The sequence below is a fragment of the Myxine glutinosa genome, chromosome 4 (assembly GCF_964187855.1).
Source record: "Myxine glutinosa chromosome 4, kmMyxGlut1.1, whole genome shotgun sequence".
NCBI lineage: Eukaryota > Metazoa > Chordata > Myxini > Myxiniformes > Myxinidae > Myxine > Myxine glutinosa.
Window position 1 is genome coordinate 207,171,334 of NC_136264.1, and position 72,089 is coordinate 207,243,422.

At 44.5% G+C, this 72,089-nt stretch overlaps 1 protein-coding gene across 1 annotated transcript; it reads left to right on the plus strand.

Annotated features, from left to right (window-relative positions):
• Positions 1-7,397: 7,397 nt before the first annotated feature.
• On the plus strand, positions 7,398-38,542 carry LOC137425668 (reticulon-4 receptor-like 2). The gene is made up of 5 exons (XM_068114314.2): positions 7,398-7,586; positions 8,378-8,521; positions 10,378-10,432; positions 30,752-30,963; positions 34,438-38,542. Exons 2-5 carry the CDS (start codon positions 8,519-8,521, stop codon positions 35,461-35,463), a joined length of 1,296 nt encoding a protein of 431 aa, XP_067970415.1. The 5' UTR covers positions 7,398-7,586; positions 8,378-8,518; the 3' UTR covers positions 35,464-38,542.
• Positions 38,543-72,089: the final 33,547 nt, after the last annotated feature.

The following is a 72,089-nucleotide window of genomic DNA, read 5'->3' on the forward strand; positions in this document are numbered from 1 at the left end:
ACATTTTTGTCTGGTATACCACTTCCCCTATGATGTCATCATTATCATGCGTTTGTTCCCCATCGGGAGTACTTGACAATGTGCCAAGTTTCAGATTTTTCCATTCAGCGGTTTCCGAGAAATACATTTTTAATTATTTGCTTTTAATCCAAGATGGCTGCCATACCACGTGACCTATGGCGTCACATTTATCATATAACATTCTGCATGGGTGTCATTCCTACCCTGAAAGTTTCGTCTCTATCAGACATATGGTTGCTGAGAAAAACAAGGTTTAGCCCGTACCGACAGACGGATGGACGGACAACCCGAAAACATAATGCCTCCGGTGACTTTGTCGGCGGAGGCATAAAAATTGGACATCTCTGAAAACGCTCAACAATCATTTTTTAACTTGTCATATGTCATCAACTCCCCAGGGGTATTTCGGGTGATAACGATTACGTCATCGGTGAAGTGGCAATCCAACCATACTTGGTTTAATTTAAAAAAAATTCCGAAAAATCTTAAACTTTATATATCCTATTTACAACACGGTGTGAGTGAAGGGTCAAATTTATGATGTTATCGGTCACGTGGTCTGGCGGCTATATTGGATTGATAAATAACAACATAAAAAATCTTCTCCAGAACCGCTTAACAGATCAATGCGAAACTTCATACATATGATTGACTAGCCATGGGGAATACTGTATAGGTTGAATCTTTTAAATATTCATCATCATTTTTGTTATTTTCTTTTTTAATGGAAACTGCCCCAAACAAGGCATAAGCTTTATGACACTTTTGGCATAAATTATTATTTATTATTATTATTTATATTATATAAATATAAATATTTATATTATATTATACTAGTGAGCTGCCCGTGCTATGCATGGGTGGAAGGCCGGAAGCAAACAGGCAATGCAGATACGGCGAATGCTAAAGCATGAAACCAATACATTCCACATTCCTGTAGCACCCTCAGTCGCACATCAGACATGGACAGCAAGTTCGTGAAGGACTTCCATGAAAAACGTACCCGTTCACAAACAAACGGGTACGTTCATGTATAGAAACATCGATCGTGGGTCCGTGGCGAATCTGCATATGGTGATCCGCAAAGTTCATGTTTAGAAGGTAGAAACCATCACGGCATGTCGTCATTCACTTGAACTCGATGTCTCTTTTTTCATTCCAAACAACATAACTCCAATCACAAATTAATCACAAAATAAACTTTTAACAATGTTAATGTTTCCTTCATTGTAAAAACTACCAAGTCAACAGTTAAAAGGATTTTGAGCCGATAGGTGTTACGGCCTTGGCAAGATCGATGGAGACGGCGATCTGTTAGCGTATACACCGCCCAAATAGCTATGTGGAATTCTCTCATGTAGAGATTAAACTCACATCGTTTGAACTTTGGCCGAGGTCATTATTTACTTTTAATGATGTTTATATACGAATCAAAAAGAAGATAATTGGTTTTGGGTCGTCCTTTCCGCATATCTCATGGGATTGTGAGTTGGAGAGACGAACGTGATGGCGGGGAGGGGGTTGGCATTCTCTCAAGCAGGGATTCAACCCATGTCCTTATAAAAGGTCTTCTCCAATGGTCACTGAGTCCGATCGGAGCAGCTGTGCAGCGCAACTGTGCAGCGGGAAAATAACGTTATGCGGGAGTCCAAATCTGAAAATGCTGGAGGCCAAAGCTGAAATTGGAAAAACAATATACCCTATTTTACTCCAGGAGATCCCAGGATTACCCACCCAAAATATCGTTGTGATCGATTCAGCCGTTTTTGCGGTACCTTCGAACGAACGAACGGATGGACGGACGGACAGACAGACAGACGGACATTTGGTGAATTATAATAAGATTTAAATTATATTATTATTTCAGCATAAATATTACTTTAGGCATATTTATGCTACAATAAATCGCCCCAAAGCCACTTTAGGTAAGGGGACTAAGGGAAAGTTAGCAAAAGGTAAGGATAAAGCAAAACAAAATAAAAAGAAATAAATAAAAATAACAAGAAAACAACCAAGACCCAGGAAGTAGCAGAGGTCACATAAAATGTGATTAAACCTCAAAGATCAGCAAACATTACCGCCTTACAGAAAAAGGTGCAAAAACAGATCCTTGCAACGACAGACCAATCAGCCTGCTCCCAATTATCAGCAAAGTCATGGAATCCATTGTTGCTTCGGATATCAAATCCAACCTCTTCTCCAATGGATTGATCTCGGATCATCAATTTGGATTCAGACCAGGTCATTCTACTCTGGACATGCCGCTTCTGCTGTCTCAACAATGGATGGAGGTCCTCAATGCCACACAGGAAATCAGAGCTGTCTCCCTTGACATATCACGTGCCTTCGATATGGTCTGGCACCCAGCTCTGCTATCAAAACTCCTCACCACATACAAGGCTTTCATCCACAGCTCAATGGAATACTGCTCTCCCCTCTGGGCTGGTGCTCCTGCCTCACACCTGGCTCGGCTTCACGCTGTTGAATCCAAAGCTTTCAGAATCATTGGAATCTCCCGCGATGAAGCGATCTCTGAGGGCCTTTCACTCACTCACCGCAGGCAGGTAGGTGGTCTTTCTGTCTTCTACCGACTCCTCTCCGGCCTTGCTCCCCGAGCTCTGTCTGTGCTCTGTCCTCCAAATATTCCTACAGGTCACACAGGATTTGCCAGCAACCCTCTTATGGTTAAACTGGCAAAATCAAGACTCTCTGCTCACCTTCACTCCTTCATGCCTCTTTCTCCCGCCTCTGGAACAAACTCCCTCACTCCCTTCAATTCTACTTCTCCCTCCAGGTCTTTAACACAGCTGTTCACCAGCATCTCTTATTTTCCGCAATCCAAAACCTTTATCTTTTCTACCCCCGTTAATACACCACAGATCCACTTTTTGAAATACCAACTTTTTTCCTGGAAGTCCTTGCAGTATCCTTGTGTTTTATACTTCTCACACCCCCACCCCCTTCCCACGCCTCCTCCCCCCCCCCCAAGCCCTCTCCCTCCCACAGATCTCCCGATGTCCCTGTTCTCTGCTGTTGTACTTGTGTGCTTCCCTCTCTCTCCCCATCTTGTCTCCCGTGCCCTTTATTGTATGTTTTGTGCGTCGGTTTTTTATTATTATTATATATACTAGGGCATGCCCGTACTATATATATATCTAAAATTATATCCCCCCCCTCTATTTACATGAAATGGTTTGGTCCAAAGCGAACGGCTTGCGAGTACGGTGACAATCCCCCCCCTCTATTTACATGAAATGGTTTGGTCCAAAGCGAACGGCTTGCGGAGTTTGGTAAAGAAATCGCCATAGCGTGCACAAACGCGCAGGAAAGCGAAAGAATCGCAAAGTAGTTTTAATTAGTTTTAAAACATAGTTTAACGCCAACATAGTTTGCCAACGTGAAATAAATGAATACGCTCTCAAATGTGCCGTCCGAGGCAGAGTCTGTTCGGCACGTTCGGCACACGTGATAGCTCGCTGCTCTCTGATTGGTTGAATCGTTTTTTGGACATAGCTCGCTAACTACTTGTCCGATTAATATGAAACCTTGAAAAGGCACATCCTCGGGTCCCCAGCAATATACCTGGCAAGTTTAAAGTATATCGGACCCGTGGTTGTCGAGAAACAGCGGTCACAGACATACATACATACATACATACATACACACAGAGATTACTGGAATTATAGATAGATTTATATTTTTTGTGATTAATGTTAGCTCTTACACGAGCCTCGATCTTGTGTACAAAAAAAAAAAAAAAAAGTCTGAGCATTGTCCATGTGTTTTACACCTGTCCAGATACACCATATGACTGAAGCTAGTGGAGCAGAACCCTGTGGAAAACCAGAATTGATGGAGCAAGTAGGAGAAGATTGACCCTCAAGTACCACCTCCATCTTGTGATTTGTAAGGAAAGCCGAGATGATTGAATACTTCACTCCAGATACACCATGTGACTGGAGCTAGTGGAGCAGACCCCTATGGAACACCAGAATTGATGGAGCAAGTAGGAAAAGATTGACCCTCAAGTACCACCTCCATCTTGTGATTTATAAGGAAAGCCGAGATGATTGAATACTTCACTCCAGATACACCATGTGACTGGAGCTAGTGGAGCAGACCCCTGTGGGACACCAGAATTGATGGAGCAAGTAAGAGAAGATTGACCCTCAAGTACCACCTCCATCTTGTGATTTGTAAGGAAAGCCGAGATGATTGAATGCATCACTCCAGATACACCATGTGACTGCAGCTTGTGGAGCAGACCCCTGTGCCAAACTTTATCAAAGGCTTTTGAGATATCCAAAGCAACTAATCGAGCTTCACCTTGAGCTCCAATGCCCTGTTGAAATGATCCGAAATGAAGGATAGCAGATCACCTGTAGAGCGAGAATAGTGAAGGCCATACTGGCAGTCAGTGAGAAGTTCATTGTCCTCCAGATGGCAGAAAGGTTGTTCGTTGATGAAGGTATTCAAATACCTTACTTATTACAGGAAGCAGGTTGATGGGGCGATAGTTACTTGGTTCAGAATGCTCACCTGCACCCTTGAAATCAGGAACAACAGAAGCCACTTTCCATGATGAAGGAAACACCGAAGCAGACAGGTACAGGTTGCATAGCTTCGCAAGAATCGATTACAGTTCGAGACAACAAATCTTCAATACTATCACAGGGATTCCATCAGGACCAGCCGCTTTTGAGGAATCTTGGCTACCAATAATTCTGGCAACTTTCGTCAGAGTGATAAATGGAACAGAAATATCAGAATCTGTACGAGATGGAAAAATCAGGAAAAGGACGTATTCCTCATCATTGAGGATGGAATTAGAAACAGTGATTTATTACTTAAGTATATTGGTCGGTTCGGTTTGTGGTTCTGTCTGTTTGTCTGTTTGTCACCGGCCTACAGGTCACAATAATTCCAAACCGATCGCCACGAAACTTCACCAAGTTGTATAAGTCGTCCCAATTGAGAAGCCTATTGCTTTTGAGGTCAAAGGTCATCTGGAGGTCAAATGTCTAAAATCGCCATTTTAAATCCGATTGACTTGAAAATTGAATAGCATTTGTATATCAAGTCACTAAATTGGGAAATGAAGTATTTTTGAGGTCAAAATGTCAAAGGTCAACTTAAGGTCAAATTTTTAAAATCATCAATTTTCATCTAAAAAGCCATCAATTCTCAACCGATTGACTTGAAAATTGAACAGCATTTGCATATCGAGTCACTAAATTGGGAAACATACTATTTTGAGGTCAAAATGTCAAAGGTCAACTCAAGGTCAAATTTTTAAAATCATCAATTTTCATCTAAAAAGCCGTCAATTCTCAACCGATTGACTTGAAAATTGAACAGCGTTTGCATATCGAGTCACTAAATTGGGAAACATACTATTTTGAGGTCAAAAGGTCAAAGGTCAACTCAAGGTCAAATTTTAAAAATCATCAATTTTCATCTAAAAAGCCGTCGATTCTCAACCGATTGACTTGAAAAGTGAACAGCATTTGCATATTGAGTCAGTAAATTGGGAAACTTACTATTTGTGAGGTCAAAAGGTCAAAGGTCAACTTAAGGTCAAATTTTTAAAATCATCAATTTTCATCTAAAAAGCCATCAATTCTCAACCGATTGACTTGAAAATTGAACAGCATTTGCATATCGAGTCACTAAATTTGGAAACATACTATTTTTTAGGTCAAAAGGTCAACTCAGCTCAAACTTCCAAAATCATCACTTTTTATCTGAAAAAAACCTGTCAATTTTCATCCGATTGACTTGAAAATTGAACAGCATTTGCACATTGAGTCACTAAATAGGGAAACCAACTATTTTTGACGTCAAAAGGTCAAAGGTCAACTCAAGGTCAACCTTCCAAAATCATCATTTTCATCTGAAAAATCCTCAATTTTCTGCCTATTGACCCGAGCTTTGATCAAGATTGTCAATTTTAATCTTGAAGAAATGGACAATTTGCTGTATCAATGGAATTTTTTTCTTGGGGGGGGGGGGGGGCGTATTTTGCAAGTATCGTGCTCCGCATGACGTCTTCTTGTTTATTTATTTATTTATCAATGTTTATTAATTTTTATTCATTAATTGAGATCAGATGTAACATTGGGTTGACATCTAAGGTTGGCGAAGGCATATCCATGGACGCATTCCTGTAAAATGGTATTTTCTATTTCTCCCATCATATATAGTTAGAACTACCTGGCAAAGAAACCACCTTTGGACCGGGTCATCGTGCCCTCAAACTCCGGGCCACTTCTAATCGGATTAAATCAATGTGCCCGGATTACACACACATTATACCGCAGTGTATCATTTTCAGGAGCTATCTTTCCATCCAGCATCGTAGGGGTTAACAGTACCGAGACATAAACAGTGAGGAGTCTGTCAGGCATTGAGCTAACCGAGGCAATTAGTGCCTGAGAAAATAGGGGAGGTGAGTAGGTAAAGGGGGTAAGGAAGGGTATTGGGGGTAAGGTGGGGTTGATGTGCAAATTGGGATTGTGAATTCTAATAATTGGGACAAAGATGCACATGTACAACCATTTATACAGCAACCTCGATGTTTTTGTGTCAATAAATGACTATTTGAACTAATTCGATGAGACTAAAACAGGTAAGAAAAAGGGGAAATTATATACCGGGTATTGAGAATGTGATTCGGTCATCTGGTCTGTCGATGTGAGACGGTGAGAGGGACAAATAGAGCAGACATAGACAAACACGCTTCTCAAGGCATAAGGGGCTGATGCATCGGTTTCCTCTTCCATTCTTGCCCCACTCCCCTGTAACTGCTGCAGTGCTGCGTCTTTCTTGTGACACCTCCTCCCTCCCTCCCCTCCCCAACCCTCCCCGCCCTTCCCTCCCTTTCCTCCATCCCCTCCCTCCCCGCACAGCAAATATCATGATTTTTAACCAAGCTCTCTCACTCTCTCATTGTAAATCGTTTCTCCGCTCTCCGTCCACCCCTAAAAACTTTACCCTCATTGTCAATAATACGAACGAGGTTTTAAAATGCTACTTGGGGGGAGGGGAGGCAGGAGCAGGGGGGCTCACGGCTCATCCCTTGCCCTCAACAACCCTGATGTCCCGATGGGATGGGGGTCACGTGCTGGGTCGGTTGACTTTCGAAGCAAACCAAGGTCAGTTCATCTCGATAGCAGGACGAACAGATGTGAGGGAGGAGCCAGAGGGGAGGGGCGGGGCCAGCGTGGAGGGGCGGGGCCAGAGGAGAGGGGCGGGGCCAGAGGGGTGGGGCGAGCACAGTGTGGAGGATCCGGGCCAGAGGGGAGGGGCGGGCCAGTGTGGAGGGGCGGGGCCAGAGGGGAGGGGCGAGCACAGTGTCTATTTTGAGCAGCGACGGAGACAGCAATTCAAGGACGACTCTGAGTGTTTGATTGGTTTGTGGGGAAATAACCGAGGGTCCTCAAATGAGTTGGGGTGAGGGGTGTTGTTCGAAAAGGAGGATGAATAAGATCTCCAGCAGGCAATGCCATGGACTATCACCCGAAAAGGGACAATTGTGAGATGATAGGGGGGTAGCAGTTTTGCAGGTAGGAGAGGAACGGGGTGGGGAGAGGGGTACAGGTTGTGCTGCATCGCTGCTGCTTCTCCTGCTCACACTAACCGGTTGTTTCCCTGTCCCTCTCTGCTTCTCCTGCTCACACTCACCGGTTGTTTCCCTGTCCCTCTCTGCTTCTCCTGCTCACACTCACCGGTTGTTTCCCTGTCCCTCTCTGCTTCTCCTGCTCACACTCACCGGTTGTTTCCCTGTCCCTCTCTGCTTCTCCTGCTCACACTCACCGGTTGTTTCCCTGTCCCTCTCTGCTTCTCCTGCTCACACTCACCGGTTGTTTCCCTGTCCCTCTCTGCTTCTCCTGCTCACACTCACCGGTTGTTTCCCTGTCCCTCTCTGCTTCTCCTGCTCACACTCACCGGTTGTTTCCCTGTCCCTCTCTGCTTGTCCTGCTCACACTCACCGGTTGTTTCCCTGTTCCTCTCTGCTTCTCCTGCTCACACTCACCGGTTGTTTCCCTGTCCCTCTCTGCTTCTCCTGCTCACACTCACCGGTTGTTTCCCTGTTCCTCTCTGCTTGTCCTGCTCACACTCACCGGTTGTTTCCCTGTCCCTCTCTGCTTGTCCTGCTCACACTCACCGGTTGTTTCCCTGTCCCTCTCTGCTTCTCCTGCTCACACTCACCGGTTGTTTCCCTGTCCCTCTGCTTGTCCTGCTCACACTCACCGGTTGTTTGCCTGTCCCTCTCCTGCTCACACTCACCGGTTGTTTGCCTGTCCCTCTCCTGCTCACACTCACCGGTTGTTTCTCTGTCCCTCTTCGTCACCAGCTCGTGTCCCTCTCCCTATCACCACCGGCTGCTACGTTTCGGTCCCTTTTCCATCACTCGCAGGCTGCTCCACCCTCCTTCAGCAACTTGAACTCTTCGCTCTCTCAAACACATGAGTTGTCAAGTCTAACATGGATACGAATGGTGAGGGAGGCAGACAATGTACTTATATTATCCCAATTTATACCTTATGAGGATTTGCTGTTTGTTCTTTCTTTGTCTGTGCGTGTCCTACGTCCTACCTCTCCCCTCTCTATCTGTGTGTGTCCTACCTGTCTCCTCTCTATCTGTGTGTACCACTTCTCCCCTCTCTATCTGTGTGTGTACTACCTCTCCCCTCTCTATCTGTGTGTGTCCTACCTCTCCCCTCTCTATCTGTGTGTGTCCTACCTCTCCCCTCTCTATCTGTGTGTGTTCTACCTCTCCCCTCTCTATCTGTGTGTGTCCTACCTCTCCCCTCTCTATCTGTGTGTGTCCTACCTGTCCCCTCTCTATCTGTGTGTACCACTTCTCCCCTCTCTATCTGTGTGTGTCCTACCTCTCCCCTCTCTATCTGTGTGTGTCCTACCTCTCCCCTCTCTATCTGTGTGTGTCCTACCTCTCCCCTCTCTATCTGTGTGTGTCCTACCTCTCCCCTCTCTATCTGTGTGTGTCCTACCTGTCCCCTCTCTATCTGTGTGTACCACTTCTCCCCTCTCTATCTGTGTGTGTCCTACCTCTCCCCTCTATATCTGTGTGTGTCCTACCTCTCCCCTCTATATCTGTGTGTGTCCTACCTCTCCCCTCTCTATCTGTGTGTACTACCTCTCCCCTCTCTATCTGTGTGTGTCCTACCTCTCCCCTCTCTATCTGTGTGTACTACCTCTCCCCTCTATATCTGTGTGTACCACCTCTCCCCTCTCTATCTGTGTGTGTCCTACCTCTCCCCTCTATATCTGTGTGTCCTACCTCTCCCCTCTATATCTGTGTGTCCTACCTCTCCCCTCTATATCTGTGTGTACTACCTCTCCCCTCTATATCTGTGTGTACTACCTCTCCCCTCTATATCTGTGTGTACTACCTCTCCCCTCTATATCTGTGTGTACTACCTCTCCCCTCTCTATCTGTGTGTGTCCTACCTCTCCCCTCTATATCTGTGTGTACTACCTCTCCCCTCTCTATCTGTGTGTGTCCTACCTCTCCCCTCTATATCTGTGTGTACTACCTCTCCCCTCTCTATCTGTGTGTGCCCTACCTCTCCCCTCTCTATCTGTGTGTGTCCTACCTCTCCCCTCTCTATGTGTGTGTCCTACCTCTCCCCTCTCTATCTGTGTGTACTACCTCTCCCCTCTCTATCTGTGTGTGTACTACCTCTCCCCTCTCTATCTGTGTGTGTCCTACCTCTCCCCTCTCTATCTGTGTGTACTACCTCTCTCCTCTCTATCTGTGTGTGTACTACCTCTCCTCTCTCTATCTGTGTGTACTACCTCTCCCCTCTCTATCTGTGTGTACTACCTCTCCTCTCTCTATCTGTGTGTACTACCTCTCCCCTCTCTATCTGTGTGTGTACTACCTCTCCCCTCTCTATCTGTGTGTGTCCTACCTCTCCCCTCTCTATGTGTGTGTCCTACCTCTCCCCTCTCTATCTGTGTGTACTACCTCTCCCCTCTCTATCTGTGTGTACTACCTCTCCCCTCTCTATCTGTGTGTGTACTACCTCTCCTCTCTCTATCTGTGTGTACTACCTCTCCCCTCTCTATCTGTGTGTACTACCTCTCCTCTCTCTATCTGTGTGTACTACCTCTCCCCTCTCTATCTGTGTGTACTACCTCTCCCCTCTCTATCTGTGTGTACGTATTTTATGTATGCACACTATATCATTCTCCGTTGACCTTCGGTCTCTGAAAATAGGTCCATTTGATCATCCATGTTGTTTATATTGATATGTACGGTAGTTGTGATTTTTTTTTTTTTCCTCCACCACTATTTTACCAACATCTGCACTTTTTCCCCCCAAACAGTTTGACCTGGGATTAACGGTGACCCGACCTGAAAACATGGCTACCTTATTAACAGGTAACACAGCAAGCATTGTTGTGGCTCGCTTTCCACGACACAGCGACACAGATTTAGGTTGCTGTCCTTCCCTCCTGTTTTTCTCCTGTACATTAACACTCTCCCTAACTAAGCCTTCCAACTTCTCACCAAACCTCCCTAATCACCTCCGGTTTTGCTCTCCTCCCCCTCCCCCCTCTCTCCTCACATCATTTTCAGCTCTATTTCCTTTTGCACATCTTCTCGCAAATGAGGATTTGCTGATCCTCACTTTCCATTTGCTTGTGCTCATCTCTCATAAATCACGTCACACATCCTCACTCCCGTTCCCTCCACACTCAACCCATTTCCCGACTCATCACATATCTGTTTCATGCCCTCTCCGTTTATGATCCTCTGTTGTAACATTTTCAGGCATTTTAATTTGCTTTTTCATTTTAGAAACGTTTTCCATCACTGATAATTCCCCCAAAGCAGTTATTAAATTGGACGTTTCACTCTATTAAAGTTAACTTATCTGGAATGTTACATTCTACATTGGTTGTCCATTAGGCCCTTAAGATTGTGCTATTATTACCAACCTATGGTTGTGCTCCATCCTTTTTTAAATGCTGAGTGTCAACTGTCAAGCAAGTAAGCAGCACGTACCATTTTTAAGTATCAGGTATGACTCGAATGGGGTTCGAACCACCGACCCTCCCGGATTCAGAGCGGACCCTCTAACTATGACACCACCCTGACTTTAACGATTCCAAAACCCCAAATTCCAAAACTCCGAGAAATTCCAAAACCCCGAGACAGGTACATAGCTTGCTAAGTTTGATGTCGATCAAGATTGCTTAAGATAGAGATAAACTATTTGAGTAATAGCTAGGGACGCACGGTATACTAGGTTAAAACTGAGAAAAAAAGAAGGGGGGAAAAAAAAAGAATGAAAAATTGCTTAGAAAAAAACAAATAAGGAGGTCAAAGGGCATGTATGGAACATACATGGTGACGGGGTGGGTCAAAGTTTTCAACATATTTGCATACGTAAAAAATAGATGGCCTCCGATGCAACTCAACAAACGTTCCGTGATCACCTTTCATTCTCTGGAATAGTAACTAGTGGTAGTTCATTTACTTTGGCTTAATTCCGCAGGATTCTAAAACATTTCAAAAGTAAATCAATGAATCAATCAATAACCGGTTTATTACAAAAACACGTTCGCAGCCATAGGCTCAGGTATTGATGGAAAGCGTCAACATTTTGGGTGAATGTGATTTTTAAGGATATATTTGTTTTTTCTTCCTTTATTCATGGCGATTTAAGGTCCATGGAGGAGTTTTACAGAAATCAAAAGTAGGACAAATACATGAGGAGATCCAGTCACTGTGTGTCGCTTAAGAACAAAGATGAGTGCACTCAACTATTCGATGAAGTTTTTTTTTCTTTTTTGTCTACAAGATCGAGGCTCATGAAAGAGCTGACATTCATCACAAAAAAAAATTTTTTTTTAAGACACACAAAACATATAATAAGGGGAGCGGTAAACAAGATGGGAGAGAAGGGGAAGCACACAAACACAACATTTGAGAGCAGGGACATCGGGAGATCTGTGGGAGGGAGAGGGCTTGGGGGGAGGAGGCGTGGGAAGGGGGGGGGGGGGGGTGGGAAAAGTATAAAACAAGGATACTACAAGGACTTCCAGGAAAAAAGTTGGTATTTCAAAAAGTGGATCTGGGGTGAATTAACGGGGGTAGAAAAGATCAAGGTTTTGGATGGGGGAGGATAAGAGATGGTGGTGAACAGCTGTTTTAAAGACCTGGAGGGCGGAGTGGGATTGAAGAGAGTGAGGGAGTTTGTTCCAGAGGCAGGAGAAAAGAGGAATGAAGGAGTGAAGGTGAGCAGAGAGTCTTGATGAATTATAATATTGGTCTGAGTTTAAATGATGATAGAAATGTCGATTCATCTTTCTTTAGGAAGGATTGTAAAAGTGGAGCGACATGCTGTTTGTAAAAATAGGGGCAAATGCCCCTGGGCTCACCTTGTAGAACCAGGGAACCGCTGATAGGTGTGGATGACGCACAAAATATGTAACGGAGAAGATATTTTAAAATATAATTAAATACCTATTTTGGGGAGTAAACCCCTGATTTTTTTTAATGCCATGAACAAACTTTAGTTCATCACAGGTGATGGAGGTTGTGGTCCAGTTTCATGAAACCCGTCTGTATAGTTTCGGAGATGAGCGCAAATACCTATTTTTGGGGAGGGGCAAACTCCACCCCCCTCCCCCAAGACGCCCTTAATGAGTGCAGATGTTAATTCGGTTATAATACCTTTGTTAGGCAGCTGATATGAAGCTTGTTGCTAAGTTTCATCAAAACCGTGTGTGTAGTTTCGGAGAAGAATGCAAGTACCTATTTTCGGGGGTCAACAACCCCCCCCCCCCCCAAATAAACTCCCTCAATGAGTGCAGATTTTGATACGGTCAATAAGGCATATGATGTGAAGTTTGGGGCCAAGTTTCATCAAAACCGTGTGTGTAGTTTCGGAGAAGAATGCAAGTACCTATTTTGGGGGGTCAAGAACCCCCCCCCCAAATAAACCCCCTCATTGAGTGCAGATTTTGATACGGTCAATAAGGCATATGATGTGAAGTTTGGGGCCAAGTTTCATCAAAACCGTGTGTGTAGTTTCGGAGAAGAATGCAAGTACCTATTTTGGGGGGTCAAGAACCCCCCCCCCAAAAAAAAACTCCCTCAATGAGTGCAGATTTTGATACGGTCAATAAGGCATCTGATATGAAGTTTGGGGCCAAGTTTCATCAAAACCGTGTGTGTAGTTTCGGAGAAGAATGCAAGTACCTATTTTGGGGGGTCAAGAACCCCCCCCCCCAATAAACCCCCTCAATGAGTGCAGATTTTGATACGGTCAATAAGGCATATGATGTGACGTTTGGGGCCAAGTTTCATCAAAATCGTGTGTGTAGTTTCGGAGAAGAATGCAAGTACCTATTTTGGGGGGTCAAGAACCCCCCCCCCCCAAATAACCCCCCTCAATGAGTGCAGATTTTGATACGGTCAATAAGGCATCTGATATGAAGTTTGGGGCCAGGTTTCATCAAAACCGTGTGTGTAGTTTCGGAGAAGAATGCAAGTACCTATTTTGGGGGGTCAAGAAACCCCCACCCCAAAATAACCCCCCTCAATGAGTGCAGATTTTGATACGGTCAATAAGGCATCTGATATGAAGTTTGGGGCCAAGTTTCATCAAAACCGTGTGTGTAGTTTCGGAGAAGAATGCAAGTACCTATTTTGGGGGGTCAAGAACCCCCCCCAAATAAACCCCCTCAATGAGTGCAGATTTTCCTATTTTGGGGGGTCAAGAACCCCCCCCCCAAATAAACCCCCTCAATGAGTGCAGATTTTGATAGGGTCAATAAGGCATCTGATATGAAGTTTGGGCCCAAGTTTCATCAAAACCGTGTGTGTAGTTTCGGAGAAGAATGCAAGTACCTATTTTGGGGGGTCAAGAACCCCCCCCCCCAAATAAACCCCCTCAATGAGTGCAGATTTTGATACGGTCAATAAGGCATATGATGTGAAGTTTGGGGCCAAGTTTCATCAAAATCGTGTGTGTAGTTTCGGAGAAGAATGCAAGTACCTATTTTGGGGGGTCAAGAAACCCCCCCCCCCCAAATAACTCCCCTCAATGAGTGCAGATTTTGATACGGTCAATAAGGCATAAGATGTGAAGTTTGGGGCCAAGTTTCATCAAAACCGTGTGTGTAGTTTCGGAGAAGAATGCAAGTACCTATTTTGGGGGGTCAAGAACCCCCCCCCCCCAAAAAAAATAACCCCCCTCAATGAGTGCAGATTTTGATGCGGTCAATAAGGCATATGATGTGAAGTTTGGGGCCAAGTTTTATCAAAATCGTATGTGTAGTTTCGGAGAAGAATGCAAGTACCTATTTTGGGGGGTCAAGAAACCCCCCCCCCCCCCAAAAAAAAACCCTCAATGAGTGCAGATTTTGATGCGGTCAATAAGGCATAAGATGTGAAGTTTGGGGCCAAGTTTCATCAAAACCGTGTGTGTAGTTTCGGAGAATAATGCAAGTACCTATTTTGGGGGGTCAAGCACCCCCCCCCCCCAAATAAACCCCCTCAATGAGTGCAGATTTTGATGCGGTCAATAAGGCATAAGATGTGAAGTTTGGGGCCAAGTTTCATCAAAATCGGGTGTTTCGTTCAACCAAAAAGGACTGAAGTGTTTACAGATCACTCACTCACTGACTCACTGACTCACTGACTTACCGATTGACATTGCTCGATGGCATAAGCTCACCGGACTAAAATGCAGGTGAGCTAAAATCTGGAGCGACATGCTGCCAAGAGGGTGCTGAAGTAATTGATATTGCAGAAAGGGTGGAAGGTATAATGTGGGCTTTATGACTCGAGAATATTGATACACACGGGAGTGAACGGAATAGGTAAAGTTTACCCTGAAGAGTTGAAATATGGGTATGAGAAGTTTCTCACGTGACGTCACAAGGTCACATGCCTTTGTATATCCGCCATCTTGTCGGTCAAACTTGACCGGCACACTGTTTTTAATTGGCCAAATCATTGATGCTATTTAAGATGATGCCTGGGACGTGTTCATTACGACAGCACTAACCCTTTAGAAATATAGCGTGACGGACACGGAAGGAGCACACAAACAACTACAACCATGACAACAGCAGCAGTAACAACAAGTCCGTGTTAAAAAAAGACCCCTTCACTTTTTGTACACGGCTCCTTTCCGATGCCATCTCCAGGCGCTGCATGACGTCATCGCCGGGCATCGAAGGGGGCTCGGCAATGACGCACGCTGAAAGGGGGTCCTCGGTTTTCCACTCCGGTTGTTTGTTTGTTTTCTTGTTTGTTTGTCCTGACGATATCTCAGCCGTCCTTTGAGCTAGGAAGCTGAAATTTCGGCACAATAGTGAGTAAGTCCTTTGGCAAAAACGTTTGCTTTTTTGGATTAATTAATTAATTGATCAATTACTTGATTATTATCGATTAATTAAGAAATTATTTATTTCCTTTCTCTTCTGGACACTATCTCAGGCACCTTTTAAGTTCAGAAGCTGATATTTGGACATGACAATGACCAAGTGATTTGGCTGTAAAGGGCATTTTTGATTTATTGATCAATTAATCGATAAATTATTTAATGATTCGATTAATGACTTAATTAATTAGTTTTTTAAGTTAAAGTTTTGGATGAAAAGGTGGTGGTTTAGGTATTCCATTAGCCCATTGATTAATTATTTAATTATTTTATGATTATCATTTATTTATTTTTCATTATTGATCATTTATTTATTTTCTTTCTCATCTGGGCAATATCTCAGGCACCTTTTGAGCTAAGAAGCTGATATTTGGACACGGCAGTGATCAAGTGATGTGGCTATAAAGGATATTTTTCATTTATTGATTAATCAATTAATTGATAAATTATTTATTGATTAATCAATGTATTATTTAATTTTTTTGATTAATGACTTATTTAATTAATTTTCAAAAAGTTATAGCTTCGGATGAAGCACTAGTGGTTTAGTTATGCCATTAGCCAATTGATTAAGAAAATATTTTATGATTATCATTTATTGATTTTAATTATGCAATTAACCAATCAATTACTGCACACCTCTCCCTCCAAATACAGTCTATATGAGCTGCACGGTGGTATTGCCAGGTGCCAGAGGCGCCCCGGCGGCGCTGGAGGATATTTATTTATTTGGCATGGGGGCGGTGTACTTTGAATGTATCTGTACTTGTTTGTTTTCTTGTTTGTTTATTCAGGCGATATCTCAGTCATCATTTGAGCCAGGAAGCTGAAATTTCGGCAAAATAGTGAGCAAGTGCTTTGGCAAAAATGGTATTTTTTGTTTTTTGATTCATCAATTAATTGATGTCACTTAATTATATTATTATCGATTAATTTAGTACTATTCTATTTCCTTTTTCTTCTGGGCATTATCTCAGGCACCTTTTGGGTTAGGAAGCTGATATTTGGACATGACAGTGACCAAGTGATGTGGCTATAAAGGCTATTTTTGATTTCTTAATTAATCAATTAATCGATTAATTATTCGATTAATGACTTAATTTTTTTTTTTAAGTTACAGATTCGGATGAAACGGTGGTGGTTTAGGTATTCTATTAGCCAATTGATTAAAAAAAATTTTTTTTAATGATTATTATTTCTTTATTTTCATTATTAATCATTTATTTTATTTTTTTCTTATCTGGGCAATATCTCGGGCACCTTTTGAGCTAAGAAGCTGATATTTGGACACGACAGTGACCAAGTGATGTGGCTTTTTTTTCCTTTTTTTTTGGTATACAACATCGAGGCTCGTGAAAGAGCTAACATTAATCACACAAAAAGTCAAACAGACACATAAAACATATAATAAGGGGAGCGGTAGACAAGATGGGGAGAGAGAGGGAAGGACACAAACAACATTTGAGAGCAGGGACATCGAGAGATCTGTGGGAGGGAGAGGGCTTGGGGGGAGGTCGGAGAGGTATAAAACAGATGGACACTGCAAGGAATTCCCAGGAAAGAAGTTGGAATTTCAAAAAAGTGGATCTGGGGTGAATTAGCGGGGGTAGAACAGATCAAGGTTTTGGATGGGGGAAGATAAGAGATGGTGGTGAACAGCTGTTTTCAAGACCTGGAGGGAGGAGTGGGATTGAAGAGAGTGGGGGAATTTGTTCCAGAGGCGGGAGAAAAGAAGAATGAAAGAGTGAAGATGAGGAAAGAGTCTTGAATTTGGCAGTTTAACCATAAGAGGGTTGCTGGCAGATCTTGAGCGACCTGTAGGAATATTTGGGGGACAGAGCACAGAGAGAGCTGGGGGAGAAAGGCCGGAGGGGAGTCGGTAGAAGACAGAAAGACCACCAACTTGCCTGCGGTAAGTGAGTGAAAGGCCCTCGGAGTTAGCTTCATCGCGGGAAATTCCAATGATTCTGAAAGCTTTGGTTTCAACAGCGTGAAGCCGAGCTAGATGTGAGATAGGAGCACCAGCCCAGAGGGGAGAGCAGTATTCCATTGAGCTGCAGATGAAAGCCTTGTATGTCGTGAGGAGCTCTGGTGTGCCAAGGAAGGACTTCGCACGACGGAGTTAACCCAGTCGGCGACTGGCTTTGGAGGCCAGCTTGGAAATGTGGTTTTCCCAGGAAAGATCATGGCAGATAGTGAGACCCAAAAGCTTGAGCGACAGAACTTCTTGGAGAGGATTGTTGAGAAAGTAGATGGGAGGGTTGTCCAGTCGGTCTTTTCGGAGAGACATGGTAAGAGTGTGAGATTTGTCAGGATTGAAAGACATGTTCGACTTGTTTGACCAGTCTGTGATTTTGTCCAGGTCTGCAGAGAGTGAGGAGGCTGCAGACTGCCGATCTGGGGGATGAGGAATGGCGCGGCAGACAGTGGAGGATATTTTTATAGGATTTTTTTTAGGACGGCTATTATATTTTAAATTTATTTTAAAGGATATATTTTAAAGGACGGCTATAAAGGATATTTTTCATTTATTGATTAATCAATTAATTGATGAATTCTTTATTGATTAATCAATTAATTATTTGGCATGGGGGCAGTGTACTTTGAATGTATCTGTACTTGTTTCATTTCGTTCTACATCCTCATTTAGATACAGATAGACATGCAATATGTTTGTGAAGTACAACTTGCTGTCTTTTGATTAAACCGTCAGCGAATCGATGAGTAGGCACAGCTAGTTTATTATAAATCATACAGCATTCCAGTACACACTCTCCATTCATTTCTGAGGGAAGATGTGTTTTCCACATAATTATAGATATTGGGGTACCGCAGGTTGGGCACATCCTTACATTGGCGTGCTTCCCAATGAGGGTCAGCAATTTTCTCGGTAAGCTTTAGGGATCTGTGACCCCAGCGACTTCCAATTTCTGGATATACCGACTGCGCTGCTCATCTAAAGTAGAGAGTTCATCGAACAACTTACTCCACGCAGTCTTGAGAAACAAGGACATAGGTGGGGTCTGTGAGTGTCAAATTTGATTGGTCGAGATGACATAAAATACCATAATATTTTATCCAAGTACTGCTAAACTGGTGGTTTTTGAAAGTGGCAAAAAAGGGACTCGTGTTCTTCAGTGTTCAACTTTATAACGCAATTGAAACCAGAACGGCATTTGGTAGAGAACATACCTCTACCAGGCTGAACAGTTTACATTTTGTATCCCACTTTCTCTGAATGAAGAATCACTAAAAAAAATTATTGGATCCAGATCCGGATCTTCACTAAAATCTTATCATTTCGTCCTTGTCGCATACCCAACCTCTCCACAAAAATTCGTCTGCATCCATCCACAACATTTTGAGATATCTTGTTCACAAACAGACAGGGGTGAAAACATAAGCTCCATCCACCTTCGGTAGCGGCGGTAATGAAAGAATGATTTTAAATGTTGCAAGAAAAATATTTTTTGGAAGTTTACCACCGTTGATGCAGGTCTTTTATACCACTTTATTTAAAAGTTACATTAGTTCTTCATGGTTGTTTGTGGACTTCATAACGTCCTTAAAAATAGTTTGGAATGATTTTCAATTTTTGTTTGTCTGCCAGTTATTCCTCCATAATAAACTGACGTCTGTAGACAAGGCAGACAAAGTGAACGAATTGCTAAATCCCGCTTCACAAGGCAGACAAAGTGAACAAACCACTAAATCCCGCTTTACAAGGCAGACAAAGTGAACAAATTGCGAAATCCCGCTTTTCGCTTTGCATGCACGGGGTAATGACTAACAACATTTGATAAGCAGGAGCCACTTCCAGTTGCAGATATTTCCCCAGACATTTTGAATGATTCCGATTCAGATCCAGATTGTTTACAATTTGGATGACCTACAAAATGGCGGACCAAAGGATGGTGACTTCACCAGTTATGTCAGTGAGAAGCCTCTTTAGGATAATGGGGAGCCTACTTGAAATCAAGGGGTCGAGAGGTTACACTTTCAGGCGTTCTTCCGAGAATATGAAAGTGAATATAATCCATGAGCAGAGCAATTGATGTAAAATTGTGCTGACAGCAAGAGTTTGCATTCAAGAAACAGTGGAATAATTTTGGGAGGGAAAAGGAATGCTATCAGATAGATTGGCAAAGTCTAAATAGAAGCGGTGCAAGGATATTCAAAGTGGGAACTGAGGAAATATGGCCGTTTTAGGCTGGTGGATACAGAGATGACGAAAGGAGGAACCTCAAAAAAAAACCACCTTTTAGAGGCCATTTGTCCCCACAGAGAAGGGGTTGGCCTTTTTCGGGCACCGTGGTCCCCTTTTTGAAGCAATGCTTTATGGCCGGATGCCCTTCCTGCCGCCAACCTTGTTGGTCGCCTCTTGCGACACACAGGGAATTACCAGTGAACTGGTACTCAATTAGCCTACCTCGGAAGGATGGCAGGCTGAGTCAACCCCCCTGGCGTTAATTCAGCGATCAACCGGGATTCGAACCCAGGATCCTAGGATCCTAGGATCCCAAGCCGGCACCCTAACCGCTAAGCCAACACCAGGTATGGAGGAACCTCAAAAGAAACAGCAAAATTGGTAAGAATAAGGAAGGAAGAAAATGACAGGAAAGGAGTTTAAAATATTCTATACTAATGGCAGAAGTTTATTTTCGTATGCAAAGTCAAGGCTCTTGGAAGAGCTATAATGCTGAATGTATAAGGATGCGACATAACAAAAGGAACAGCAAAAACAAGGGGGAAATGCCAACAGCAGGGTTGAAGGACAAAATAGAGGAAGACTTGGACAAATAATAGATGTGGGGAGGAATGGGAGACAGAAGATGCTGCATGTGGTGGACAAGATGGATACAGAAGCAAGCTCTCAGGAAGGAAAAAATGGAAATCTGGAAGGAGGTGGGCTTGGGGGTAAGGGTTGATGGGGGTAGAAAATATGATATTGGATGGGGGTGAACTGAGATGGTGGTGAACAGCTGTCATGAGGACCTGGAGGGAAGCATGAAATTGAACCGAGTGTGGAAGTTGATCCCTTAGGTGGGGAAAAAGGAGAACAAATGAGTGGAGGTGAGCAGTGTTCCTGGATTGAAGGAGTTCCACCAGAAGGGGAATGTTAGTGGACCGTGTGCGCCCTGCATAAACCAGGGAGGGACGAAGCATGGAAAAAGCAGAGGGTGCAAGACCAGAAAGGAGGTGGTACAACCGACGTGTCTGCGATGGCAAAGTGAAAGGCCGATGGGTTGAGTGTCAACATGGGAGATTCCAATGATCTTGAAGGCCTTGATTTCCATAGTGTCAAGCTGAGAAAGATGAGGTTGAGACATCAGTCCAGAGGTGAGAGCAATATTCCATCAAGCTGCAGATGAAGGTCCTGTAGGTGGATAGGAGTTCAGGTGAGCCAAGAAAGGATGGAGGATTCCCAGTCAGTGGTTGGCTTTGGAGGCTAACTTTGAAATGTGGTTTGTCAAAGAAAGATCATTGTTCATAGTAAGACCCAGAGGTTTGAGTCACTTAACTTCCTCAAGAGGATTGGTAAGAAAGTGGATGGAATGGTGTGCTAGGCGGTCCTTTCAGAGAGAGATAGTGAGTGTGAGATTTGTCAGGATTGAAAGACATATTCCAAGTGTTTGACCAGCTTGTGAATTTTTTTCAAGGTCCTTAGAGGGGAAAGAGACTGTATCCTGCCTGTCTGATGGATGAGGGATGTTGTGGAAGAGGGTGGTGTAATCAGAAAATAGATAAAGGAGATTTTCCAGAGAGTCAGAGAGATCTTTGATGAAGATTAGGAATAAGACTGGGCCCAGAACACTGCCTTGGGACACACCAGCCTTGACAGGGAGAGGAGATGAGAGGATTCCGTTAAGAGCCACACATTGGTTACCAGAGTAGAGGAAGTCACTAAGCCATGTGTGAAGTTGGCCTTGGATGCCATAGGCAGAGAGTTTGGAGAGCAAGGTATTGAATGGTCGAGATACGTCTGGAGAGAAATGAATGTTGATTTGATAAACTCAGTTTTGCCTTTTTCTTGAATCCGTTCCTGTTTCTTTTTCTATACAGAGTCAAGGCTCGTAGAAGAGCTAGAACACTAAATGGATCAGGTTGCAGGGATTCCATCCATTGTTGGGAGAGTAGAAGCAGCACATCCGAGAGAGTGACCTATTTTTCCACCTTTTTAGGCAATGCAGTGATGTTGGTGCAGTTGGTGCAGATTTCCAAGCAGATGAAAGATGACCTTGGGCCAATGATAGGGTGAAAGGGCAGATAAAGAGATGTGCAAGAGCAGCAGAGCAGGTTTTTAGGGTATGTCTGCTGTTGCCGTTCGGTCCAGTAGCACAGTCAGAGTTGAGAGTTGACAGAAACTTCTCCACTTCATCAGGAGCAAAAGACAGTCCAGGAGCATTGGACATGATTGGGAAAGATGGGTACCGTGAGTGAGGGGTTGGGGACACAATATTTGGAAGCAAACACAGAATTGAGGCATTAGACCTTCCCACGAGCGGAGTCGGCTGTGGTGTCATTTGAAGTGAGGGAAGGGATGAAAGGGGAGCATGCATCAGAGACAGACTTAACAAGGCACCACCAGGTGTTAGAGGAGGGAGACAAGTTTGAAAGTTCATTATTGAGGTTGGACAGATGTTGTGTTTTGGATGTCCTGAGAGTGGACACACACTTGTTGCGGGCTTTTTGGAATGCACCGAGATTGCCTTCAGTCAGATTTGCATTCCAGGAAGAGAAATTTGTTTGAGCAACTGCCTCACCACATGATTCAGTGTACCATGGGTGGGAAGAAGGGTATAATAACTGAAGACGAGATGGGATGGATCTGTGCATGAGAGAACAGGTTTCCATAGAAGAATTCATCACTTCAATTCATTCGGAAGAAGTTAACACCAAGGGAATTGGACATGGGAGATCCGTCCTGAAGAGAGATGGCTGCTTGCATTTCCTCCTGCCAATCTGCCTGAGTGAACTTCCAGATTCGTCAGCACTGACACAGCTCTCCGAGAATAGCCAGACATGTTGACTTTTCAGTCATAATATGGAGCTGAATGAAACAATTGGAAGTTGTGATTATTGTGGATGGAATCAACAGAGCGTTGATCAAAGTATGACCACCATCATGCGAAGCACGGAGAAGCTGTCATTTTGGACATCAACCCTTCATCATTTTGCTTCAACAAAGGGCTAACACCCAGAACCCCAGCTTCTCCTTGCTTCCCATGGAAGTTAGCTCACCTCGATCAACATCCTATAGATACCCTCCCTTTTGTACCTGTCTGCCGACGCAGAAAGATCCTGGCCATCACGATTAAACACTAGTTTTGCATTATGTGATGATTGTGCTAATGTTGCAGTGAGTGAAACCTTGTTCATGGAGTATTCGGGAAGACAGTATTTGGAGGTTACGAGGTATGCAGGTGTGACAGGAAAGAAAAATGGTGAAGCAGCTTTGGTACAGAGACAGAGTATTTTCAAGAGAATGGAGTTATATGAGAGGTGAAGGATTATGTATGAATTGGGCTTCAGGACAGAAGGAATACTACTGTAGAACGGCACTCGGTAGAGAGCATACCTCCACCAGGCTGAACAGTTTACGTTTTGTATCGCACTGATAGGTCGGATCTGGATCCGGACCAAAACCAAAATCTAATCGGCTTGTTCTTGTCATCTAACCAACTCATCCACCTACTTTTATCATAAGTCATCCATAACTTTTTGAAATATCATGTTACATTTCCTTTTTGGCCCTTAGCCTGGTGTTGGCTTAGCGGTTAGGGTGCCGGGTTGGGATCCTAGGATCCTGGGTTCGAATCCCGGCTTAGCGGTTAGGGTGCCCGGTTGGGATCCTAGGATCGTGGGTTCGAATCCCGGCTTAGTGGTTAGGGTGTCGGGTTGGGATCCTAGGATCCTGGGTTCGAATCCCGGCTTAGCGGTTAGGGTGCCCGGTTGGGATCCTAGGATCGTGGGTTCGAATCCCGGCTTAGCGGTTAGGGTGTCGGGTTGGGATCCTAGGATCCTGGGTTCGAATCCCAGCTTAGCGGTTAGGGTGCCCGGTTGGGATCCTAGGATCGTGGGTTCGAATCCCGGCTTAGCGGTTAAGGTGCTGGCTTGGGATCCAGGGATCCTGGGTTCGAATCTCGGCTTAGCGGTTAGGGTGCCGGCTTGGGATCCTAGGATCCTGGGTTCGAATCCCGGCTTAGCGGTTAGGGTGCTGGCTTGGGATGCTAGGATCCTGGGTTCGAATCCCGGCTTAGCGGTTAGGGTGCTGGGTTGGGATCCTAGGATCCTGGGTTCGAATCCCGGCTTAGCGGTTAGGGTGCCGGCTTGGGATCCTAGGATCCTGGGTTCGAATCCCGGCTTAGCGGTTAGGGTGCCGGCTTGGGATCCTAGGATCCTGGGTTCGAATCCCGGTCGATCGCTGAATTAACGCCAGGGGGGTTGACTCAGCCCGTCATCCCTTCCGAGGTCGGCAAATTGAGTACCAGTTCACTGGTAATTCCCTGTGTGTCTCAAGAGGCGACCAACAGGGTTGGCGGCAGGAAGGGCATCCGGCCATAAAACATTGCTTCAAAAAGGGGACCAGGGTGCCCAAAAAAGGCCAACCCCTGCTCTGCGGGGAAGAATTGCCTCTAAAAGGTGGTTCTCTTTCCTTTTTGTCCCTATGCATTAATGCTGAAGAATCACTTATAAATTCTCGGATCCAGATCCGGATCAAGATCTTTACCAAAATCTACTGATGTCCTTGTCCCAGACCCAACCTCTCCACGAAATTTCGTCCAAATCTGTCCTCAACCTTTTGAGATATCCTGTTCACAAACAGACAAACAAACAGACAGACAGACAGTGGTGAAAACATAACCTCCATCCACCTTCAGTAGCGGAGGTAACTAAGGTAATCTGCGGATGCTGCCACCAGGCTTTTGGAGTGAGGGAAGAGTGCAGGGCAGGAAGCTTGAAGAAGAAATGAGACAGGCATGTTGATGTACAGACTTAGCATTTAATATGGAATATCTTTTTTGTGGGGGTGAACTTACTTTCCAAGATGTCTTAGAACCAAAAGTTCATTGGAATTATGTTGAAATTATTCCAGATTTTGTTAATGTGACCTTTAAAAGAAACAAAAACCACATTTGACATTTCGAAACAAATAAATTGATCCTTGAAAGTGATGTAAACTGATATCGAACTCAATTCATGGACAGTACTGTGTTAAACTTCTGGACGTTTTCCAGAAGTATCTCTTTATTTTGCACATTAGCCAAAATTTTTTTTAACAAAAACAAAAGTTAAATTACGACTCAGATTACGGACAGTAAAATTACAGTTCAGTACTTCGTGTAACCCCCACGAGCATTCAGGAGAGCACGTACACGTTGAGGCATGCTGTTCACGAGATTTGCCAAGGTTTGGACAGGAATCGCTTGCCATGCAGTGACAATAGTCTGCTGCAATTCACGCACAGAGGCAGGCTGCTGGTCCAAGTGGTCGATTTGACGCGTTAATTCTGCCCACAAGTTCTCTATCGGATTCATATCTGGGGACATGGCAGGCCACTCCATATGCTCTACACCACGGTCAGCAAGAAAGTGTTGGATCATGCGAGCATGATGAGGCCGTGCATTGTCCTCTTGGAAGACAAAGTTTCCTCGAAAGGCTGCACGAGCAAATGGAAGCAATGTTTCTTCCAGAATGGCCCTGTACTTGAACTGGTTCAGGTTTCCATTCAGAACAACCAGGTCAGTTTTGCCCCCTGCATGAAAAGTAGCCCAAACGGTCACCCCACCACCTCCAGCTTGGACTCTTGGCACTATACAATCTTTGTTGTAGGCTTCATGCACTTGTCTGCGCACTCAGACACGGCCATCTTGACGATAGACCAGAAATCTAGACTCGTCACTGAAGATCATGTGATTCCAGTGTCCTGGCTGCCATTGACGGTGCTCTCTGGCCCACTGCAATCGGCACTGGCGGTGTTGTCTGGTCAGGCGTGGCTTTCTCAGGGGACGCCTGGCATGATAGCCTGCTTGAACTAGTTGTTGGTTGACTAGCCTTCTGGATACAGGCACATTTGTCAGTTGCTGCCACTCAGCCCTAAGCCGATTAGCTGACTTGGTATGGCCATTGCGGACTAACCGGTGCAGCTGGCGATCATCCCTCCTTGTGGTTCTGCGGGGACGTCCTGGCCTCGGTATTGGAGTAGGGACACCCCTCTGAGCATTTCGGTTCAGGATCTTTGACACCTGACCTTGAGTAATGCCATACTGCCGAGCAATAGCACGCTGTTTCATACCGTAATTTCGTAAAGCCACCACTCCATGAGAAACAGCATTGTCGAGTTGACGGACCATCTCCAGAGGAAGCGGCAATAACTTTTGGAGACGTGCAGCAGTTGTTTTCCACTAATACAGAACGCAACAACCCTTGTATACCCGACTGTGAAGCCAATCATCAAATGCACCTGTCCGTACATTTTGCCACGCCACCTGTGATATAATCCTGTTGTTGACTTCTTGCTGCAACAGACAATCAGTGACATGGTTCTTTTAACAAATAAATCACCAAAGTGTAAAAGAAACTCACCAGATTGATATAATGAGTTAAGAAAGTAAACCCAAGTCAAGGAAAAAAAAAAATTCCATATTAAATGCCAAGTCTGTAAATTATTATGGGGGATTATATTTTCCCCTGTATAGATTGAGTCCAGGATGTCAGGTAGGCCCTACACTGTTGGAGGGTAAAGCAGAAAAATAATTTCTAGATTTCATCCAGGATTCGTTCGTTAGAACTTCGTTCCAGGTGAGCTAACCAGTTTGTAGATATGTTGAGAAGGGGGAGAGAAATGTTCGATCTGTTTTGGGGGAATTATCTGTGTATGGTGGAGGTGAAAGTAGGTGAGCATTTCAGCATTAGTGACCACAACATAATTTGAACACGGCTTTTGTGAAGAGTTGTAGTTTGGGATAACAGATTAAAATAATGGGATTTTGATGGGATTAGAGAGTTGGATGCTATAGATTGGAACAGGGCAACAGAAAGGCAATCTGCTTAATTAGAGAAATGGACAACTTAAAAAGAACAAATGGGCAAAGTACAGAGTAAACATACACATGGAAAAAAGTTAAGCACTCCTCCAGTGTTTGCAAAACTAGAACGACACTCTTCGACATCACGACGTCGACCAATATGCCTCCGCACACATTATTACATCATTATACATACGTGTACCAAGTTTGATTTAAATCCCTTCAACTGTTCTCAAATATTACATTTTTACCTGACATGACCTCACCAAAATCACCTCACTCCTCACCTTTGATGTCAAAATATAATCAGTTCATCTTTACATCATTATACATGCCTGTACCAAGTTTGACTTGGATCCCTTCAGCCGTTCTTAAGTTAACGCGGTAACGAAATAATTGTAACCTAACATGACCTCTGCTCTTTGACCTCTTGACCCCAAAATCGAATCAGTTTATAATTGCATCATAATATATAATTAATTATACCAAGTTTGTTGAAAATTCCATGACTGGTTCACAAGTTAGCTCGATAAAAGAATTTTTACCAGATGGATGTCTGACATTTGATCTTTGACCTCTTGACCCAAAAATCGAATCAGTTAATCTTTACATCATTTTACATACCTGTACCAAGTTTGATTTGATCCCTTCAACCGTTCTTAAGTTATAAACCTATTACAGATGTTGACCTTTAACCTTTTGACCCCAAAATCAAATAAGTTCATCTTTGCATCATAATACACACTTGTACCAACTTTGGTCAGAATCCCGTCACTGGTTCACAACTTATCACGGTAACACGAATTTTACCGAACATGACCTCTGACCTTTGACCTCGTGACCCCAAAATCGAATCGGTTCATCTTTAGCTCATTATAGATACCTGCACCAAGTTTGATCCCTTCAACCATTCTCAAGTTATAGCAGTAATGAAAACCTATCATGGACGGACAGACAGACGGACAACCCGAAAACACAATGCCTCCAGTGATTTCGTCGGCGGAGGCATAAAAAAACAAAAACATCTCCATAAGGGTCAGGAAGTCAAATCAAATTCAAATTTTGTTTCAAACATAAATGAAAATACCCTCCATGGACAGATTGTGTTTTCTTCATTACTCGGCCAAGTCAATTCTGCACACCTAACACATGCAGCACAATAGGGGTACAACTTGAAAAAACACTTTCACCAGGTCAAGGGGTTGGAGAAGGTAACAATATAATTGCATACTTCCATTGGCAGACTGTGTTACTATGGCCCACAGAAGACTTGGTAAAGCCCGAAGATGGCAAATTATTGGGATGGACAATGCTGATATGTCCTGCAGTCAAAATAGATGTCAATTTGGCCTCCATCAGACGAGGCTCATATAAAAGCGAGACAGAACTGACAGCGAGGTAAACATCAAGGGATTGAACAAACAGACCAAGAAAGAGATTGTGCGTAGCACCTTGTGAAATCCAAACAAACAATAGTTGCCATGGAACCTGAAACTTGGCAATTTCTAAAATTTGACCTATCAAGTGTTTTACATGATCAATTGTTACACATACCAAATTTAGCTGATACTTTTTATAATTGCAGCCTAATAGGTGTTTTGCATGTTTCGGATGGCCTTGACCTTGACCTTTGACTAAGTTTAACCAAAGGTTTCTCACATATACTACACATTCCATACAAATAAGCTGTGCAAGTTTCAATGTGATATCTTGAAAAATTATTAAAGTATGGAAATAATAATATCACAAAAGTCCGATTTAGTATAATGGAGTGCATTTGTTGTCATGAAAACCATTAACATGTCAAAACGATTAAATTGATCAGCAATATAGCCAAATTCCTGCACTAACTAGTCAAATGTCAGACCTGGCCAGCCAGTATAGAAGAATGGATGGTAGAGAATGTTGGAGAATAGACGGTAGAGAATGTTGGAGAATAGACGGTAGCGAATGTTGGAGAATAGACGGTGGCGAATGTTGGAGAATAGACGGTAGAGAATGTTGGAGAATAGACGGCAGAGAATGTTGGAGAATAGACGGTAGCGAATGTTGGAGAATAGACGGTAGAGAATGTTGGAGAATAGACGGTAGAGAATGTTGGAGAATAGACGGTAGCGAATGTTGGAGAATAGACAGTAGAGAATGTTGGAGAATATATGGTAGAGAATGTTGGAGAATAGACAGTAGCAAATGTTGGAGAATAGACGGAAGCAAATGTTGGAGAATAGACGGTAGGGAATGTTGGAGAATAGACGGTAGAGAATGTTGGAGAATAGATGGTAGCGAATGTTGGAGAATAGACGGTGGAGAATGTTGGAGAATAGACGTTAGGGAATGTTGGAGAATAGACGGTAGAGAATGTTGGAGAATAGACAGCAGAGAATGTTGGAGAATAGACGGTAGCGAATGTTGGAGAATAGACGGTAGAGAATGTTGGAGAATAGACGGTAGAGAATGTTGGAGAATAGACGGTAGAGAATGTTGGAGAATAGACGGTAGCGAATGTTGGAGAATAGAAGGTAGAGAATGTTGGAGAATAGACGGTAGAGAATGTTGGAGAATAGACGGCAGAGAATGTTGGAGAATAGACGGTAGAGAATGTTGGAGAATAGACGGTAGAGAATGTTGGAGAATAGACGGTAGAGAATGTTGGAGAATAGACGGTAGAGAATGTTGGAGAATAGACGGTAAAGAATGTTGGAGAATAGACGGCAGCGAATGTTGGAGAATAGACGGCAGAGAATGTTGGAGAATAGACGGTAGCGAATGTTGGAGAATAGACGGTAGCGAATGTTGGAGAATAGACGGTAGAGAATGTTGGAGAATAGACGGTAGCGAATGTTGGAGAATAGACAGTAGCGAATGTTGGAGAATAGACGGTAGGGAATGTTGGAGAATAGACGGTAGCGAATGTTGGAGAATAGACAGTAGCAAATGTTGGAGAATAGACAGTAGCGAATGTTGGAGAATAGACGGTAGGGAATGTTGGAGAATAGATGGTAGGGAATGTTGGAGAAAAGACGGTAGGGAATGTTGGAGAATAGACGGTAGGGAATGTTGGACAATAGACGGTAGAGAATATTGGAGAATAGACGGTAGAGAATGTTGGAGAAGAGACGGGAGGGAATGTTGGAGAATAGACGGTAGAGAATGTTGGAGAATAGACGGTAGAGAATGTTGGAGAATAGACAGTAGAGAATGTTGGAGAATAGACGGTAGAGAATGTTGGAGAATAGATGGTAAAGAATGTTGGAGAATAGACGGTAGCGAATGTTGGAGAATAGACGGCAGAGAATGTTGGAGAATAGACGGTAGCGAATGTTGGAGAATAGACGGAAGCAAATGTTGGAGAATAGACGGTAGAGAATGTTGGAGAATAGACGGTAGAGAATGTTGGAGAATAGACAGTAGCGAATGTTGGAGAATAGACAGTAGCAAATGTTGGAGAATAGACAGTAGCGAATGTTGGAGAATAGACGGTCGGGAATGTTGGAGAATAGACGGTAGGGAATGTTGGAGAATAGACGGTAGGGAATGTTGGAGAATAGACGGTAGAGAATGTTGGAGAATAGACGGTAGAGAATGTTGGAGAAGAGACGGGAGGGAATGTTGGAGAATAGACAGTAGGGAATGTTGGAGAATAGACGGTAGAGAATGTTGGAGAATAGACGGTAGAGAATGTTGGAGAAGAGACGGGAGGGAATGTTGGAGAATAGACGGTAGAGAATGTTGGCAAATAGACGGTAGAGAATGTTGGAGAATAGACGGTAGCGAATGTTGGAGAATAGACGGTAGAAAATGTTGGAAAATAGACGGTAGAAAATGTTGGAGAATAGACGGTAGAGAATGTTGGAGAATAGACGGTAGAGAATGTTGGACAATATATGGTAAAGAATGTTGGAGAATAGATGGTATAGAATGTTGGAGAATAGACGGTAGAGAATGTTGCAGAATAGACGGTAGCAAATGTTGGAGAATAGATGGTAAAGAATGTTGGAGAATAGATGGTAAAGAATGTTGGAGAATAGACGGTAGAGAATGTTGGAGAATAGACGGTAGCGAATGTTGGAGAATAGACGGTAGCGAATGTTGGAGAATAGACGGGAGAAAACAGACCTACGACCTGCCCATGATGTGAAATTTTAAATCAGTTCCCTCACAAAATTGGATGCAAATTTATATTACGTTCCAATTGTAATTCGTTGTTCATTATTTGTTTTCTAACTCCTTCCTCCTCACCAATTTTCTCACACTCTTATCCCCTCCCAGGGTCAGTCTTCATTTCCTTGTTCCTCATCTCCCTTACCCTCAGCTCTTCCTGCCCTCCCAGTTGCTCCTGCCCCATTTCGCCCCCAACATTGCGCTGCCAGTGGCGGAGTTTAATCAATGTGCCAAGTCCCATCCCTGTGGAAATGCATCGTCTATTTCTTCAGAACAATCGTGTGTCTGCTCTTCAATACAAGGCACTCACAGCCCCTCAGGTCTGTTCAATAAGTTGCCTTTTTTTTTTTTTCATTTACTCCTCACTTAGTTTGGTGATATCACCTGTACATGTATTTATAAGACACTCAAGACTGTTATTTAGTTTGTGACAAGACTGAGTTTGTTACAAGCATTCATTCTCATGAAAGATGAAAAAGCAGAAAAGATCAATAAAAAAAACAATTCTGCACTGCATAGCCTGGTGTTGGCTTTGCGGTTAGGGTGCCGGCTTGGGATCCTAGGATCCTGAGTTCGAATCCAAGTCGATCGCTGAATTAACGCCAGGGGGTTGACTCAACCTGTCATCCTTCCGATGTTGGCAAATTGAGTACCAGCTTGCTGGGATGAACTATCCCGGTGTGTACCCCGGTTTAGAATAGGTACACCGTATCCCTGCGCATCGTAAGAGGCGACTAAGGGTTAGCGCCAGGAAGGGCATCTGGCCATAAAAAAACATTGCCTCAAACAGGGAACCATGATTGTCATGGGGCCCGCAAGGCTAACCCCTGCTCTAGCGGGGAAAAATGGCCTGAAAACAATCATTCATACGCAAAACACAAACACATGCACATGCGTGGCCGATGAAGACCACAAATTGGTTGAAACATCAGACCTGAGTCTTGTCTGCTCAGCAGCTATATGGTACTATAGTTGAGGCGGTGCCTCATTTGTTAATTTGGATCTTCCAAACTATAAGCAGTTCATGCAATATCTTTTAAGAAGAAAAGCACAGCCAACCAATAATTTGACATTAGTACTTACTCCACTGATTTGCAACAAACAGAAAGGAGCAGACTTCATCTCAGGTGACATTTTATCGATGATTCACCTACTTCCTCACACGTGGGAATTCACCTACTTCCGATTCACCTACTTCTTCACATTCACCTACTTCCTAAGTTCGCTCTCTGGAAAATGTCTAACGTTAAAAACACTATACTCCCTTCACGACCATCTTCTGCTTACATGGCAGTGCAAGGAGTAAGTCTGCTCAATCTGGATTCCATGGATTTGCGTGAATGGCTGTTCAAGCACTTTTCCACTCATGTACTTCTGGGGTATTGATGTGTTTGACTTCCTAGGTGGTGCACATGTAGGGCATGCACACTGGTCATGTAACTTGTGAGTAAGCATGTATGGCTCAAAAGCGAGTGTGTGTGTGTGTGAAATTATTTGGTGGTGAGCATGTAATTTGTGGCCTAGTAGCAAACCAGCATTTCATGGTAGGATTTTGAGAAAGTGGATGAGTGATGTGTCATTGTTATTCAGACACATCTCCAGCGGATGAGAGGCAGCATCGTCTGGTGTCAACTGACTGTCCTGACAATACATTTTCAAATCACCATACTATTTTAATTAATAACTCTCAAACAAGAGGTTTGGACGTTCTCCCTGGACATATATCGGGCATTTGACACAGTCTGACATCCTGCTTTACTTGCCAAGCTCTCTTATACCTGTGGCATAGAAGGCGTCATCATTCCTGGGTTTTGGACTTCTTCAACTCATGCATCCAATGTGTTGAAATCAATGAAACCCTCTCCTCCCGGTGGAGGCTGGAGTTTCCAAGGCAATGTTGCAGGCCGTCATGTTCTTAATCTATATTAATGACCTCTCCGATGCATGCTGTGGAAACCCCTTTATTTTTGCAGGTGACTCTAGATTGTATTGTGCAGTACCGCCATCGCTCTGCTAGGCAGACAGCAGCTTCATCTCTCTCTACTGATCTGGGAATGACTACGCTCTGGTCTGATAAATAGAACCTGTTCTTCAATCCACAAAAATCTGAGTCTCGTCATATCACTCCGGAATGATCATCAAATGAAACCTCTTTCTTTGGTCACCTACTGGACGAGGTTCAATCACTCGAACCTCTATCCCTCACTATCAGTCATGATATTTCCTGGGCCGAACACATAGCAAAGCTGGCCTGCAAAGCCAGCCACAGGCTGGGAAATCATCCATCGATCCAAGTCTTTCCTTCGAAAATCAGAGCTAATCGCATGGCCTTTGCCTACAGCTCAATGGAGTGCTGCTCTCTGCTATGGGCTGGTGTCCCAGCATCAAAGTGGTCTCTCCTGCATTAGGTTTAATGCAAAGATCTCACAATTATTGGCATATCCCATAATTAAGCTTAAGCACAAGGGCTGTTGTTCTCACATCGCAGGGAAGTCGGTGGTCTTTGTTTTCTACAGCCTATTCTCCAACACTGCTCCCTCTGCTCTTTCAGTCCTCTGGCCCTCCCAAGCAACTGCAGGATGTACATGTTCTTCCAGTAAACCCCTCCTGGTTAAACCTCCAGAATCCAGGTTAACTGCCCACCTCAACTCTTTTATTCCTCGTTTCTACCATCTTTCCAACCACCTTCCAGAAAGCTGTTTTCTCTCTCTCTTCCCCCCAGCACTTCAAACAAGCAGTGCACCACCATCTTTGTCATCCCCAATTCAGACCCATGATCTTCCTTACCCATATTTTCCTTTCCTAATGCAACCATTTTCCTTACGTTTCAGTGTTTCCTTCCCCACCTGCTCCTCTTTGCCTGCTCATTCATTCTCTTGAAGTTTGTCCCACCATCAGTTCTATCTCACTCTTCCATAAGCCTCGCTCCTGTCAGAAAAAGACTCGTGATTTTGGCTGCCAAATTAACTGGAACATTCTTGAAAATGAAAACACATCAAAAGACATCCAAGTCTTGTCATCTCAGATTTTACGCTCTTTTTGCCTTTCACGAAATTTGCCGCTGTTTAAACAGTCTAAGGATGGAGCATTTACAAAGGATGCATCTGGCCTCAATGATACATTGTGTTTGTGAATCCCTGACAAACCAAATAGGATTGCCATTATATCCTTCTGCTGTACAGCCAGTCGTCCTGATTACACGGCCTATGAGCATGTCTCATTGAAGCTAATTGCATATTCATAGCTCAATATTTCGGTGTGGGCTCATTAGCCATTTTCTAGTACAAGCAAAGAACTGTCCTTACAGATGGGTTGATTCCGCCAGAAATGACGTATTTTAGTATGACTTGCAATACCCGCTCCCATTGAGAGTGACGCTATGCCATACATATTTACACAGAGGGCATTGGGGTTCTCCCCCTCCCCTCCCCCCATCCTGATCCCCTAGGACTCCAACTTTTAAAAACTGCTTAAAACCTTCTTGTGCACACCCTGAGTGCAAGTATCAGTTTTCAACTCGTCACCTGAACTCCAGCGGTTCAGGACTGTAAATAAATCAAAACACAAATAGACACCGTGGATTACAATATGATTACTATGATGTGGTAGGCCTTTCGGAATCACTAGTATAGCCCGTTATTCTGCTGGAGCAAAGATCAAATAGTCTCTACTTTTAGATTACTCCTGCAATTCCAATCAAGTACTGTAAAATTACTTTTTCAGCTTTCTATACAGTAATGAACAAAATGTGAGTTTTGAATAGATTTATAACAATAAGTCTATCTCTCCCTCAGGCTTTGACCCTTTGGTTGTCCTCCAATGCTCTGGAGCACATTGAACCTGCAGCTTTTTCTGGGCTACCTCGACTAGAGGAGCTTGATCTCGGAGATAATCCTGGACTTCGACATTTATCACAAGGAGTTTTCTCTGGTCTTCCTGCACTACGAACACTTCATCTGTACCGTTGTGGCCTTATTGAGCTCTCAAATGGTCTGTTTTCTGGTCTATTTGCTCTGCGTAACTTATATTTGCAAGAAAATCGTCTAACCTACCTTCCTGGTGGTTCTTTTGGTGAGCTTTCCAATCTCAATCACCTCTTCCTTCATGGAAACAGACTTAGAATGCTTGCTCCCACTGCTTTCCAAGGTCTGACGAGCTTGGATCGCCTTTTACTGCATCATAACTACATTGAGGTATTACCGGTCACATTGCTAGTCGGTTTGGAATCCCTCACCACACTATTTTTGTTTGGAAACAACCTGACATGGATACAGGATGGAACCCTTGATCACGCACCGGCATTGCGTTACTTGCGGCTCAATGACAACCCTTGGCATTGCGATTGCCAGGCAAAACCTCTGTGGCGGTGGCTTGCTGGATTTCAAGGGGCCAGTTCTGCTGTGCCTTGTGCTCTCCCCCCTGAGTTGCGAGGCCGAAATTTGCGCAGTTTGCCTCCGTCTTTATTTATTCATTGCAGCTTCAGTGAGAATAAGGCCAGTGAAGAGCCAGCTCTGACCACACACACAGATCCGGTTACCTTTTCACTTAATAATCATGAAACTAATCCTCATACAGATAATGATCACTCAGTGGAAGCATCATTTTTCAAAGTAAAAAAACAAGGCCAAAACCACCAGATTATTGGACAACTAGCACCGGCCACATCTGGACACCAATGTACCCACCCACCACTACTAGAGAGAGATGATGGTCCTGTGAGATACAGTGGTGAGCCTAACAGCAGAAACCAAGGAACCATACTTTGTACACCAAGGTCTCTTTTGGCGCTGACGATGTTAGTGTACGTTTCTGCCTGTTAACTAAAAGTTGTTGCAGCGCCTCCCTCTCATACAATCTTTGTTTGCCTCCTCAAAAAATACTTCATCGATTTATTTCCCTGCCTCCTTCAATACTTTTATTTACACATTAATTTTCACCAATCTACGTGTACACAGTCATCTCATCTCTTCAATCTAATAGTTTCTGTTTTCCGTTATCCCTTCCTTTTCCGTGATACATTCTAACCATTCTTTCTTTGCTCTACACATGAGACATACATTGTATATGTACCAAGTTGTGAATGTATGTGTCTGTTCCTAATCGTAACGATTAGTGCTTTTGAGAACACTCTAGGAGTTAAACAAAAACACCCAGATATTTATTATCCGAGCACTCTTGAGTTTTCTTCATTTGGTAACAGTTTGTCAATTTTTACACAATATACATCTCACATATTGTTGTTTCTAATTCCCTTTATTCACATTCTAAACACTGTACCATTCCATCTATCTTACACACTCGAAACATGACCCAAGTCTATTGCGGGACATCATAAAATGCTATCAAATTATTTAAAATCTATAAGAGTTTAATCTTTGGTCCAACTTCCTACCATTTCTGAGATTTAAAACAATTCTGCTACACATGACATACATTTCATCAACCTGTGCTTACCTTTTATAATTTATTTTAACACCTCTGTTTATAGAGTCTAATTATTGTCTTCAATAACTTTATTACCATAAAAGTAATAATACTTGCTCTGAAATGTATTTACTCTTTCTTACAGAGCGTTGTAAGAACGTCTAACCGTCGGCATTTATCGTGTTTTCACTAAGCTGTTAAATATACCACTTTGCCAAGTACTTTACGGCTTCACAAGGACTTTCGTTACCATTGGATGACTACCACCTGGACAAGGGGACCTTACATCCACTTAGATACTTCATGTTGACCCATTTCCCTCCTCTACATGGACCCGAATCCTCCAATACTCAGACTGTTCCTACTTGAAAGCTGATGCTGTATTTTGTCTGCATTGAAAACACTTCATCGGTACATCATGGTGAGTATGCTTTTTGTACGTCGATTGAAACCCATGATAGATTTTTAATATCGATAGAGATTTTAAGGATAATATGCCAACAGTGGGAAAGTAGGATGTTAAAATAATTGGAACTTGCTCTTTAACCGATATGGTAGGTCCTAAAAAGCACAAGATCAAAAACCGACTCGGGGGTGTGATGTGCGGTGTCAGTTCCTTCACCTTGAACATTTACAGAAAGAGATCGGAAGGTGTAAGGAAACATAATTATATTCTACACTTGGGAAATGCAGAGGCCTTTCTATAAGGAATTCCATCATCTACTAGCAATTCCACAAGGCCAAACCAGCTTTAGCAAAATGTAAAGATAAAAACATACTAAATGTAAATATTTGCAAAACAATGACAATTATAAATTTTCAGTATCAAAAATTGTTGCTTCAAATGAGCATGAATCACATTTTCAAAGAAATCTAATTCTAGCAGTGGCCTTTATCTCTTCAACCACAGGTGTACATCTAAGCTCAATGTAACCTTTAAAATCCTTCTCTTTCATTTTCACATGACCTTCTCTCTCTTCATTCTGTCCTATTTCTACATTTCTTTGCAACTACTCCACTTCAACATCCTTACACTTCCAAAAAAAAACATAACAAGAGACATGACGATGACATTTAGTTTTTACATTTATTATTTATATAACTAGCAACGGTACCCTCCCTGTGGGCGGAGCTTCAAATGGGAGGCCCAAATGAAAAGGCAAAATATCAGAAATTGAAGGTTTTTATTTTATTTTAAACGATTTATATAAACATCCGTTAAATCATATCACACGCAAATCATCAAAATCTAAAGTGTTTGTCGAATTTCAATAAAAGCCACATCACTGTTCATATCGGTAAATATTATTCCACCGTGTTTGGAAAAACTGGAAAATTGGAAAAACTGGAAAATTGGGAAAAAATTGGAAAAACAATATAGCCTATTTTACTCCAGGGGGTCCCAGGATTGCCCACCCAAAATTTCGTTGCGATCGGTTCAGCCGTTTTTGCGGTACCTGGGAACAGACGGACAGACGGACAGACAGACATTTGGTGAATTATAGTAAGATTCATCACTTTCGGTGAATAAAACGAGGCACAACTACATGATTGTGGGCTTGCTACCTCACGGTACCATGGTTAAAGTGTTGAAACTCCATCGTGAAATTGAGCCACAGCTTAGTATGCTTATGTGTGTCTCATTTCCTTCATTGCTTCCTCTTTTACATTTCAATCAATTGACAAAAACCTGTGGAGCACATCATGTACACAAGGCCATCGATGTGTGCTCGTGGATAGAAGTCTGTATGTCATCTCACTCATCTCACTCCTTTTTTTCTCACTCCTTTTTTTTTTTTTTTCTTTCTTTCTCTCTCCTCTCTCTCTCTCTCTCTCTCTCTCTCTCTCTCTCTCTCTCTCTCTCAAAGCACAAGCTGTGGAAATAAAGCACAAACCACAAGCCGTTACACTTTTAATACAGCTGATTCTCACTCTCTTGCTTAATCTCTTGACATGCGCTGTACTAGAATGAAATATTTTGGCATTGTGAATGGAAATATTATATATGCATAGTTATATAATAAATTACAAGTAATGCACTATACAATCACTATATCTATCTTCCTAACTTTAAACTTTTTATAACAACAAAAAATGTTTGACTGTTATATGTATTATGCTAGCACAAGGTTAACCCTCTTACTGCTCCATAATGCAGGAGTAGATGAACTACGTTGTTCTGCAGTGGATGAAAAGTTTCCAAATGTTTGTTTGCATTAAAGTACTCGGTATTGTTTTTTTCTTCCCTTTTTGCAAAATAACTGTTTGTGTAGAAAATGCATTTGCGTGATAAAGTCCAACCAAGCTGCTATTGGTGGCTGCAGCAGGAGGGTTAACCCAAGACAGGTTGAATTGAACAAGCTGATGTATTTTGGCATGCATTGCTCTACTTACAAACCCCCATGTGATGCTTTGGGTATATTGAGTATGAAAGAAAGTAAAAAGGGTTGCAAATAAACTCAGTTATCTTTTCCAGTGAAGTATCTCTCTCTGTTCATGCATTTTTGTAATGGGGCCAAGGTGCACTTTCACAATTCAAATATGATCTTTAAAGGAAGAACAGTGGATGATTTAAGGAAATTAACAAACAGCAGAGGGGGGCTGGCAGAATGGCCTCGGCCTTAGAGGTACTACACTCGCCTCCAAACAGTTTAGCCTGGGTTCAAATATTGGCCTAGCTCTAAACTGTCATCTTGGTGTTTCACAGGCAGGGTGATTCATGAATGTGTGTGACGTCCGTCGGATGGACGTTAAACGGGCATCCCATGTACTGGCATTAGTCGGTGGACGTGAAAGATCCCACGGTGTCCTTCACGAAGAGTAGGCAAGCTATCGCCCACACGATGACCAAATTACAAACCTCAGTCAAATGTGAGCCCTGGCCAGCCGGTTCTTGAAAGACTTGGGCCAAGCTTCCCCAGGGCAACCCAACAACAACGTGGGAATAATTGTGGCCATTGGAGAAGAAGAAGAACAAAGAGCAGAGGTAATAAACAATTGGGTGGAATGAACAATGATCCAAAATAAAAGTATTGTGTGCAATATTTAACTCTCGAGCAGAAGACATTTGAAACAAACCACAAAAACACAAACTTCCTTTGTTGTTGTGCATCGCCATTGTACAATTTACTTTCACTGTGTGGTCCAACAGCATCAGAGGTCTTCCTTCGAACCTCACGATCCAGGTGGGTGTTGAATCCAGGTGGGCGATCCAGGTGGATAAGTGGATTGGGTGGTGGGTGTCTTCTCCCACCTCCCCCCAAGCCCTCTCCAACCCACAGATCTCCCGATGTCCCTGCTCTCAAATGTTGTGTTTGTGTCCTTCCCCCTCTCTCCCAATCTTGTCTACCGCTCCGTGTTTTATGTGTCGGCTTGATTTTTTTTGTGATTAATGTTAGCTCTTTCACGAGCCTCGATCTTGTAGACAAAAAAGAAAAGAAAAAAGATTTTCAGATCGTGTGCCAAAAAGAAGCCTTGCCCCCCCCCGCCCCCGTCCCCCATAACATCCCAGACTAGCTCATTTCAATATCCAAAGTTATCCCCTTCACAATTTTAATAGAGCTGGCTGTTTGGTCAAGTGGTTAAAGACTTGTGCCTTTCTCCCTTGGCTGGGGTGAGAGTTCAAATGCCATGGCTGCTCATTCCTGCCAACCCACACTTGGCAAGCGTGATGAGTATTGCCAAATGCCTCTTAACATTAGTCGAGTGAGGCCTTCATTGACAATAGACTGAAATATGCTGCTTTATGACTCATGCTGCATTTTATTGTTTTGATCGACACAATTCTTGACCTCGTGGTTTAGATTGCGTCTATTGTTAACCTTATTCCTTTCTCCCCTGTTTCTGTTTCTGTCCTATTACCCTTGCCCAAAAGGAGGAAGCGTCTGTTTGTGTGTTTGACTTATATGGCAAGGCCACTTATAAGGCAAGGCCACTGAAAGAGGTGCAGTCCCTGGAGCTCCTTGGCCTCACTATCTGGCAAAATGTTTCTTGGGAGTATCATATCAGCAGGGTATCACCATCAAAGACTACTCAAGGCATGGGTATTCTCCATAAAGCTAAGGCATTCCTGAGCCATACACAGCTCATCAAGTTATGCAAGATTTTCATGCGGAGCTCCGCGGAGTATTGCTCCCCACTCTGTGCTGGTGCTCCCACTTTCCCACCTTGCTCCTCTTAAGGCAGTCGAAAACAAGGAGTTCTGCACCATTGGCATCTCAAGGCAGGAGGTTAATTCCCAAGCACTATCACTCTCCCACTGGCAGCTAGTTGGGGGGCAATCTATATTGTACAAGTTTTCGTCTGGTCTTGCTCCTCCTACCCTGTCCTACCTGTGCCCTCCCCAAATCATCCCAGGTCACACACATCCCTCTAGAAACCGTCACTGCTCACAATCCCAAAGACTAAACTGGTTTTGCTCATTCACACAATCAACAAAAACGAGGTTTTTCACACATCTAATTATGGTGGTTTTGGAATATCAGATCAGAATGCAGACAATTGAATCCACTTTAGTTTCTTTTATACCTCGTCTTCGTTTGACAGAAAAATTGCATTCCATTCTTGTCATCCAAAAGATCTATGTGTAAGAAGCATTTTCAGGAGACACGTGGTACTTTGGAATATGTACCATTGTCATAGAGATAGAAGGACAAGGTGATTGGTGGTCAACGTGGAAGTAAGCTATAGTCATGACGTCACACAGTGCCTTTTCTCTCATCTTGATCCCAATGTCAATGATATATGAAGAAAGGGCGAATGTAAACATTCACTATTTAGTAAGTCTGAAAACAAGAGATAATCTGATCTGATTTTTAGCTGCAAACAGTATCACTCAAAAGTGATTCGGATACATTTAATACATTGTTTGAATAATTATTATCATTAAATTAATCTGTACCATCATACTAATACTATCATAACATACTAAAATACGCAATTTAGTGTCTGTCTGTCTGTCTGATGAATACTTGACAGCAATACATTCCGTCGTTACTTATCCAATCTCAACAAAACTTGGCAGGATGACCAAGGGTTACACAATGAAGGTTGTAGCGCATTCATTTGCCCCCCTCCCCAAGGGGGTTTTCTCCCCAGAGCGGGTTTTCCCCACCATTGGCATCAATGGGTTGCATGTTGAGGTGTATAGCCATATTAAGTTAGCTTTATCGTGGCGTTTTTCCAAGGCTTCTTCGAATAACAACACGAACGATAATAGCATAATAGTGTTACGGTTTTGAGGTTTGTACAGTGAGTTCAATAAATGTTAAAGGTTCGCCCCCCCCCCCCCCCCATAGATAGTCACACAAGCAACATGTAGCCTCATTTGTAGTATAGTTATTTCTTAGTATGTGTGAGAATAGGCCATTTCCTATATTAGTTCTGCGTTGTGTAAAGCCAGGAAAATAGGCCCTACTGCCACCGGTCATCCTACGTCTGTAACCTCAATACAGTTTTATTAACATTGGTTCATTTTGGGCGAGTTAACATGAGGAAGGCGGAGGAGGATTGGGGCGGAGTCGAGGCGGAGCGGCAGGAGCGATGACGGTAAGCATGAGCCGCCAATCAGAGCTCAGAGGTGGTGGCGTCAGAGGGCGTGGTGAGAAGAGTCTGGTGAGTTCCAGAAGGTTCGCGGGGCGTACCTATATAACTCGATGCACAAAGCCCTCGGAAGGACTTGCTGGGAGAGAGAAAGAGATTAAACAGGACTAGCGCTGGAGAACCCCAAAGGACTTGCAGAGGAGAGACAGGACTTGCCGGGAGAGAGTAAGACATTAAAGAGAACTTGATCATTACAGCCAGAACGCGCGGTGCTTGATGAGCCTTGCCGCACTTGCATAAGAACGGATAAGTAACCGCCCTTTGCCGTAAAAGACCGCGCTTTGCTGTAAAAGTCCACCCCTTGCCGTTCCGCCCGATATCTCCTTTGTTCGAGAGACGCGCTACGAACCCCTGTCTTCGCCTATCACCATCTTCGCGGGACGCACGTGGACCACGGAGAGCCGGACGGGGCCGATCCTGGAGGACCACATCGGCGCGTTGGTGAACATCGACATCTGCAATCCCCTGTGTGAATGTGAGTGAGACTGTCCCGTTGTCCCAGGGATAAGTAAGACTGTATAAGCTTGCTCTGTGTCTCTTCATCCTTGAACTGTACATACGTGTGGGAATCATTAAACCCATCTGTTCTTCCTTTCTTCTTGATTCGATCGTTCCCGTGATTTCTCCATTTGACTAAGCATGGCACGAATATAACCGCTTAAATCGGGGTCCATTAATTGAGACTGCGCGGATCACGTGTACGCAAACCGCTCGGCATATTAACATCATACGTTGTTCGTGCGAGGCTTGCTACCTCGTTTCCGTGGCAGCGTGAGTACTTAGGTACGAGCGTGAATTTGGTCCCGAAACCCTATTTTGCGCTCGCCCGGAAAGGACGTAATAAGTCTCGGTTCCGCCAGGCCAGTAAAGACAAGGGGATTAATCCCCCCTTGATAAGGGGAAGAATGCCGGCGAGAGAACTGCAACAATATTAATGTTATGACAAAACAATATCAATACCATTAATATCCCACCTCGCGAAGGGGTTTTTCCTCCTTCAACAAACATCGAGTTAACATTCATAAATAGCTTATCATGGCGTTTCCATGGGAGCAACGGCCCAACGGCCTCTACCAGCGGTAAAAAAATATTATAAACCACAAACACGTATGATTAACTTTTTAAACAGTTGCTCATGCTGTTTATAACACGAAGCAAAGAAATTTGGAGGAATCCTGACATCCGTGATGTAAGTTTTACTTCCAGAACTGAGCAAACATCTACTGTACTCGATATACCCCCAAGGGTTGGGTAAATAACATGACCCTTCCTGCCGCTAACGTGGCGTTTTTCGTAGCGAACGTTTGAAACTCGCTCCTGCTGTTTAACACGAAACTGAAAGGGAGGAAACTTTGCTCATTTACCAAGCAGCTAGCTAGTGCTTGCCAAGCCAGCCGTTCCATAACGGTTTTGAATGGAGTGCTTGCTCAAATGCTCAAACCACTTGGCGATCTCTCCACAATAAACTTGGTAAATGAAAACACACACAATGTTCTTGAGACCCGACCATAGAGAGACTGTAATCAATATACCCCAAAGAGGAATGACCCTTCCTGCCGCTCCCATAGTGAGCGAGTGTACAATTAATACTAAAATGTGTGATACTATCAGGGAGTGATTATCCACAATTACCGAAAATGTGTGATACTATCAGGGAGTGATTATCCACAATTACCGTAAATGTGTGATACTATCCAGAAGTGATTATCAACAATAACGGTAAATGTGTGATACAATCAGGGAATGATTCTCCACAATTACCGTAAATATGTGATATAACCAGGGAATGATTATACACAATTACCGTAAATGTGTGATACTATCCCAAAGTGATAATCCACAATTACCGTAAATGTGTGATACAATGAGGGAATGATTCTCCACAATTACCGTAAATGTGTGGTGCAATCAGGGAGTGATTATCCACAATTACCGGAAATGTGTGATACTATCCGGGAGTGATTATCCACAATTACCCTAAATGTGTGATACAATCAGGGAGTGATTATCCACAATTACCGTAAATGTGTGATACAATCAGGGAATGATTCTCCACAATTACCGTAAATGTGTGATGCAATCAGGGAGTGATTATCCACAATTACCATAAATGTGTGATACTATCCGGGAGTGATTATCCACAATTACCGTAAATGTGTGATACAATCAGGGAGTGATTATTCACAATTACCGTCAATGTGTGATATTATCCCGAAGTGATTATCCACAATTACTGTAAATGTGTGATACAATCAGGGAGTGATTATCCACAATTACCGTAAATGTGTGATACTATCCGGGAATAATTCTCCACAATTACCGTAAATATGTTACACAAAGTGGAACATGTCTTTCAATCCTGACAAATCTCACACTCTTACGATGTCTCTCCGAAAAGACCGACTGGACAACCCTCCCATCCACTTTCTGAATAATCCTCTCCAAGAAGTTCTGTCACTCAAGCTTTTGGGTCTCACTATCTGCCATGATCTTTCCTGGGAAAACCACATTTCAAATCTGGCCTCCAAAGCCAGTCGCCGACTGGGCATCCTCCGTCGTGCGAAGTCCTTCCTTGGCACACCTGAGCTGCTCACCACATACAAGGCTTTCATCCGCAGCTCAATGGAATACTGCTCTCCCCTCTGGGCTGGTGCTCCTGCCTCACACCTAGCTCGTCTTCACGCTGTTGAAACCAAAGCATTCAGAATCATTGGAGTCTCCCGCGATGAAGCTAACTCCAAGGGCCTCTCACTCACTCACCGCAGGCAGGTTGGTGGTCTTTCCGTCTTCTACCGACTCCTCTCTGGCCTTGCCCCCCCAGCTCTCTCTGGGCTCTGTCCCGCAAATATTCCTACAGGTCGCACAAGATCTGCCTGCAACCCTCTTATGGTTAAACTGCCAAAATCAAGACTCTCTGCTAACCTTCACTCCTTCATTCCTCTTTTCTCCCGCCTCTGCAACAAACTCCCTCACTCTCTTCAATCCCACTCCACCCTCCAGGTCTTTAAAACAGCTGTTCACCACCATCTCTTATCTTCCCCCATCCAAAACCTTGATCTTTTCTATCCCCCCTAATTTCACCCCAATTCCACTTTTTTGAAATTCCAACTTCTGTCCTGGAAGTCCTTGGTGTCCTTGTGTTTTATACTTCTCCCACCCCCCCCCCCCTTTCCACGCCTCCTCCCCCCAAGCCCTCTCCCTCCCACACATCTCCCTGCTCTAAAATGTTGTGTGCTCTCAAGTGTTTGTGTGCTTCCCCTTCTCTTGTCTTCCGCTCCCTCTTTTTAGATATTTTGTTTGTCTGGTTGATTTGTTTGTGATGTAAATGTTAGCTCTTTCACGAGCCTCAATTCAGTATTTAAAAATAAAAAAATAAAAATCAGGGAGTGATTATCCACAATTACCGTAAATGTGTGATACTATCTGGGAATGATTCTAAACAATTACCGTAAATGTGTGATATAATCAGAGAGTAATTATCCACAATTACCGTAAATGTGTGATACTATCCGGGAGTGATTAGCCACAATTACCGTAAATGTGTGATACAATCAGGGAATGATTCTCCACAATTACCCTAAGTGTGTGATACTATCCGGGAGTGATTATCCACAATTACCGTAAATGTGTGATACTATCCGGGAATGATTCTCCACAATTACCGTAAATGTGTGATACAATCAGGGAATGATTCTCCACAATTACGGTAAATGTGTGATACAATCGGGGAGTGATTATCCACAATTACCATAAATGTGTGATACTATCCGGGAGTGATTATCCACAATTACCGTAAATGTGTGATAGAATCAGGGAGTGATTATCCACAATTACCGTAAATGTGTGATACTATCCAGGAGTGATTATCCACAATTACCGTAAATTTGTGATACAATCAGGGAGTGATTATTCACAATTACCGTAAATGTGTGATACTATCCTGACGTGATTATCCACAATTACCGTAAATGTGTGATACAATCAGGGAATGATTCTCCACAATTACCGTAAATGTGTGATGCAATCAGGGAGTGATTATCCACAATTACCGTAAATGTGTGATACTATCCGGGAGTGATTATCCACAATTACCGTAAATGTGTGATACAATCAGGGAATGATTCTCCACAATTATCGTAAATGTGTGATACAATCAGGGAGTGATTATCCACAATTACCGTAAATGTGTGATACTATCCAGGAGTGATTATCCACAATTACCGTAAATGTGTGATCCAATCAGGGAATGATTATCCACAATTACCGTAAATGTGTGAGACAATCAGGGAGTGATTATCCACAATTACCGTAAATGTGTGATACTATCCGGGAGTGATTATCCACAATTACCGTAAATGTGTGATACTATCCGGGAATGATTCTCCACAATTACCGTAAATATGTGATATAATCAGGGAGTGATTATCCACAATTACCGTAAATGTGTGATACTATCCGGGAATGATTCTAAACAATTACCGTAAATATGTGATACAATCAGAGAGTAATTATCCACAATTACCGTAAATGTGTCATACTATCCGGGAGTGATTATCCACAATTACCGTAAATGTGTGATACAATCAGGGAGTGATTATTCACAATTAGCGTAAATGTGTGATACTATCCGGGAGTGATTATCCACAATTACCGTAAATGTGTGATACTATCCGGGAGTGATTCTCCACAATTACGGTAAATGTGTGATACAATCGGGGAATGATTCTCCACAATTACCCTAAATGTGTGATACTATCCGGGAGTGATTATCCACAATTACCGTAAATGTGTGATACTATCCGGGAATGATTCTAAACAATTACCGTAAATGTGTGATATAATCAGAGAGTAATTATCCACAATTACCGTAAATGTGTGATACTATCCGGGAGTGATTAGCCACAATTACCGTAAATGTGTGATACAATCAGGGAATGATTCTCCACAATTACCCTAAATGTGTGATACTATCCGGGAGTGATTATCCACAATTACCGTAAATGTGTGATACTATCCGGGAATGATTCTCCACAATTACCGTAAATGTGTGATACAATCAGGGAATGATTCTCCACAATTACGGTAAATGTGTGATACAATCGGGGAGTGATTATCCACAATTACCATAAATGTGTGATACTATCCGGGAGTGATTATCCACAATTACCGTAAATGTGTGATTGAATCAGGGAGTGATTATCCACAATTACCGTAAATGTGTGATACAATCAGGGAGTGATTATTCACAATTACCGTAAATGTGTGATACTATCCTGGCGTGATTACCCACAATTACCGTAAATGTGTGATACAACCAGGGAATGATTCTCCACAATTACCGTGAATGTGTGATACAATCAGGGAGTGATTATCCACAATTACCGTAAATGTGTGATACTATCCAGGAGTGATTATCCACAATTACCGTAAATGTGTGATACAATCAGGGAGTGATTATACACAATTACCATAAATGTGTGATACTATCCCGACGTGATTATCCACAATTACCGTAAATGTGTGATACAATCAGGGAATGATTCTCCACAATTACCGTAAATGTGTGATGCAATCGGGGAGTGATTATCCACAATTACCGTAAATGTGTGATACAATCAGGGAATGATTACCCACAATTACCGTAAATGTGTGATGCAATCAGGGAGTGATTATCCACAATTACCGTAAATGTGTGATGCAATCAGGGAATGATTATCCACAATTACCGTAAATGTGTGATACTATCCGGGAGTGATTATCCACAATTACCGTAAATGTGTGACACAATCAGGGAGTGATTATTCACAATTACCGTAAATGTGTGATATTATCCCGAAGTGATTATCCACAATTACCGTAAATGTGTGATCCAATCAGGGAATGATTATCCACAATTACCGTAAATGTGTGATACTATCCCGACGTGATTATCCACAATTACCGTAAATGTGTGATACAATCAGGGAATGATTCACTACAATTACCGTAAATGTGTGATGCTATCCGGGAGTGATCATCCACAATTACCATAAATGTGTGATACTATCCAGGAGTGATTATCCACAATTACCGTAAATGTGTGATGGTATCCGGGAATGATTATCCACAATTACTGTAAATGTGTGATACTATCCGGGAGTGATTATCCACAATTACCGTAAATGTGTGATACAATCAGGGAGTGATTATTCACAATTACCATAAATGTGTGATACTATCCGGGAGTGATTATCCACAATTACTGTAAATGTGTGATACAATCAGAGAGTAATTATCCACAATTACCGTCAATGTGTGATACTATCCGGGAGTGATTATCCACAATTACCGTAAATGTGTGATACAATCAGGGAATGATTCTCCACAATTACCCTAAATGTGTGATACTATCCGGGAGTGATTATCCACAATTACCGTAAATGTGTGATACTATCCGGGAATGATTCTCCACAATTACCCCTGAATGTGTGATACAATCAGGGAATGATTCTCCACAATTACGGTAAATGTGTGATACAATCAGGGAGTGATTATCCACAATTACCATAAATGTGTGATACTATCCGGGAGTGATTATCCACAATTACTGTAAATGTGTTATACTATCGGGGAGTGATTATTCACAATTACCGTAAATGTACGGTAATTGTGAATTGTACGGCAATTACCGTAAATTACCGTTCATTGGAGGTCACGTCACGAGATTGGAGGTCACGTTTTTTCGAAGCTGCCCCGTGCGCTCACGTTTGCGAAGTTAAGTAATTTTTCACAATTGTGTTTTTGTCGAGACTGTATCTATCTTTCGGTGTGTGTACCTATAGTGTGTCTTTAGGAAGATTTTCGGTGTTAATTTTTATACATGTATACTAAATTGTCAGTTAATTCGTGTCGCGTATTCTGAGGCTTAGTACTGGTTCTAGTAGGCTTAGGCTACCGTCTCCGACCTTGTGGCTTTGTTTTCTATCAGCGGTTCATTGATTGCACTGCAATTACTTTCGTTCTCTGTTTTGTCCCAGTCGTTCACCCTATACTTCATTGTTTAATATCTCGACTCAAAAAAAAAAAACCCCCAAAAAATATTTCCTTCTCGGTTCTTATTCGTTTATTTGTTGTCCTCATTTGTTTGTTCGTTCTTCGTTCACGTTGTTCGTGATCACGTGATCACGTTGTTAAAGGTGTTTCAACTTTCCCCTGAACAACTGTTTTCTGTCATATATTATAACACCTTTTTCTTCTTCTCCTATAAAAGGATGCTTTCGACTTGCTCAACAAATCAGTTCATTCCAAAAAAAAATACCATCTCTTACAGTTCCTTTTTTCTGCATTCCCGAAACTCTCCAGCACTCCACCCCTCCTTCATCGTCCTCAAACGTATTTTTGACTCAAAGGTCTCAAGAAACTCATTTTGCAAGAAATGTTCGTTTCCCATTAATCGTACATTTTTCAAAATCCAATCTCACCCCTCCCCTCCAAATCTTCCCCATCCCCCCTTCCCTCCAAAACTTCCCCATCCCCCCTCCCCTCCAAAACTTCCCCATCACCCCTCCCCTCCAAAGCTACCCCCTTACCCCTCCCCTCCAAATCTTCCCCATCACCCATCTCTTTCAAATATTCCCCCTTGCCCCTCCCCTCCAAATCTCCCCCATCACCCATCTCTTTCAAATCTTCCCCCTTGCCCCTCCCCTCCAAATCGTCCCCATCACCCCTTCCCTCCAATACTTCCCCATCACCCCTCCCCTCCAAAACGTCCCCATCTCCCCTCCCCTCCAAATCTACCCCCTTGCCCCTCCCCTCCAAATCTTCCCCATCACCCATCTCTTTCAAATCTTCCCCGTTGCCCCTCCCCTCCAAATCTTCCCCATCACCCCTCCCCTCCAAAACTTCCCCATCACCCCTCCCCTCCAAATCTACCCCCTTGCCCCTCCCCTCCAAATCTTCCCCATCACCCATCCCTTTCAAATCTTCCCCCTTTCCCCTCCCCTCCAAATCTTCCCCATCACCCCTTCCCTCCAAAACCCCCCCATCACCCCTCCCCTCCAAAACTTCCCCATCACCCCTCCCCTCCAAATCTACCCCCTTGCCCCTCCCCTCCAAATCTTCCGCATCACCCATCTCTTTCAAATCTTCCCCCTTGCCCCTTCCCTCCAAAACCTCCCCATCACCCCCTCCCCTCCAAAACTTCCCCATCACCCCTCCCCTCCAAATCTACCCCCTTTCCCCTCCCCTCCAAATCTTCCCCATCACCCATCTCTTTCAAATCTTCCCCCTTGCCCCTCCGCTCCAAAACCTCCCCATCAACCCTCCCCTCCAAATCTACCCCCTTGCCCCTCCCCTCCAAATCTTCCCCATCACCCATCTCTTTCAAATCTTCCCCCTTGCCCCTCCCCTCCAAATCTTCCCCATCACCCATCCCTTTCAAATCTTCCCCCTTTCCCCTCCCCTCCAAATCTTCTCCATCACCCCTTCCCTCCAAAACCTCCCCATCACCCATCTCTTTCAAATCTTCCCCCTTGCCCCCCCCCCCCTCCAAATCTTCCCCATCACCCATCCCTTTCAAATCTCCCCCCTTGCCCCTTCCCTCCCCTCCCTCCCAAACTCCCCCCACACCCCTCCCCTCCAAGACTCTCCCTCGCCCCTCCCCTCCTAGACTCCCCTCTCACCCCTCCTCCTCAAAGCGTCCTCCCCGCTTCTTCCCCCTTCCAACATTCACCTTCATCTCCCCCAACCTTCTGCCTCGCTCTTCCCACTCCTCAAATAACACCTCACTGTGCCTCACCCAATCTCCATCAAACCTTTTTTCCGCCCCATTCTTCCCTTTCTCCAAGCTATTCTGAAATCTCTGACACACCTTCAACAGCTCCCCCTACCTCTTCCTCCTCTTCCACATCTTACCCTACACCTCCCCCCCCCCCCCCCTGTTCTGTATCTGATGCTCCCCCTTCCTCTTCATTAACGGTATGGACCTCAAACATCCGGGGCCTTCGCTCAAACTTGACTGATCTCTCCATACAGGTTGCTTCTGACAAACCAGATGTGATCTGCTAAACAGAAACTTTCCTCCTTCATGATGTCTCTGATTCCTTGGTATCTCTCCCAGGTTACTCCCTCCTCCAGTATGATAGACCTGAGCCTCGTCCTGGAGGTGGGGTTGCTATCTTTATTAAAAAAACTCTCTTCCTCACTCGCCCTGCACTGCCCTCTCTCCACCTCACCCCCAGGAATACCTTTGGCTACGGCTTCCCCTTCGCTCCCACCTTTTGTTAATATGTGTGTTGTACCGCTCACCAAACAGTGATGACTCCATCTACATCTCGCTGTCTGATAATATGGACCAACTTCTTTCTACCCATCCCAACACTCTCTTCCTCATATGTGGTGATTTCAATGGTCACCATGCCAGTTGGCTGGGTGTGGGTACCTCTCTCACCAGCCATGGCTCTTCAGCAAAGGACTTCTGCGACTCACTGGGACTGACACAATCTGTCAATTTCCCGACCCGGATCTCAGTCAACGGAGCATCTTCTCTTCTGGACTTGGTTATGACTAACTTCCCTGAAAATGTCTGATGCTCTTCTTCTGCTCCAATCGGCTCATCTGATCATGTGCTTGTCAAAGTGGACATCTCTCTGACCATTCTCAGAGAGCCTCCTCAGCGTCGACGAGTCTGGCATTTCACTCCGGCCAACTGGCACGGTCTTCAAGCAGCCATCAATCATCTGGACTGGTCTCCCATCTCCACGGCCTCTGACATCAACTCATCCTGGGAATTATTCCAAAGTAAATTGCTCTCTCTCATGCACAGATTTATCCCATCTCGTCTTCAGTTGTCATACCCTTCCTCCCGTCCATGGTACACGGAATCTTGTGGTGAGGCTGTTGCCCAGAAACAACTTGCTTTCGTCTCCTGGAAAGCAAATCCAACGGAAGGAAATCTCATTTCCTTTCACAAAGCCCGAAACAAGTGTGTGTCCACCCTCAGGAGAGCCAGGAAACTATATCTCTCCGATCTCAAGACCGAACTCTCTTATCTGTCTCCCTCTTCCAAATCCTGGTGGCGTCTGGTCAAATCTGTTTCTGGTGTTTGTTCCCCCTTCATCCCCTCCCTCAACTCAAACGGCTACAACTCTGACTCTGCACGGGAAAAAGCTGAATGCCTCAACTCTGTGTTTGCCTCTAAATCTTGTGTCCCAAACCCATCCCTCTCTGTACCCAGTCGTACCCAGCTGCTCCTGGACTCTGTGTCCTTTCCTCCTGACAAGGTGGAAAAGTTTCTGTCAACCCTCGACTCTGATTCTGCAACTGGTCCTGACGGCATCAGCCCACGGGTCCTAAAATCATGTTCCTCCGCTCTTTCACTCCCTCTCTCTGTTCTCTTCACCCTCTCTTTTGCTCAAGGTCATCTGCCATCTGCTTGGAAATCAGCCAACATCACCGCTTTGCACAAAGAAGGTGCAAAATAAGATCCTAACAACTACAGACCAATCAGCCTTCTCCCAATTATCAGCAAAGTCATGGAATCCATCATTGCTTCAGATATGAAATCTTTCCTCTTCTCCAATGGCTTGATCTCTGACCATCAATTTGGTTTCAGACCTGGTCACTCTACTCTGGACATGCTGCTTCTGCTTTGTCAACAATGGATGGAGGTGCTCAATGCCAAACAGGAAATTAGAGCTGTCTCCCTTGACATATCACGTGCCTTCGATACGGTCTGGCACCCCGCTCTGCTCACCAAACTCTCCTCCTTTGGTATCCATGGAAATCTCCACGCATGGCTGGCGGACTTCCTCTCTAGTCGTAGTCCCCGTGTGGCCCTGAATGGGTTTCTCTCATCTCCTCTTCCCGTTCAGGCTGGAGTTCCCCATGGCAGTGTCCTGGGCCCTGTGCTTTTTCTGGTCTTCATCAATGATCTCTCTGACTCTCTTGAAAATCCTCTCTATCTCTTTGCTGATGACTCTACTCTCTGTCGCTCCATTCCTCATCCCTCAGATCGGCAGTCTGCAGCCTCCTCACGCTCTGCAGACCTGGTCAAAATCACAGACTGGGCAAACAAGTGGAACATGTCTTTCAATCCTGACAAACCTCACACTCTTACGATGTCCCTCCGAAAAGACCGACTGGACAACCCTCCCATCCACTTTCTGAATAATCCTCTCCAAGAAGTTCTGTCACTCAAGCTTTTGGGTCTCACTATCTGCCATGATCTTTCCTGGGAAAACCACATTTCAAAATCTGGCCTCCAAAGCCAGTCGTCGAATGGGCATCTCCGTCGTGCGAAGTCCTTCCTTGGCACACCTGAGCTCCTCACCACATAAAAGGCTTTCATCCGCAGCTCAATGGAATACTGCTCTCCCCTCTGGGCTGGTGCTCCTGCCTCACACCTAGCTCGTCTTCATGCTGTTGAAACCAAAGCGTTCAAAATCATTGGAATCTCCCGCGATGAAGCTAACTCCAAGGGCTTCTCACTCACTCACCACAGGCAGGTTGGTGGTCTTTCCGTCTTCTACCGACTCCTCTCCAGCCTTGCTCCCCCAGCTCTCCCTGGGCTCTGTCCCCCAAATATTCCTACAGGTCGCACAAGATCTGCCTGCAACCCTCTTATGGTTAAACTGCCAAAATCAAGACTTTCTGCTCACCTTCACTCCTTCATTCCTCTTTTCTCCCACCTCTGGAACAAACTCCCTCACTCTCTTCAATCCCACTCCACCCTCCAGGTCTTTAAAACAGCTGTTCACCACCATCTCTTATCTTACCCCATCCAAAACCTTGATCTTTTCTACCCCCACTAATTTCACCCCAAATCCTCCACTTTTTTGAAATACCAACTTCTGTCCTGGAAGTCCTTGGTCTCCTTGTGTTTTATACCTTCCCCCCCCCCCCCACCCCCCTTCTCACGCCTCCCCCCCCCCCTCTCCCAGGCCCTCTCCCTCCCGTGCTTCTCCCTGCTCTCAGGTGTTGTGTTTGTGTGCTTCCCCTCCTCTCCCCATCTTGTCTTCCGCTCCCTCTTTTTGAATGTTTTGTTTGTCTGGTTGATTTGTTTGTGAAATAAATGTTAGCTCTTTCACAAGCCTCGATTCAGCACACAAAAAAAAAAGAAAAAAAAAAGTGTGATACTATCCGAGAGTGATTATCCACAATTACCGAAAATGTGTGATACTAGCGGGGAGTGATTATCCACAAACAACAACAACAACATGCATTTTAAGGCCATGTTCCCTGCTAGAGCGGGGGTTAGCCTTGCGGTCCCCATGACAATCTTCTCCATTTTGCCCTATTTTCTGCATCTCTCCTTGTTAACCCCCTTGCCTGCATTTCTTCTTCCACCATCTTTAGCCAACTCTTTCTCGGTCTTCCCCGTCCTCTACTTCCTTCTACATTAACTTCCATCACTCTTCTCAACCAGTCACTTTCATCCTTCCTCAATACATGACCAAACCATCTCAACCTGTTCCTCTTCACAGCATCAATCACAGGCAATATTCCCAACATCTTTCGCAATTCATCATTTGTCTTCCTCTCTCTCAACGATACTCCGCACATCCATCGAACCATTCGCATTTCCACCCTTTCCAGCCTTCGTTGCTGCTCTACGTTCATTACCCATGTCTCGCTCCCATAAATCATAACACTTCTCACACATGCAGCATACACCTTTCCCTTCAGCTTCAGCGACACTCTCCTCCTCATCAGCATGCCACTCAGTTCCCGAAACTTCTTCCATGCACATCTCACTCGAGCAACCGTTGCCGAGTCTGATCCACCTTCTCCATTCAGCATGTCTCCGAGGTAGCAAAATGTTTTCACACCTTCCAGCTTCACGCCGTCTCCAAGATCCAACTCAACATTTCCTCCATCTGCAGCTCCCTCTGTGCACACCTTACATTTGAATGTAGCTGCCACACTGGTTAATGACCCTCTCAGACCACTACATTTTTGATGAACCCACTCAGCACACATTGTACATTATAATAATAATAATAATTCATTTATTTTGTATAGCGCTTTTCCAGAAGCCCAAAGGCGCTTTGACAGAGTGGCAAACATAATGCATAACAATACATGAAAACAACAATTGCAAAAAGACAAGAATCAATAGGGAAATATTTAAAGCAAAAGGAGGGAGAAGGAGAAGAGATAGTCAGGGGTTAAATGCTGTGGGTTGAATGTTGAATGCAGTGTTGAACAGGTGGGTCTTTAGTGATGTTTTGAATGTGGTGAGTGAGGAGGAGTCTCTGATGGTGTGAGGTAGTGAGTTCCAGAGGGTGGGAGCAGCGATGGAGAAGGCCCTGTCCCCCCAGGATCTGAATTTGGTCCGCATGGGGGGTGGGGGGCGGGGGGGGGGGGGTCAGGAGGTTGGTACCAGCAGAGCGGAGGTTGCGGGTGGGAGTGTGTCTGGAGAGGAGGTCAGTCAGGTAGGATGGGGCCAGGTTATGGAGGGCTTTGTATGTCAAGAGGAGGATTTTGTACTGGATTCTCTGGGGGATGGGGAGCCAGTGAAGCTTGTAAAGGACGGGGGTGATGTGGTCACGGGTCCGGGAATGGGTGAGTAGACGGGCAGCGGAGTTCTGAATGTATTGGAGTTTATTGGTGATTTTTGAGGGTGAACCATAGAGGAGGCTATTGCAGTAGTCCAGACGGGAGGTGATGAAGGCGTGGATGAGGGTTTCTGCAGCCACGGAGGAGAGGGATGAGCGGAGACGGGCAATGTTTTTCAAGTGAAAGAAGGCTGACTTTGTGATCTGTTTAGTATATTTGTCGAAGGAGAGGGTTTGGTCAAAGATGACGCCAAGATTCCGGATGTGAGGGGAGGTGGATACTGGGATACCGTCGATGTTGAGGGCAAAGTTATGGGTGGATTTTGTGAGCGTTTTTGGGCCAATGATGATTATTTCAGATTTATCACAGTTAAGCTTGAGGAAGTTGATTTGAAGCCAGGATTTTATTTCAGTGATGCAGTTTGTCAGGATAGAGTGGGTGTCGGTGGAGACGGACTTGGTGGAGATGAAAAGCTGGATGTCATTGGCGAAGCAGTGGAATTGGAGACCATGACGGCGGATTAAGTGACCGAGCGGGGACAGGTAAAGGATGAAGAGGAGGGGGCCAAGAACTGAACCTTGGGGGACACCTTGGGGGAGGGGAGCAGTGGGGGATTTGCAGTTATTGATGGAGATGAACTGGCATCTCTCAGAGAGGTATGATTTAATCCAAGAGAGGGCAGTGCCGGTAACGTTAAAGGTGGATTCAAGTCGGGTGGGGAGGATAGTGTGATCGATGGTGTCAAAGGCAGCGCTGAGGTCGAGGAGGACGAGAATGTTGAGGTTGCCAGCGTCAGAGGAGAGGAGAAGGTCATTGGTGATTTTGAGGAGAGCAGTTTCAGTACTGTGGTTGGACCGGAATCCGGATTGGAATGTTTCATACAGGTTATTGGCAGAGAGATGATGTTTGAGTTGAGTGGCTACAGCGCGTTCCAAAACTTTTGACAGAAAGGGTAGGTTGGAGATGGGTCTGAAGTTGTTTAGGGTGTCAGGGTTTAGACCAGGTTTTTTTAGAATGGGGGTAACAGCAGCAATTTTGAGGGAAGGTGGGACGATGCCTGTAGACAGGGAGGAGTTTATTGTTGCAATGATAAGTGGAGAGAGAGCAGGGAGGGAGGCTTTGACAAAGCTGGAGGGGATGGGGTCAAGAGTGCAGGTGGCAGTTTTCATTCCTATGAGGAGTTCAGAGAGGTCAGTAGGGGAGATTGGGGAGAACCGAGACAGGGGATGGCAGGACAAGGGGGGGGGGGGCAGGTGGTTGGAGGGGGTGCGGGTGCGGCGGTGGTCAAGCTGTTGTAGATGTTGTCAATTTTGCGTTGGAAGAAAGAGAGGAAGGAGATGCAGTTGTCTACTGTGAATGACTGGGTGGTGGTGTTCATTGAATGGAGTTCACTCCGACACCCTTCCTGCACACAGCACACGGCCACTTCCCAGTTCTTTCCACCTCACCACATGCTTTACCACTTGCCATCACCTTTGTCTTTCCGATATTCACCTTCAGACCTTTTGTCTCCATACATTCCTTCCACTTGTTCCTCCGAAAGTGATTATCCACAATTACCGTAAATGTGTGATACAATCAGGGAGTAATTATCCACAATTACTGTAAATGTGTGATACTATCCGGGAGTGATCATCCACAATTACCGTAAATGTGTGATACTATCCAGGAGTGATTTTCCACAATTACTGTAAATGTGTGATGCTATCCGGGAATGATTCTCCACAATTACTGTAAATGTGTGATACAATCAGGGAGTAATTATCCACAATTACTGTAAATGTGTGATGCTATCCGGGAGTGATCATCCACAATTATCGTAAATGTGTGATACTATCCAGGAGTGATCATTCACAATTACCGTAAATGTGTGATGCTATCCGGGAATGATTCTCCACAATTACTGTAAATGTGTGATACAATCAGGGAGTAATTATCCACAATTACTGTAAATGTGTGATGCTATCCGGGAGTGATCATCCACAATTACCATAAATGTGTGATACTATCCAGGAGTGATTATCCACAATTACCGTAAATGTGTGATGGTATCCGGGAATGATTATCCACAATTACTGTAAATGTGTGATACAATCAGGGAGTAATTATCCACAATTACTGTAAATGTGTGATGCTATCCGGGAGTGATCATCCACAATTACCGTAAATGTGTGATACTATCCAGGAGTGATTATCTACAATTACCGTAAATGTGTGATACTATCCAGGAGTGATCATCCACATTTACCGTAAATGTGTGATGCTATCCGGGAATGATTCTCCACAATTACTGTAAATGTGTGATACAATCAGGGAGTAATTATCCACAATTACTGTAAATGTGTGATGCTATCCGGGAGTGATCATCCACAATTACCGTAAATGTGTGATACTATCCAGGAGTGATTATCCACAATTACCGTAAATGTGTGATGCTATCCGGGAATGATTATCCACAATTACTGTAAATGTGTGATACAATCAGGGAGTAATTATCCACAATTACTGTAAATGTGTGATGCTATCCGGGAGTGATTATCCACAATTACCGTAAATGTGTGATACTATCCGGGAGTGATTTTCCACAATTACTGTAAATGTGTGATGCTATCCGGGAGTGATTATCCACAATTACCGTAAATGTGTGATACTATCCGGGAGTGATTTTCCACAATTACAGTAAATGTGTGATGCTATCCGGGAGTGATCATCCACAATTACCGTAAATGTGTGATACTATCCAGGAGTGATCATCCACAATTACCGTAAATGTGTGATACTATCCAGGAGTGATTATCCACAATTACCGTAAATGTGTGATACTATCCAGGAGTGATTATCCACAATTACTGTAAATGTGTGATACAATCAGGGAGTAATTATCCACAATTACTGTAAATGTGTGATGCTATCCGGGAGTGATTATCCACAATTACCGTAAATGTGTGATACTATCCGGGAGTGATTTTCCACAATTACCGTAAATGTGTGATACTATCCAGGAGTGATTATCCACAATTACTGTAAATGTGTGATACAATCAGGGAGTAATTATCCACAATTACTGTAAATGTGTGATGCTATCCGGGAGTGATTATCCACAATTACCGTAAATGTGTGATACAATCCGGGAGTGATTTTCCACAATTACTGTAAATGTACGTTACAATCAGGGAGTGATTATCCACAATTACTGTAAATGTGTGATACAATCAGGGAGTAATTATCCACAATTACTGTAAATGTGTGATGCTATCCAGGAGTGATTATCCACAATTACCGTAAATGTGTGATACTATCCGGGAGTGATTTTCCACAATTACTGTAAATGTACGTTACTATCCGGGAGTGATTATCCACAACTAGCAGAAGTACCCGGCATTGCCGGGCGGGGGAGGAGAGGGGGAAGGGGAGGGGAGGGGAATGGGGGGAGAGCGAGCCCCTTGGTAAAGCGAGCGATTTTTTTTTTCATAGCGTCATAGCGTTCATAGCGTCATAGCGTTTCATAGCGTCATAGCGTCATATCGTTCATAGCGTCATCGCGTTCATAGCGTTTCATGTCGTCATAGCGATTTTTTTTTTCATAGCGTCATATCGTTCATAGCGGTCATAGCTTCATAGCGTCATAGCGTCATAGCGTCATATCGTTCATAGCGTTCATTGCGTCATCGCGTTCATAGCGTTTCATTGTGTCATAGCGATTTTTTTTTTCATAGCGTCATATCGTTCATAGCGTTTCAAAGCGTCATAGCGTTTCATAGCGTCATAGCGATTTTTTTTTTCATAGCGTCATAGCGTTCATAGCGTCATAGCGTCATCACGTGATCGCTCTGAGCGAATCAGCGCCCACCTGCTCTGATTCCGTTGATTCCGTGCGCTGAAATGCGCTGAGGTAAATATGAATAAAAAATATGGATCGTCAAATATTTTGAGTTCGGCCATGTTCGTCCCAGGCTCAATGGCCATGTCTATGCCAAATATCAAGCACGTAAGCCTCTCCGTTTAGGAGTCTATCGGTAACATTACACACACACACACACACACACACACACACACACACACACACACACACACACACACACACACACACACACACACACACACACACACACACACACACACACAGTGTTTTATATATATATAGATTGCAGGAGGAGGTGGTGGTCGACTCCAAGGGATCTGAGTGATATTTAGTATTGTAGGAGGAGGTGGTGGTCGATTCCAAGGGATCTGGGTGATATTTAGTATTGCAGGAGGAGGTGGTGGTCGATTCCAAGGGATCTGAGTGATATATAGTATTGTTGGAGGATGTGGTGGTCGATTCCAAGGGATCTGGGTGATATTTAGAATTGTAGGAGGAGGAGGTGGTGGTCGATTCCAAGGGATCTCGGTGATATTTAGTATTGCAGGAGGAGGTGGTGGTCGATTCCAAGGGATCTGAGTGATATATAGTATTGTTGGAGGATGTGGTGGTCGATTCCAAGGGATCTGAGTGATATATAGTATTGTTGGAGGATGTGGTGGTCGATTCCAAGGGATCTGGGTGATATTTAGTATTGTAGGAGGAAGTGGTGGTCGATTCCAAGGGATCTGGGTGATATTTAGTATTGCAGGAGGAGGTGGTGGTCGATTCCAAGGGATCTGAGTGATATTTAGTATTGTAGGAGGAGGTGGTGGTCGATTCCAAGGGATCTGGGTGATATTTAGTATTGCAGGAGGAGGTGGTGGTCGATTCCAAGGGATCTGAGTGATATATAGTATTGTTGGAGGATGTGGTGGTCGATTCCAAGGGATCTCGGTGATATTTAGTATTGCAGGAGGAGGTGGTGGTCGATTCCAAGGGATCTGAGTGATATATAGTATTGTTGGAGGATGTGGTGGTCGATTCCAAGGGATCTGGGTGATATATAGTATTGTAGGAGGAAGTGGTGGTCGATTCCAAGGTTTCTGGGTGATATTTAGTATTGCAGGAGGAGGTGGTGGTCGATTCCAAGGGATCTGAGTGATATATAGTATTGTAGGAGGAGGTGGTGGTCGATTCCAAGGGATCTGAGTGATATATAGTATTGTAGGAGGAGGTGGTGGTGGTCGATTCCAAGGGATCTGAGTGATATTTAGTATTGCAGGAGGAGGTGGTGGTCGATTCCAAGGGATCTGGGTGATATTTAGTATTGTAGGAGGGGGTGGTGGTCGATTCCAAGGGATCTGGGTGATATTTAGTATTGTTGGAGGGGGTGGTGGTCGATTCCAAGGGATCTGGGTGATATTTAGTATTGTTGGAGGGGGTAGTGGTCGATTGTGAGGGATCTGAGTGATATTTAGTATTGTAGGAGGGGGTGGTGGTCGATTGTGAGGGATCTGAGTGATATTTAGTATTGTAGGAGGGGGTGGTGGTCGATTCCAAGGGATCTGAGTGATATATAGTATTGTAGGAGGAGGTGGTGGTCGATTCCAAGGGATCTGAGTGATATATAGTATTGTAGGAGGGGGTGGTGGTCGATTCCAAGGGATCTGGGTGATATTTAGTATTGTTGGAGGGGGTGGTGGTCGATTGTGAGGGATCTGAGTGATATTTATTATTGTAGGAGGGGGTGGTGGTCGATTGTGAGGGATCTGAGTGATATTTAGTATTGTAGGAGGGGGTGGTGGTCGATTCCAAGAGATCTGAGTGATATATAGTATTGTAGGAGGAGGTGGTGGTCGATTCCAAGGGATCTGAGTGATATATAGTATTGTAGGAGGGGGTGGTGGTCGATTCCAAGGGATGTGGGTGATATTTAGTATTGTTGGAGGGGGTGGTGGTCGATTGTGAGGGATCTGAGTGATATTTAGTATTGTTGGAGGGGGTGGTGGTCGATTGTGAGGGATCTGGGTGATATTTAGTATTGTTGGAGGGGGTGGTGGTCGATTGTGAGGGATCTGGGTGATATTTAGTATTGTTGGAGGGGGTGGTGGTCGATTGTGAGGGATCTGGGTGATATTTAGTATTGTACGAGGTGGTGGTGGTCGATTGTGAGGGATCTGAGTGATATTTAGTTTTGCAGGAGGAGGTGGTGGTGGTCGATTGTGAGGGATCTGAGTGATATTTAGTATTGCAGGAGGAGGAGGTGGTGGTCGATTCCAAGGGATCTGGGTGATATTTAGTATTGTAGGAGGAGGAGGTGGTGGTCGATTCCAAGGGATCAGACTGAAGATCTCGCGAGATCACGGCGAGGTCACGTCTTTTCGAAGCTGTTCCATGCGCTCACGCTTTCGAAGCTAAGTGATCCTTCTCAATTGTGTTTTTGTCGAGACTGTATCTATCTTTCGGTGTATGTACCTATAGCGTATCCTTTGGAAAATTTTCGGTGCTAATTTTTCGTACATGTATACACAATCGTCGGTTAATGCGTATCGAGTATTCTGAGGCCTAGTAGTAGTACTCGTAGGCTTGGCTACCACACCGTCTCTGACCTTGTGGTTTTGTTTTTCTCTCAGCGATTCGTCGAATGCGCTGCAATTATTTTCGTTTTCTGTTTCGTCCCAGTCGTTCACCCCATACCTCCTTGTTTAATATCTCTACTCAAAAAAAAAAAAAACCCCAAAAAAATATTTCCTTCCCAGGTCTTATTCGTTTATTTGTTGTTATTTTTTGTTCGTTCGTTCTTCGTTCGCGATCACGTGGTTAGAAATGTATAAACTCTCCCCTGAACAACTATTTTCTCTCATATATTATAACACCCTTTTCTTCTTTTCCTACAAAAGGATGCTTTCGTCTTGCTCACCAAATCTATTCATTCCAAAAAATATATATAATACCATCTCTTACAGTTCCTCCTTTCTACATTCCCTAAACTATCCAGAACTCCCCCCCTCCTTCAGTGTCCTCAAACGTATTTTTGACTCGAAGGTCTCAAACTCATTTTGCAAAAAATGTTCGTTTCCCATGAATCGTACACTTTTCGAAATCCAATCTCACCCCTCCCCTCCAAATCCTCCCCATCACCCATCCCTTTCAAATCTCCCCCCTTGCCCCTTCCCTCCCCTCCCTCCTAAACTCCCCCCACACCCCTACCCTCCAAGACTCTCCCTCGCTCCTCCCCTCCTAGACTCCCCTCTCACTCCTCCTCCTCAAAGCGTCCTACCCGCTTCTTCCTCCTTCCAACTTTCACCTTCATCTCCCCCAACCTTCTGCCTCGCTCTTCCCCCTCCTCAAATAACACCTCACTGTGCCTCACCCAATCTCCATCAAACCTTTTGTCCGCCCCATTCTTCCCTTTCTCCAAGCTATTCTGAAATCTCTGAAATCTCTGACACACCTTCAACAGCTCTCCCTACCTCTTCCTCCTCTTCCACATCTTACCCTACCCCTCCCCCCCCCCCCCCTGTTCTGGACCCGATGCTCCCCCTTCCTCTTCATTAACGGTATGGACCTCAAACATCCGGGGCCTTCGCTCAAACTTGACTGATCTCTCCATACAGGTTGCTTCTGACAAACCAGATGTGATCTGCTTAACAGAAACTTTCCTCCTTCATGATTTCTCTGATGCCTTGGTATCTCTCCCAGGTTACTCCCTCCTCCGGTATGATAGACCTGAGCCTCGTCCTGGAGGTGGGGTTGCTATCTTTATAAAAAAAACTCTCTTCCTCACTCGCCCTCCACTGCCCTCTCTCCACCTCACCCCCAGGAATACCTTTGGCTACGGCTTCCCCTTCGCTCCCACCTTTTGTTCATATGTGTGTTGTACCGTCCACCAAACAGCGATGACTCCATCTACATCTCGCTGTCTGATAATATGGACCAACTTCTATCTACCCATCCCAACTCTCTCTTCCTCATATGTGGTGATTTCAATTGTCACCATGCCAGTTGGCTGGGTGTGGGTACCTCTCTCACCAGCCATGGCTCTTCAGCAAAGGACTTCTGCGACTCACTGGGACTGACACAATCGGTCAATTTCCCGACCCGGATCTCAGTCAACGGAGCATCTTCTCTTCTGGATTTGGTTTTTATTTTTTTATTTTTTTCTTTTTTTGTATACAAGATCGAGGCTCGTGAAAGAGCGAACATTAATCACACAGAAAGACAAACAGACACATAAAACAAATAACTTCGGGAGCGGTAGACAAGATGGGGAGAGAGGGGGAAGGATACAAACACAACATTTGAGAGCAGGGACCGAGAGACATGGAGACATCGAGAGATCTGTGGGAGGGAGAGGGCTTTGGGGGGGAGGCATGTGAAGGGGGGGAGGCATGTGAAGGGGGGGGGGGTGGGAGAGGTATAAACATATGGACACTGCCAGGATTTCCAGGAAAGAAGTTGGAATTTCAAACAAGGTGGATCTGGGGTGAATTAGTGGGGGTAGAAAAGATCAAGGTTATGGATGGGGGAAGATAAGAGATGGTGGTGAACAGCTGTTTTAAAGACCTGGAGGGAGGAGAGGGATTGAAGGGAGTGTGGGAGTTTGTTCCACAGGCGGGAGAAAAGAGGAATGAAAGAGTGAAGGTGAGCAGAGAGCCGAGATTTCGGCAGTTTAACCATCAGAGGGTTGCTGGCAGATCTTGTGCGACCTGTAGGAGTATTTGGGGGACAGAGCACAGAGAGAGCTGGGGGAGCAAGGCCGGAGAGGAGTCGGTAGAAGACAGAAAGGCCACCTACCTGCCTGCGGTGAGTGAGTGAAAGGCCCTCAGAGATAGCTTCATCGCGGGAGATTCCAATGATTTTGAAAGCTTTGGATTCAACAGCGTGAAGCCGAGCCAGGTGTGAGGCAGGAGCACCAGCCCATAGGGGAGAACAGTATTCCATTGAGCTGCGGATGAAAGCCTTGTATGTGGTGAGGAGCTCAGGTGTGCCGAGGAAGGACTTCGCACGACGGAGGATGCCCAGTCGGCGACTGGCTTTGGAGGCCAGCTTGGAAATGTGGTTTTCCCAAGAAAGATCATGGCAGATAGTGAGACCCAAAAGCTTGAGTGACAGAACTTCTTGGAGAGGATTGTTGAGAAAGTAGATGGGAGGGTTGTCCAGTCGATCTTTTCGGAGAGACATCGTAAGAGTGTGAGATTTGTCAGGATTGAAAGACATGTTCCACTTTGTATCACATATTTACGGTAATTGTGGATAATCACTCCCTGATTGTATCACACATTTACGGTAATTGTGGATAATCACTCCCGGATAGTATCACACAAATACGGTAATTACACAAATAATACCATAGGAGGAGAGTTTGGTGAGCAGAGCTGGGTGCCAGACCGTATCAAAGGGCCGTGATATGTCAAGGGAGACAGCTCTGATTTCCTGTTTGGCATTGAGGACCTCCATCCATTGTTGAGACAGCAGAAGCAGCATGTCCAGAGTAGAGTGACCTGGTCTGAAACCAAATTGATGATCAGAGATCAAGCCATTGGAGAAGAGGAAAGATTTCATATCCGAAGCAATGATGGATTCCATGACTTTGCTGATAATTGGGAGCAGGCTGATTGGTCTGTAGTTACAAGGATCTGTTTTTGCACCTTTTTTGTGTAAAGCGGTAATGTTAGCTGATTTCCAGGATGCTGGCAGATGACCTTGAGCAAAAGATAGGGTGAAAAGAACAGAGAGAGGGTGAGATAGAGCGGCAGAGCAGGATTTTAGGACCCGTGGGCTGATGCCGTCTGGTCCAGTTGCAGAATCAGAGTCGAGGTTTGACAAAAACTCCTCCACCTTGTCAGGAGAGAAGGACACAGAGTCCAGGAGCAGTTGGGTTCGACTGGGAAAGGTGGGAACAGAGAGAGATGGGTTTGGGACTAAGGATTTCGAGGCAAACACAGAGTTGAGGCATTCAGCTTTGTCACGTGCGATGTCAACTGTGTGGCCATTTGAGGTAAGGGAGGGGATGGAGGGGGAACAAACACCAGAAACGGATTTGACCAGACGCCACCAGGATTTGGAGGAAGGAGACAGGTTTGAGAGTTCATTCTTGAGTGAGGAGAGATAGTGCTTCCTGGCACTCCTGAGGGTAGACACACACTTGTTCCGAGCTTGGTGGAAGGAACTGAGATTTCCTTCAGTTGGATTAGCCTTCCAAGAGGCAAAGGCAAGTTGTTTCAGGGCAACTGCCTCACCACAAGATTCAGTGTACCATGGACGGGAGGAAGGGTAAGACAATTGAAGGCGAGATGGGATAAATCTGTGCATGAGAGAGATCAGTTTGCTTTGGAAGAATTCCCAGGAAGAATTGATGTCAGAGGCAGTGGAGATGGGAGACCAATCCAGACGATTGATGGCTGCTTGAAGACCGTCCCAGTCGGCCTGAGTGAAATGCCAGACTCGTCGACGCTGAGGAGGCTCTCTGAGAATGGCCAGAGAGATGTCCACTTTGACAAGCACATGATCAGAAGAACCGATTGGAGCAGAAGAAGAGCAGCAGACATTAGCAGGGAAGTTTGTCATAACCAAGTCTAGAAGAGAAGATACTCCATTGGCTGAGATCCGGGTCGGGAAATTGACAGATTGTGTCAATCCCAGTGAGTCACAGAAGTCCTTTGCTGAGGTGCCATGACTGGTGAGAGAGGAACCCACACCCAACCAAGTGGCATGATGACAGTTGAAGTCACCACATATGAGGAAGAGAGAGTTGGGATGAGTGGATAGAAGTTGGTCCATGTTGTCAGACATTGAAATGTAGATGGAGTCATCACTGTTTGGGGGACGGTACAGAACACATATGAACAAAAGGTGGGAGCGGAGAGGAAGCCGTAACCAGAGGTACTCCTGCGGGTGAGGAGGAAAGAGAGCAGTGCAAGGAGAGTGAGGAAGAGAGTTTTTGACAAAGATAGCCACCCCACCACCAGGCCGAGGCTCAGGTCTATCATACCGGAGGAGGGAGTAACCAGGAAGAGATATTAAGGAATCAGAGACATCTTGAAGGAGGAAAGTCTCTGTTAAGCAGATCAAGTCTGGATTGTCAGAAGCAACCTGTATGGAGAGATCAGTCAGGTTTGAGCGAAGGCCCCGGATGTTTGAGGTCCATACCGTTAATGAAGAGAGAGGGGGAGCATCGGGTACAGGACAGGGGAGGGGAGGAGTAGGGTAAGATGAAGGATGAGAGGGGGAGGTAGGGAGAGCAGTTGATAGTGTTTCAGATGTTGCAGAAGAGTTCCAAGAAAGGGAAGGATGAGGAGGATGAAAGGTTTGATGGTGAAGGGATGCGGCACAGTGAGGGGTTTGAGGGGGGGGGGCAGAGGAAAGTAGAAGGTTTGGGGGGGTGGAGGTATGAGATAGAAGGGAGACGAAGTGGGGAGGAGGCAGCTTGGAGGGAGGAGAGAGTTTGAGGGGGGAGGAGAGAGAATTGGAGAGGAATGGTATGGGGGGAGAATTGAATGGGAGGGATTGGGGGGGGAGTTTTGAAGGGGAGGAGTGAGGGGGGAGTTTAGGAGGGGAGGGGCAAGGGGGGAGTTTTGGAGGGAAGGGGCAAGGGGGGAGTTCAGGAGTGGAGGGGCAAGGGGGGAGTTTAAGAGTGGAGGGGCAAGGGGGAAGTTTCGGAGTGTAGGTGCAAGGGGGGGGATTTGGATGGGAGGGGCAGGAGGGGAGTTTAGAAAGTGGATGATTAATGAAAGACGAACATTGATAACAAATTGGGTTTGTTGTGATTTTCAAGTTAGCAATCCGATTCAGAACGATGGAGGAGGGATGGAATGAATGTGAATTTAGACCATGTAGTGAGGGAGACGTATAAGATATTGAATTTCTTTTTTTTTGAAGTGGAATGAGTTGGAGAGGAAATTGAGAAAAGCCTTTTAAATAGGAAGAAAAACAGCGTGTTGTAATATACCACTGAATAAAACACAGAAGGGGAGAGGTTAAACATATTTAAATAATATTTAAACAGAACTATGAACAATCTTATATGCACAAAAATACCAACGGGGGGGAGAACCGAGAGGGACCACCACGAGTCACGTGACCAGGGCAAACGGTGGATGGCAAGGAGATAATGGGGGTGGGGCGAACAGCACACCTGGACAGAAAATACAGGATGAAACAACAGTACACGTGGAGAAAATAAAATAAATGTTTTTGTTTTTTTTGGGGGGTGGGGGGGGGGGGTGGGGATTTAGAACGTTAGACAGTATTATGTTCGGGGTAGAAGGGAAAAAACCAAGAGCCAAGCAAAACACGCTTAAGTTAACAAAACACCGACGGGGGTACAACTACAAGGCCACACACGAGGAGCAGAACACGATTAATTAATTACGAGTTACAGGAAATTCAAACCAAAACTAACTATAATCAAACAATATCGCATGGACGATAAAATAACGAGTTGAAATTTGACAATCTATCTGGGGAAATGGGGGAGAAACACGTGGTCGAAGAACGAACGAACGAATAAGAATGAATAAACGAATGAGCACAGAGAAGGTAATGTCTTTTTTTTTTGGTTTTTTTGAGTTGAGATTTACATAAGGAAGTAGGCTTTGGGGTGGAAAGACTGCGAAAACAGAGAACGAAAGTTATTGGATCACAAACGACAGGCGCTGAGAGAAAAACAAAGCCTCAAGGTTGTACAGTGTACACTGTACAAGGCCTCAAGACGACACGAATTAACACGATTTTCAATACCGGTATGAAAGATTTGCACCGAAAATCTTTGTCGGGACAATATACGTACATACACCATAAAATAAATACAGTTTTAACGAAAATACAAAATGGGACCAATTACTTAACTACGATTTCGATGGAGAGCGTGTGGAGCTGCGAAAAAAACGATCCCTCGCCAGCAAGACCGGAAACGGAAGTGACAAACTTCCCTGAAAACGTCTGCTGCTCTTCTTCTGCTCCAATCGGCTCATCTGATCATGTGCTTGTCAAAGTGGACATCTCTCTGACCATTCTCAGAGAGCCTCCTCAGCGTCGACGAGTCTGGCATTTCACTCAGGCCAACTGGCACGGTCTTCAAGCAGCCATCAATCATCTGGACTGGTCTCCCATCTCTACCGCCTCTGACATCAACTCATCCTGGGAATTCTTTCAAAGTAAATTGCTCTCTCTCATGCACAGATTTATCCCATCTCGTCTTCAGTTGTCATACCCTTCCTCCCGTCCATGGTACACGGAATCTTGTGGTGAGGCTGTTGCCCTGAAACAACTTGCTTTCGTCTCCTGGAAAGCAAATCCAACGGAAGGAAATCTCATTTCCTTTCACAAAGCCCGAAACAAGTGTGTGTCCACCCTCAGGAGAGCCAGGAAACAATATCTCACCATTCTCAAGACCGAACTCTCTTATCTGTCTCCCTCTTCCAAATCCTGGTGGCGTCTGGTCAAATCTGTTCCTGGTGTTTGTTCCCCCTCCATCCCCTCCCTCACCTCAAACGGCTTAACGGCTGACTCCGCACGTGAAAAAGCTGAATGCCTCAACTCTGTGTTTGCCTCTAAATCTTGTGTCCCAAACCCATCCCTCTCTGTACCCACCGTACCCAGTCGTACCCAGCTGCTCCTGGACTCTGTGTCCTTTCCTCCTGACAAGGTGGAAAAGTTTCTGTCAACCCTCGACTCTGATTCTGCAACTGGTCCTGACGGCATCAGCCCACGGGTCCTAAAATCATGTGCTTCCGCTCTTTCACTCCCTCTTTCTGTTCTCTTCACCCTCTCTTTTGCTCAAGGTCATCTGCCATCTGCTTGGAAATCAGCCAACATCACCGCTTTGCACAAAAAAGGTGCAAAAACAGATCCCAGCAACTACAGACCAATCAGCCTTCTCCCAATTATCAGCAAAGTCATGGAATCCATCATTGCTTCAGATATGAAATCTTTCCTCTTCTCCAATGGCTTGATCTCTGATCATCAATTTGGTTTCAGACCTGGTCACTCTACTCTGGACATGCTGCTTCTGCTTTCTCAACAATGGATGGAGGTCCTCAACGCCAAACAGGAAATTAGAGCCGTCTCCCTTGACATTTCACGTGCCTTTGATACGGTCTGGCACCCTGCTCTGCTCACCAAACTCTCCTCCTTTGGTATCCATGGAAATCTCCACGCATGGCTGGCGGACTTCCTCTCTGGTCGTAGTCAACGTGTGGCCCTGAATGGGTTTCTCTCATCTCCTCTACCTGTTCAGGCTGGAGTTCCCCAAGGTAGTGTTCTGGGCCCTGTGCTTTTTCTGGTCTTCATCAATGATCTCTCTGACTCTCTTGAAAATCCTCTCTATCTCTTTGCTGACGACTCTACTCTCTGTCGCTCCATTCCTCATCCCTCAGATCGGCAGTCTGCAGCCTCCTCACTCTCTGCAGACCTGGACAAAATCACAGACTGGGCAAACAAATGGAACATGTCTTTCAATCCTGATAAATCTCACACTCTTACGATGTCTCTCCGAAAAGACCGACTGGAAAACCCTCCCATCCACTTTCTGAATAATCCTCTCCAAGAAGTTCTGTCACTCAAGCTTTTGGGTCTCACTATTTGCCATGATCTTTCCTGGGAAAACCACATTTCAAATCTGGCCTCCAAAGCCAGTCGCCGACTGGGCATCCTCCGTCGTGCGAAGTCCTTCCTTGGCACACCTGAGCTCCTCACCACATACAAGGCTTTCATCCGCAGCTCTATGGAATACTGCTCTCCCCTCTGGTCTGGTGCTCCTGCCTCACAACCTAGCTCGTCTTCACGCTGTTGAAACCAAAGCATTCAGAATCATTGGAATCTCCCGCGATGAAGCTAACTGCAAGGGCCTTTCACTCACTCACCGCAGGCAGGTTGGTGGTCTTTCCGTCTTCTACCGACTCCTCTCTGGCCTTGCCCCCCCCCCCCCCAGCCCTCTCTGGGCTCTGTCCCCCAAATATTCCTACAGGTCGCACAAGATCTGCCTGCAACCCTCTTATGGTTAAACTGCCAAAATCAAGACTTTCTGCTACCTTCACTCCTTCATTCCTCTTTTCTCCCGCCTCTGGAACAAACTCCCTCACTCTCTTCAATCCCACTCCACCCTCCAGGTCTTTAAAACAGCTGTTCACCACCATCTCTTATCTTCCCCCATCCAAAACCTTGATCTTTTCTACCCCCGCTAATTTCGGTCCCCTTGTGTTTTATACTTCTCCCACCCCCCCCCCCCCCCACCCCCCCTTCCCACGCCTCCTGCCCCCAAGCCCTCTCCCTCCCACACTTCTCCCTGCTCTCAAATGTTGTGGTTGTGTGCTTCCCCTTCTCTCCCCATCTTGTCTTCCGCTCCCTCTTTTTGTATATTTTGTTTGTCTGGTTGATTTGTTTGTGAAATAAATGTTAGCTCTTTCACGAGCCTCGATTCAGTATACAACAAAAAAAAAAAACTGGGTGATATTTCGTATTGTAGGAGGAGGTGGTGGTGGTCGATTGTGAGGGATCTGAGTGATATTTAGTATTGTAGGTGGAGGTGGTGGTGGTCGATTGTGAGGGATCTGAGTGATATTTAGTATTGCAGGAGGAGGTGGTGGTGGTCGATTGTGAGGGATCTGAGTGATATATATATAGATAGTCGCGCGGCAAGGAACATCACGTGATCGCTCTGAGCGATCGATTGCAACTCTGCGTCCTGTCGTGGGCGTGGCCAACGTGGCCTCATGCGCCCAGGTGATTGGCTAACTCGAGCTCGAGAGAGCCATAATGCGCTACGTTATGGCAAAAAATATGAATCTAAAGATGAAAGGGAAAAAAACCTATGTGGTGTGAATGGCAATGTTCGTCGCTTAAATGTGAAAAAGGCAATTGCTTTTCGCTCTGAAATACGTGCGAACACGTAACTGAGTTAATGGCGGCAGGGAACATCACGTGATCGCTCTGAGCGAATCAGCGCGCTGCTCTGCGACAGGTCAGATTCCGGTCATAATATTTCGCGCTGAGATAAAAATATGGTAAAAGCATATTATGAAATAAATTTTTAGGTCAGCCATGTTCGTCCCAGGCTCAATGGCCATGTCTGTGCCAAATATCAAGTACGTGAGCCTCTCCGTTTCGGAGTCTATCGGTAACATTACATACACACGTACACACAAACTGTGTTTTATATATATAGATTTATACTGTAAATGTGTGATATTATCCAGGAGTGATTATCCACAATTACCGTATGTGTGATATTATCCGGGAGTGATTATCCACAATCATCATCGTTATCGCCATCATCATACTAAAATACGCCATTTCTGTCTGTCTGATGAATTTTTGACCCCAATACATTCCATCGTTACTTATTCAATCTCAACCAATCTTGACAGGATGACTAAGGGTTACATAATGAAGGTTGTAGTGCATTCATTTGCCCCCAACCCCAAGGGGGTTTTCTCCCCTGAGTGGGTTTTCCCTGTCAAGGGGTTGCATGTTGAGGTGTATATCAATGTTAAATTAGCTTTATCGTGGCGTTTTTCCAAAGAAGATTTATTGTGGTGTTTTTCCAAGGACGCTTTTAATAACAGAATTAATGATAATCGTATATTGTTAATGTTATTACAAAACACTATTAATAGCCGGCGAAGCCGGTGTTGTCAATAAACGCGTACGTATTATGTCGAAAACCAGATTATGCTGTATCCCTGGGCTTGAGAATTCCGAAGCGCAATGGAGGCCGCCATCTTGCGGATGCGGAAGTATGCATAACAAATTGAAAAACGTTCAATAGGAGTTTCTTTCACCCGTCTTTGTTTGATTCACAATCTTATGCACCTCTAATTGATAATTAAAATACTTTAAGACCAACCTCGGCCCGCACGGGCCTGGTTATCTTCAACGAAAAGCATCACCAAACACCGGAGTCAATGAGATTCGAGCATTTGAAAAAATATTTCTAAAACCAAATCACGCAATGGAGGCCGCCATCGACCGGATGCGGAAGTTTGCATAAAACAATCGCGAAAAAGTTCAATAGGAGTTTGTTTCACCCATCTTTGTTTG

Excerpts from the sequence above, each read along its gene's own strand:
- LOC137425668 (XM_068114314.2), top strand. Across the intron at positions 10,433-30,751 it reads CATGGCTACCTTATTAACAG|GGTCAGTCTTCATTTCCTTG; the intron begins GTAACACAGCAA and ends ATCCCCTCCCAG. Across the intron at positions 30,964-34,437 it reads AGGCACTCACAGCCCCTCAG|GCTTTGACCCTTTGGTTGTC; the intron begins GTCTGTTCAATA and ends TCTCTCCCTCAG.